Source organism: Marmota marmota, unplaced genomic scaffold (assembly GCF_001458135.2).
Source record: "Marmota marmota marmota unplaced genomic scaffold, marMar, whole genome shotgun sequence".
NCBI lineage: Eukaryota > Metazoa > Chordata > Mammalia > Rodentia > Sciuridae > Marmota > Marmota marmota.
This window is the reverse complement of record NW_026000142.1, coordinates 14,277,287-14,349,226: the sequence shown is the minus strand read 5'-3', so window position 1 is coordinate 14,349,226 and position 71,940 is coordinate 14,277,287. Positions and strand designations below refer to the sequence as shown.

Here is a 71,940-nt window from a genome sequence, read left to right as displayed (position 1 = left end):
GGGGGGGGGGGGGAATCCCCTCATGCTTCCATCAGGGAGGGGGGGAAGGTAGTTACTCTGAAATATACATAGAGATTTCTGTTCTACAATTCCCTCCAGGTAAACTACCAATGCTTGATGCTGAGAAAGGGAAACATACCTAGGGACCTCTAGTTTTAATACATCACCTAAATTGTAGAAAAGGGGGTTCAATGAAAGTCAGAGTATAGGCACACAGGGCCACTAAAATGCTGGGATTTAATTACAGGAGTAGAGAAAGATTATCTTTCCCATACTTCTCACCACATCACCAACAGGTCTTCTATAAAATAATGGAGAATTACACCCAAAATAATTGAAAGTCTTAGACTATACTTGAGAAGTTATTTCTAGTATAACGTTAAAATAATAGTGGAAACAGAAAAGAATGCCAAAGGACATTGAAGATTCAGACAGCTGCAGCTATAGAAATCTTTCAGTACAACTTAGAAGAATTCCATGATCTCTCACACTAAAGTCCTATTTACCTTAGTTCCAATGAACCAATGTATTATGTCTAGAACACAACTAGAAATTACATGGCATGAAACCAAACATAAAACAAAATCTCCCAAGAGACAAAGTAAGCAATATCACATTCAGATATGATGCACCACAGCAGCAATTTAAAATAACTATATATAATATGCTAAGGAATCTAATGGAAAATGTATGTGACATACAAGAACAGATGGACTATAAACCAACAGATTGCAGCACTAAGAAAGAATCAAAAGATGATACTAAAAATAAAATACAATGTAAGGGAGAACATCTTTGATGGGCTCAACAATAGACAAGATTTTTGTGAGGAAAAAAATCCTTTAAGTTGAAGATGTATTAAAAGAAACTTTCCAAACTGGAACTCACAGTGAAAACAAAATAGATAAAGGAACATATCAAGAAGTGGATGATATTTACAAATGGAATAAATATATGCATGACATGAAACCAAAAGAGAAGAAAAAAAAAGAGAACAAAAAGAAATATTTAAAGTAACAATGGTAGAGATTTTCCTAAAGTTAACGACAAATACAAGTCCAGAGAAATTCAAACAGGATAATGTTGAACAATATTGACACTTAGACATAGCATATTCAATCTGGAGAAAAACAGACTAAAAGCAAACCTTGAAAATGGCAGGGAGAGGGAAGAATAGTAACCTATAAAGAAACAAAAATAATAATTACATTGAATTCTCATCAGAAATATTGCAAGGAAGAGGAAAGTAGAGTGAAATATTTCAAAGAAAGAAAGGAAGGAAGAAAGAAAATGAACCCACAATAATAGAATATACTTGTCCCTGGGTATGCATGGGCAACTTATTCCAGGACCCTGCACAGTTACCAAAGTCTTCAGATGTTCAAGTCCCTTATATAAAATGCTATATTTGTGTGTTACTTGCACAATTGTTCCACATAATGCAAATCATCTCTAGATAATAACTACTAGAATTTACATGTTATGTAAACACTTGTTATACTGTATGTTGTAGGAGAAAAAACAGGAGAGACAGACTCTGTACATGTTTAATACAGTGAAAATTTTTCCTAAAATATTTTTCATCTGCAATTGATTGAGCTCATGGATGCAAAACCCACAGGGGCAGAGGTCTAATTGTACTGAATCCAGTGAAATTATCTTTCAAAAGTGAGAAAGATAGATTTTACCAAAGACTGAAATGCCTCCACCAAAATTCATATGTTGTAGCCCTAATACAAAATGTGTTGGGGTTTTGAGATAGGATCATTGGAAAGTAATTATGTAAAGATGAGATCATGAGGATGCAGCCCCTATAAGGGACCTAGCACTTTTATAAGAAGGAATACAAGACAGATGGTTATCTTTCTTTTCCTTTGTCACTCCCTTCCTCCCTCTGCCTGAACACATCTAGAAAAGACCAGGTGTGGATATAGTGAGAAAGTGGTCATCTGCAAATCCAATCAAGGAGACCATTTTCAATAAACACTGACCTTTTGGACACTTTGATTTTAGACTTTCAGTTTCCAAAACTGAGAAATTGATTCGTGATGTTAAAATCATTCAGTCCAGGGTATTTTGCTATGGTAGCCAAAAGGACTAATACACACATTCTCTAGCATATGAGAACAAGGGGTTTGTTGCACTAGATCTGTCTTATAATAAATATAAAAAATGAAAGTATTCAAAAAGAATACAAATATGTAGATCAAAAGCATACATCTACATAAAGAAAGAAAAAGTACAAGACAAAGAACAAATGAAGGTCAAAACGTTTTATTTTCTGTTGATCTAATATAGAACATCAAAATAATATTAGCCATGTATTATATAAATATAGTATAATCATTAAATGCTAAATTTACATAAACAATGAAGAATGTTAAAAAGTACTAGAAGAAAAAAAGTAAAAACAATTTATAAAATCATTGCAAATAGAGAACTTTTAATAACCCCTTTCAAAAAGGAGAAGCACCCAAAATTTATAATCTAAGCTTATAAACTAGAAAAAATTTAAAATAAAAAGAATACAAATCTAGGACCCACCAAAATTAAAGCATGTGATTGAAAATAGCAAAAACAACAGAAAAAGTCAACAAAACCAAAAGGTAATTCTCAGGATAAAGGGGGGGGGGAATTAACACTAACCATATTAAAAACAAAAAGAAAACATTAGAAATTACTAATTTCAGGGTCATCCATATCTACCTCATGGACATTAACAGGATACCAAATGAATATTTTGAACGGCTCTCTTCTCTGCTCATGAATTGTACAACTTATATGAAATGGACTGAGTAGTTGAAGAAACTAATCTACCAACTTGAATGAGAAGAATTAGATGTTCTGAATTGACCTGTATGCATTAAAAAAGAAAATCAATGAGGGGCTGGGGATATATCTCAGTTGGTAGAGTGCTTGCCTTGCATGCACAAGGCCCTGGGTTCAATCCCCAGCACCACACACACACACACACACACACACACACACACACACACAAGTGAATCAATGATTAATAACTTTCCAAAAGAAAAATGTACCACGCTCAGGTTACCCTGGTTAACTTAATGTTTAAAATTATGTCAGTTCTCTAAAATATCTTCCAGAAAACAGAAGCAGGATGAATGTATCCATACTCATTCTACTAGTAGAAGAAGGAAACCAAACTTATATGAAGAAGTATTCCTAATAAATAATGTAGATCTGCCCTACAAGAGGAGGGACACACCTCCTTACTCTATATGTGGAGTCTTTCAAAGAGTGTGGTTTGGGAGAAAAAAGTGTAACAGCACTATGGAGAAACTTGATAATAAAACGTATTTCAGCCACATGATCTATGTAGACATTGATAGTCTTAAAATATGTGGCTAATAGGCACCCTTGTTATGATGTAATGAAAATAATTCAATTGTGAGTTTTTCCCAAAAGCCCTAATATCTCAAACTAGTCCTAATAGAAAGCTCAGAGAATAGTAACACAATTTCACTAACTTTATTAAAGCCCATTAAGTTGCGAGGTTTCAATTTCAAATATTTAAATGAATTCACACAGGTGCATTAAAATAGTATAGAGAATAATCTAGAGCTTATATATCCGGATATATATTTTCAGGTGTAAGTATTTTCAAATGTTCTAATCATTCTCCTTTTACATTTCTGGAGACATAATTCCTATCTCCAAGTTACCATAAGTGATTTTTGGTAGCTCAGTTTAAGATTTTTATAGGTGTTCCAAATATGGGACAGAGGAAGAAAATAGGTAAATTTCTCATTGTTTTATAAATAAATTCATAAAAATATAAAATGAAGGAGAATATATTATGGTTAATGACCAGTTAACTACAGTATGTTATTTTTAGACACTCAAATTAACTCTCTTTAATTAAATTCAGTAGCAGATCTCTAAGCTGAGTCTATTTCAATGTGTGATATTCACTCTAAACCATTTATAAATAGAAAAAATTAAATTGATTGAAATCAAGTAAACAATTTTGACAGATCTTGATGAAGTTTTTGTCAGTTTTTATTTCAATGCATTTAAAATTTAAATATCAAAAGAAGCCGAAAATTTAAGTGAAGTTTTATAACCATAACTGGCATGAACAAAAATTTGAAGAACATAATCTAATCTAACTCATAGTTACATAGGCCCATTTCAGAGCATCCTCGGTATATGCTCATTTCACAGAGTTGGTTGAAAAATCTCTTGAAAAGCAAAATAACACCTGGTGAGTGAATAATTTAAAATACCTTCATTAAAAATTTGTGTCTTTACAATGTGCTATTTGAGCCTACATTTAGTTATTATAAATGAAAATTACATTTGCAACATAAATCATTATTGATTGAATGTTTGTGTCACCAAAATTCATATATTAGAATTTAGTCCCAAATATGATGTCAATTGGAGTTGTATCTTCTGAAATTTAACTAGGTTATGAGGGCAGACCCTGCAAGAGGACAGACCCTGCACAAATGGAGTAGGTGCCTCTTAATCACAGGTCAAGGAGTTAGTGTTCTCCACTCCCCTTCCCTCTTTTCCTCCCTTTTTCATGGGAGAATATAATCAGACCCAGAATGGGGCCCTCACCAGCACCTGACATTCTTGGTACAACAGATCTCAGATTTCCAAACCCCAGAACTGTAGGAAATAAATTTTCCAGTCTATGGTTCCTTTGTTGTAGCAGCCACAACAGTCTGCTAGAGATGTAGTCATATATATCTATATATGCATATATAGAGATAGATCTAGATAAATACACAGAGATAGATAGATATAGATATGTTAAAAACTTTAGATTAAAAGAAAAAAAGAGAGGCTAAAAACTTGGTAGAGAGATTTTTTTTTTATACTGCTTAGGAAAACTATTTTCAGCACTTAGCACATGCTCAGCACAGGTCTCTTAGCAAAAATATTTAAATAATAAAGAAATGATGCATTTTTAATCACTTATTTTCTTTACTGATGTGGAAAATAAAAAGAATGGTTTAAGGAGCTAAAACTTATGAAAAATGATTTCCAAAGAGACTATGAATAAATAAAAGTTAAACTTCACAATGTAGTGGAGAGAGAGAGAGAGAGAGAGAGAGAGAGAGAGAGAGAGAGAGAAGTGTGTGGGCCACCCCTGAGTTACTAAGCATCTTCTCTCAGCCTTGAGCACAGAGGTTTTGGTCTGGCATTGCAAGGTTTTTTTGTGGCCCCTCCCACTTGATGGATTGCACAATGCATTTGGCCTCTACCTTCACTGGCCAAAGATGTCGGCTTTCCTATAGCTCTGGACCTGGACATCACCCACTGGGCTTAGACAGCCCACCCACTTCCTTATTTGCAGAAGAACATTCCATGGAAATTCTTTAGAAGGCAGCTTTTGTATAAATAAAGGAAACATGGATTCTTACCCTCTCTTTCCAGTGTGGAAGCTCCACCCGTGAGGTTGAAGAAAAGCTGTTCTCTCCACGCTTTTTGGATACTACTTTCTGTGTTATATGATTTTTCTCTTTATCTCCCAGCCAGCCAGATCCATGCAGGAGAATCCAGCTTCCCCACCTGAGAGGAATGGGACGCAGGCCAGAGAGAAGAGAGACAAATTACAAGTTTGGAGACTAAAGCAGTCATCTTCATAGATTCTGTAGAATTTAATAGAATAATGACATGAGGAATAATTTTATGTCAGAGATTCAGCAGTTTAGATGATGTTATGGGTTGAACCGTGTCCTTCCAAAGTTTATATTTTGAAGTCCACACCTTCAGTATCTGAAAATGTGAATTTATTTGGAAACAGAGACATTATTGATATAATTAATTAGCTAAGGTAAGGCTACAATGGAAACAACTTCACGTGAGGAGAAAGAGGCAGGTACAGGGTGGGGAAAGGGTCAGGTACTTGCTTTAGTCATCCAAAAGTGAAGAAGAAAGCCTTGAAACAAGATTTTCCCTGAATAATCAACATGGCCAGCACCTTGATCTTGTACCTCTTGGTCCAAGAACTGTAAGACAGCACCTTTTTGTTACCTAAACCACTGGATTTGTGATGCTTCCTTATAGTAACAGTAGTCAATAGATGCAGATTAAATGGAAAAATTCTAGAAAGGCCAAAACTGGTAAAAAAAAAAAATTTTGAACAGTGTAATTTTAATTAAATAAATTCATTATAAACTTAAAATATTTTTACAAAGAGACTCAATGACCAGATTCTTCCTGATGAATTTTATTACTTAAGGAAATATTAATACTAGGACTATATATACTCTTTCAGGAAATACTAGAGAAGAGAACATTTCCTAACTCATTTTGTAAGGAAAGTGTGATGCTGATATCAAAACCAGGAGATATCATCAGACCAAAGAAATAAAGAGCAATAATTCCCAAATATGGGATTCAAAATCCCTGACAAAATTTTAGTACGTCAAATGCAACAAAATGCACAAAAGATGATGAATCATGATGGGATTTTTTTAGTTTTTCTCTATTTCTGGAGTGAGCAGTTTTACATAAATGAAATACATAAAATATCAAGATTAAAGAAAGCAAAACAACAAATACACGATAGAGAAAAATCTGTCAAAAGCAGGTTCTTTAAGGAATTATGGAATTAATTTAAGGAATTAATGCTTTGTAGCTTATAAAATTAAGAAAAACATATTGAGAAAAATAAAAAGAAACATTAACAATATTAAGATAAAAAAAGGACTTCAGTACAAATCTTAAAGATGCCAGAAGAGTGTCAAATGATATTCTAAAGAACTCTGGGTTAATATATTTGAAAACTTAAGTGATTAAACTAATTACATGGTATAAACTTGATTAAAACATAAGTAGAAAAAAGTATTCATTCATAATTATATATGTATATTCAATAAACACATAAAAAGTATATGAATATTAGAAAGAATGAAACAAAAATTCCTCTATTTAAGATTGGTTGTAACATAAAATAATCAACAGAATATAGACATAACAAAAACAAATAGGTTGCTTTTGTTATGTTATTACATGTTACATAACAAAACCTTAGGAAATAATCTAATAACAGATTTATGAGATATTGAAAATTACCAAACAGTGATGAAATTATCAGTCATCAGAAAGTCACTCAACATTTTTACATAAAATTTCCCCAGTTTATCTATCGGTTCCAAGCAATCCCTATTAACATCCCAGAAATTCTGTTGTATGTTTGTGTAAATTAAGATGTTGAATCAAAATAACATATGGAAGTAATGCAAAGACAACCAATTGAACCCAGGTTCTTGCACATGCTAGATAAATGCTCCATCACAGAGCTACATCTCCTTCGGCCATGATTATTTTAAGGAAAGTAAATTTGGAGAATTTTATGGTCACATTCTAACAGAATTAGTCATGTGTTATTCCCAGGAGGATAGACAAATCCTTATGGTTGATGGAGCAGAAGAATGATCCAGAAATGAATTGACAAATATTTGGTTACTTGAATTATGCAAAGGAGCCACTGCAATTCACTAGGGGAAATAGAATAGTTTTCAGTAAGTGATGACAGTCCCCAATACTCTGCTCATAAAGACCATCTTACATCATAGATTTTATACCCTTACAAAGAACTTTCCAGCTTCTTTTAAAAAATGTTTATTTTTTAGTTGTAGTTGGACACAATACCCTCATTTTTATTTCTTTATTTTTATATGGTGCTGAGAATCAAACCCACGGATCACATGTGCTAGGTGAGTGTTTTACTGCTGAACCAAAACCCCAGCCCGCTTTCTAGCTTATTAATGACTAAATTACTAACTGGATTGATCATTTATCTTCTTCCTTTCTCCTTTGTCCTCTCCAATTTATTTTATTTTACTTCTTTTTGTATGTCTTGTTTAAAGTTTATATTGCAACTTTAATTTGGATATATTTTATAATTTTAAAAAATGTACTCACTCTATAGTATAATTCCATCCATACGTATTTCTTGGAAAATTAGATATTTAGTTCTGGGAGCTGAAACCTTGTTGGCCCTGCAAATGAATTATTTCTAAAACAATTAAATTTTCTTAAATGTCTACCTAAAATGTATGAAAACATTGTCCATGGTCTTTTAAAATCTAAATGCAAATATCAACACAGGATAAAACCATGTGACTTTCTATGATTATTAATATATAGATTTAAGTTGAAATGTACCTCTTTTTTGTTTCCTGTTCTTTAGGAAGCAAATTCCCTTCTTTTACAAATCAAATTATGTCCTTCTACTTTTTCATGGGAAAAAGTCAATATATAAATATTTCAGTGATATTTGATAATTTTTGTTACATTAGCATATTTTACAACCTTGATTTAAAAAGTTATCTTAAAAATGTAAGCTCTAAAATTCAACCTAGGTAAAATGTTAACCCCCCACACAAATTGTAATAAATTATTGTTTTTTTCCCTAGTGATCATTTTTAATGAAAGAAGAGATGATAAAAATCCTACTTTAAAATATTATGCTTTAGTGAAATGAAATAGTAACACATTACAACTTACACATGCACACTTTGTTCCTTGTCTATTAAAACACTTATTTTGGGAATTTATCTAGTAGTAGTTAATATATTCTGTATTATAGACCTAAACACATTGAAAAATTGAAACACAAATTAAACACACACACAAAAATGTTGGAAAAAACTTTTTAAAATCTGATGCTCTTTGATGTATTATCTTATATTCTATTCAATTGTACATAAATTCATCAAAGTCCACAGAATTGATAGCTCCCAGTAATTTAAAAATTATTTACTTAGAAGACAGTTTATTTGAGAATCAGTTGTTGCCTCTTTCAGCTCCACCAGTCACAGTTCTTGATGCTGAAATCTCAAGTTTTCCATCTTCTCCTTGGAAATGTGTTGGGATGGGCAATGTGATATTTTCTCCTGAGAAACATTTCTATTTGAGTAATTCATATTTGCTTTTCAAATAAATTCCTTAAGTCTTATGGCAAGCTTTAATCATGCTGTTCTGGAAGTGACTTACTTATTATAATGTCAATCTTATTTTGGAGATCGCAGAAAGTTCTCTGTTATATTTCAAATGTTTTTTTTTTTTCTTTTGACATTTTACTACTATTTCTGCTATAACTAAAATTATTTGTTTTCATGGTTTGTTAGGTATTTTTACTTCAATTCTCATATAACATTCAGTCAGAAAATGACCTCTACAGCTGAAGCCAAATTCCCCAGGGGAAGAAGAATTCAAGCTTAATGTTATTCATTTAGTCTACAGACTTATCTGATAAGTAATTAGTAATGAAAAGCAGCACACGTAGCTCTAAGAATATCAATTTCCTCATTTCTTTATTTTATTTAAAAAATTATTTTAGTTATAATGCAACATCAGGATACTCCTTGACATATTCGCAAAATTATGGAAGCTGACCCACTCTGAATCTGACTTCAACACTTTCTCCCAGGGCCCCACTCCCCTCCCTCCACTCCATAGATTTCTCTACAATCTATTTTCAGTTTACCTTTTTTTTTTTTTTTTTTTAAATAGCTTTCTGTGGTTAACCTGATACTGGGACTCACCTTGCCACATCCATGCATGCACATATGAAAGTTTGCTCAGACTCAGACTCATTCCACTGTTCTCTATTCTTATACCTTCTTGTTTGTCCTTAATCTTCTTAATTGACTCTATTGATCATTGATGTATTTTGATGAAATTCTCTCTCCCTGTTATTTTTCCCTATCTGTCTCTTTTTCTTTCTCGCTTTTTTGAAAAATTCCCACTACCATTTTTTTTTTTGGACTAGTCTGCATATCTGAGAAAACATCCATCTTTTGACTTTTTGGAACTGGCTTATTTTACTGAGCTTCATAGACTCCAGTTCCATTCATTTACCAGAAAATGACATAAAATCATTCTTCTTTATGGCTAAGTAATACTTCATTGTGTATATATACCACATGTTCTTTATTCATTTGTCCGTTGAAAGGCACATAGTTTGGCTCTATAGCTTGGCTATTGCAAATTGTGCTGCCTATAAACATTGATGTGGCTGCATCACTGTAGTATGCTTTTCTCAATCCTTTGAACATATACCAAGGAGTAGAATAGCTGGGTCACATGGTGATTCCATTTCTAGTTTTTGAGAAATGTCCATACTGCTTTCTAGAGAGTTTGCACTGATTTTCAGTCTCACCAACAATGTATGAGTGTACCATTCCCCCCACATCCTGTTATTTGTATTTTTGATAATTGTCATTCTGAATGGAGTGAGATGAAATATCATTTTAGTTTTAATTTGCATCCCCCAGATTGCTAGAGATGTAGAACATTTTTTCATATATTTGTTGGCCAATTGTATTCTTCATTTGAAAAAATGTAAACGTGTACATAGTTCTTTTGCCCACATTTTGACTGGGTTATTTGTTTTTATGACATTAAGTTTTTGAGTTCTTTGTGTATTCTGGATATTAATGCCTTATTGAAAAACCAGGTGGCAATGATTTTCTCCCATTCTTCAGGCTCTCACTTCATGTTCTTTATTGTTTCCTTTGCTATATAGAAGCTTTTAATTTGATGTCATGACACTTATTGATTTTTAATTTTAATTCTTGTACTTTGGGAGTCTTGTTAAGGAAATCTGTTCCTGCGTTGACATGTTGCAGTGTTGGGTCTAAATTTTCTTCTAGCAGTTGAAAGGTTTCTGATCTAATTTTCTCTGGGTCAAGGTCAAGTAAGTGTACTTATGCCCCAGAGAAAAAGAAAAGAAATTAAAATATTTTAAAAGACAACATCTCTCTAGGTCTCTCTACATTACCACCTTGGGTTCTCAGGGGCAGAGAAACTGGCATGAATGTCAAGATCATGAGTCCTGCTCTTTTGAGTAATGAAGTCCATTGTTTCTGTACCAGGATTCTTGTATCTTCTGCCAACATAGAGGAAATTTCAGCTGTCTAACGAGTTAGATTACAGCTTCTACAAATTTTCAATAACATTTCACAATTTTTGACATTAACTTCATATATTCAACTACAATATTTAAAGGAAAATTCACTATCTCTTGATCTTAGAACACTTTATAGAAATGATTTACAAACATTGTGTTGAAATATGTGCAGAGGTCAGTGACTGTATTTTACCTTTGAAAGTTTAGAGTAGAATCTGAATTTTATTTTGCCTTCCTCTATATTGAAAATTATTTTAAGCCACATTTTATAAAACAAATTTTATAAGATTAATTTACTTTTCATAACAAAGTTGCATTTGGTTTAATATGAAAGTGGCATGCCAAAGGACTCTTCATGTCATTCATCAGTTCAATTACTCAGCTTCTTCTTAGAGCAGACCTCACCTCATTCAATTCTCATGTAATATTGATGGAGTTGATGTTCACTGGCAAAAGCTTCTCTATTCCTAGGGAGCATAACCAATAAATTTCCCAAGAGTTGGTTTGGTTAAAATTTCAAATGGATGCTCAAAGGTGGCTATGAAATTCATTTTGATTTAAAATCTTCTGATTCTCAGGAGTCACATTGAAATTCAATATTGTAGTTGCATACTGAGAAAAGGATGTCTAGTATAGCGATGTCCCTTTGCCTGATCATCTACTAATTTTTCTGTGCTCCAAACATCAACCAAAAATGCTTTGTCACTATCATATTTCCTGGAAGTAACAAAATGATGTCATCTTAGACGTTTCCCTTCTGTATTTCATGGTCTATTTTGAAATCCTGAATAGCTGGCAGCTTCTGTGTGACACAATACAATGTAGTTTTTCCCTACTTTCATCTGGATATTTTGGTTTCAAATGTACTACAAGTTAGAATTTAGTTTTCATTAATATTAAGAATATACTTCGAGGGGCTGGGATTGTGGCTCAGCGGTAGAGTGCTTGCCTAGCACCGACGAGACCCGGGTTCGATCCTCAGCACCACATAAAAATAAAGGCATTGTTTTGAGTCCATCTACACCTAAGAAATAAATACTTTATTAAAAAAGAATATACTTCGAGATTAAAAAATGTTAGGATATAAATAAATTTTAATCTAATAAGTGGATGAATTCTAAATTTGTTAGTTAATATGGATTTTTAATACTATTCATTATCATCAGCTGTAGAGGAAACAAGTATCTTTATTTTATTTTTTTGGTACTGGGGATTTAACTCAGGGGTATTCAACCACTGAACAACCTTCTCAGCAGTTATTTAGAGACAAGGTCTCATTGAGTTGCTTAGTGCCTCACTTTTGCTGAGGTTGGCTTTGAACTCACAATCCTCCTACCTCAGCCTCTGGAGCTGCTAGGATTATAGGTGAGCACCACTGTGCCTAGCCCTTCATTCACTTTTATAAAAAGGAGAAAAGGTGAGGTTATGTAGAAATACTGAATTTTCATTCAGCATTTATTAAACAGAGAAAATGCATAATCATGAATTAATTGAAAATTTAGATTTAAACACATAAACCTCTCAAGACTTTTTACATACTTAAACTCAAGATATTAAACTAAGAAATATCAAGTGAATAAATAGATAGTACTTTAGAAAATGCTGAAAGTTCTATTTGTGTGGAAATATATTTAATGACTTACATGGTTATATTTAAGGTAGAACAATGCAGAAACTATTACTTTTATTTATTATTAATCCAAACATGACTTCCCAAATGATTTATAACTGTTGTTTTAAGTGCAATCATCCTTTCTTCAACATTTTTTGAGGCAGAATCAAATAAAGAGCTATCTTTCAATACATTATAATCTAATGAGAAAATCTATTGTTTATTTTGGATTATTTGTAAATAAAAAAATCATTTTAAATGAAGATAATCAAACATATATTTTAAATCTATCCATTAAGCCCAACAGTTATTTTGGATATACTATTATTAAAATGTCTCTAGGAGATTAAAATTGGTGAAAATAAATTCAAAATATGATAACTGCCCTCAAAAATGTTTTGGATAATTTATTGGAGCACAGCAATATATAATAAGCTATATTTTGGAGAAGCAAAGAGATGTGGATATTCTAAGGACAGAATAAAAAAATGGTTGATGAAGCAAGTGGCTTGATAGACCTCAATATGTGCCAAGATTTGTACAGCAAGAATTTTAGAGAGAATGCTCCTATGAGGAAGAATGTTACACATCATTAATATTTAAAATACTTACCATGGAATTTGAAATAGTAATAGATAAATATAAGGAAAAAAAAGCTTTCTCAATTAAAATTGTTCTCCCAGGAATTGTTTTGGGGAGATTATAAAAGGGTGGAAAAATTTTTTTACTTCAATTAGCTGATGTAATTGAAGGCAGCAGGCACAATATGGGAGTGAGAAGCAAGCATAAGGTAAGAAGACGGGAACTCGGCATCAGTTTGAAGGTGACGTTCTAGAAAGTAATTTTAGCCTGTTGATGTTTTGTGCCACTGAGGAGATTCCTTTACACCAACTGTTTCTGCTCACAAAATGTTGCCTTGTGAAATTAAAATATAGGCCACTGATCATTCTACTTTCCCTTGACTTTAATCTGGTAATTACTACTCTAAAAGAAGCCTATGAAAAGGTGATGTGGCATTTTCATGACTAATTTTAGGTAAATAAACATGTCTATTTGATAAAGTATGATATTCAGTAAATTAATAACCTGCAGTTTCTCTATTTATGCGAGTAAACTTTGAGAGCAGTAAGAAATGAGCTTTGGACCTTAAAATGCTACCACCCTAGGGCCATCTGGCTCATCAGATGTCAGCCTTTTTTTGGTCAGAAAAAAATTTATTTTTCTGGTAAAAAGGAAGTGATATTGCTAGCAAACCTTCAGAGATAAGATTATCACACCCTTGTCAGAGTCCTTGTGTAATAAGGCTCTCAGTCTGCCTTTCTTTCTTTATCAATTTCATATTTCCTTTTCATTTACAGAAGTTGAAGGTGACTCAATGACTTGTAAAAAAGTATTTCATTCTGACTATAATGAAAAGGAAATTAAGATATTTAAAATACATAGAGCAGAGGAAATATGAAAATTAATCCTGGAAATGAATGTAGGCTCAGCTACTTATAAAAACCATGACATTGAAAGTAATTTCCTCCCTTTTCTTTCACTTCAGTTTCCACATATATAAATCATATCAATCTTATGAGGAGTTGTAAGATGATGCATTTGAATCTCCTAACACAGTCTGAAGTTATCCTCAAAGACCTCTTTACCAGCCAGTTGGGTCAAACAGTTATATCCCAGCCTGAAAACTCAAGGTGGGTAGGGAACATATCCTCATTTTTATCACTAACTCTATAGGTGCATAGTATACATAGTGGGAGAAACATTAATATTTGTGCAATAAATAAAAAAGTGCAAACTTGCAAAGTAAAATTTAAATATAGAAAATACTTAGATTCATTTCTCTGAATTAAATTCTGAACTCCTTTTGGTAAAATTGATTATGCATTTTTAATTTTAATATTCTGCTGCAGTCTGGCTGGGCACAAATCAGGAGCCATTGAAGCAGGAACAAACTTTATTTCTGAACTCAACCAGCACACTCCACACACGCTCCCGGGAACTCCCCGGAATGCCATGCGGATCCTCCAGGAACCAGCAACCGGAAATATCCCTCCTCCTGCACTTCCCCAACCAGTGGGAACTCTCCGGGAATCCCCTCCAGAGCTCAAGCGGAACTCAATGGGAACTCAGCCAGAACTCAAAAGTCATCATCTTAATGGCTTGCTAGCGTCACCTCTCAACCACTACTTCTGGCAAAAATGCCATGCGTCATCCCGACTTGGCTGTGGCCCTCAACAATATTCCAATAATAATAAGAAGAAGATAGACATGACATCTGCATTATTTATCTCAGGTTTGGAACAAAGAGTATACATTGATAATTCTATATAAATATCTGTAAGTTGAATAACACAGTCGTTCAAATTTAGTCCTCAATTTGGAAAGTTTGTGTTTAGTTCTTGTGCATTCAATTCTAAAGTATGATTGGTTAATTAAACATATTTTAGATTATAGACAGTCAGTTTGGATATTCTAATAACTGGGTCAACTGAGGTAGTGTGTAATCTCCTGAATATCTTTCTTTTTATCATATTTACAATATGTGATAATGTCACATAATTTCATACTAACCTTACTTGATAAATCTTGTCACTCTTCTAGTGAAATCAAGAATTATTTGTATTGGAGAATACATTAAAGATGAGGTAATAAAGCTAAAAATCATATAAAATAATACACTGTATATTTGAAATCCTATTAATCACATAGTTTGCATTAATGTGTAGTGTGATGTGTATAAATGTATTTAAGACCTTGTTATGTATATACATCTACATGGTAAATATTAAGAAAAAGTACTCTGTTAACAGCACTTATACTGATTGATTTATCCTTTATGCATATTTTTGGAAATTGTCATCTGGTATCCTTCACTGCTTCTACTTTAGCACAAGACAAGATGTCTAGATTGTTTCAGCAATGTACTCGTTAGGTCATCTCTTACAGTGTTGTCTGCCAATAATACATCATCCATTCTTGCCCAAATAGTCATTTTAAAGTATCCAAAAAATTCTCTGAAATCCTTATTTTTAGTATTTAAAATGACTTTTAGGAGAAAAATCTAAATCTTTAGTTTTGATGAAAAGTTACTCATGACTTGACTTCTGTATACCCTTCTGACCTCATAATTGTCCTCCTACAAATGCATATGCCATATATTTTAATAACCATGAATAATATGTGCTTTTCCATGCTGCCACACTTTAACATATGTGATCTTTCTGTTTGGAACACAATATCTCTTTTACCCTCCATTCTCTATCCTACAGTCATTTACCTTCACAGATCTGACCAAAACATCATCCTTAAGCTTTCACAGAGGTCCTGAGATTATCTTCCTTACATCTATTTCATTTGCTGGTTATACTGTCTTCATATAAGGCCATTGAGCATTTTAAATATAGTATGGAAAACTTAGGAGTAGAACTTTTAATTTTGTTTATTTTTTTTATTTAAATAGATAAATCCAGATAGTGGCCATTTGATTGGAGAACACAGAATTAGAAGAAAAGTTTGACTTATATTAATATTCTTCATAAAGTTAGGAAGAAATTCAAATTGAATAACATGGTAAAACACATTAATCATAACAATGCATTAAAGAAACGCTAGCTATAATGACTGATGAGATTATCCAACTGACTTTTAAAAATAAACAAGTCTACTATTTATTTCATGCTCAAGTAATGGACAAATTGGTGAACAACCTATTGATTTAATAATGGCTTATTAATATTTCCCTACAGAAATTCATTGTCCTGTGCTGCAGGTAAAAGTCAATATTTCATTCATTGTTGGAGAGTCACTGAATATAAAGGCAATACATAAAAAGTAAATCAATTTTTTTCATTAATATTATCTCCTCTGCACTGAATAGCCAGCTGCATGTTCATGCTCCATCAGACTTGCAATAAACCAAATTTGAGTTGGAGAGTAGATGGTGGATTAGAGGAAGGATACACTTCCCTGAAGTTTCTTAGCATCCGACTTAAAAAAAAGGGGTGGATAACTAAGGGAACGCACTGGAAATTAATACTGGGCAATGAAAGAAACCACAGAAACACAGAAAGTCAGAAACTTTAAACATACTTGAGAAATAATGTGTTAGAGAAACACCAGCTTGGCTGGCAGCTGTGGTTACCACAGTTACTAAGGGGAGTGAGGAGCTCAGGCAAAGAGAGGCAAAGAAATACAGATTAAAAAAATAAATAAAATGGTTTGAGGGAACCTGTGGAATACAAAGGGAGGCTGATCTTGATGAACCCAGAGTCAGTGGGGAAAGTTGTTGGGTGAAAAGCAACCAAAATTAGTCAGCCCACAGGCAGAGAGTTTGATGGGAACTTGGGTTGTGGAGGGAGAACCATTTGTAAGTACTGTGCAACAGAGAGCAGAAACAGGAAATCAAAATTCATAAAGGTAGTTAGTTGGAAGTGAACCCAGCAATTGCCTATTATGATGCCTAGAGTGTGCCTGAACCAGAGTGACTAAAATAGACACAAAGAAAACTGTGCCTGGAACATTCAGGCTCCAGATATCAGATACCAAGGATGCAGAACTCCATTTGTTGCTGGCATCCCGTAAGAGCTATTTGGAAGATGCCTATAGTGGCCAGGCAGGGACGTCTGCACTCAGGGAAGATTCCTGGTAATTGATATTCATAGAAGTGAATGTGAAATCTGTGCAGATTTAGTTCCTACGCCCTAAAAGTGGGTTTCACCAAAGGCCCCTGAAATCCAGATATCCAGCAGAGATTGGCCTAGCAACAGGGGATGTGGATCACATCTCAATGCCCAGCTACAGAGTTCCAAAGGTCAACTAAGATTAAACCCCAACTACTGGAACTGCCCAAATTGGAATTTTGCTCCAAGCTTGCTGCAGGACCACACAGTGTCAGTCTAACCCACCTTAAACTGGGAAACTTAAATCTGAGAGTTGCTACAATTAGTTTTGTCTCCTAGTCACAGGCAGCTAGGTGATGAACACAAACACTTTGTGCTTAACAACCCCAAGCCCTTGACCCAAGGGTCGCAGAGCCCAAAAATAAATATAAAAGAATGAAAATTCATCCCTGCCAACAGTTTTTGAACACTTCAACAGAAAAATTAAATTTTATTTATTTAAAGTGTATTTCTCATTAAATTTTTTTCTTTTTTCCTTATCTTTCTTCCCCCCACCTTTTTAAAACTTTTTAAAAGTTTTAACATTTAAAATGTTATTTTTCATTAAGATTTTTCTTATCTCATTCCCTTTCCCCCATTTTTTACAATTTGAACATTTGTTTTTGAAATATGATTTTTAAAATATTTTATTTTATTTAATTTTTTAATTTTTTTCCATTCTGCAAGACTCTATGTGTGTGTGTGTGTGTGTGTATGTGTGTGTATGTGTGTGTGTGTGTTTTCACCGCATGGAGACACTCAAAATAAATAAATACATATGTACATATTCATATAATGTTGCTTTCATGTTAACTGTTTTCTTTGCTCCTAGTTACTATTTAGCCTTGGTCTAAGCGGTGGGTAACTGTATTAGTTGTTTTTGTCTTGCAGTTGTTTTTCATGCCTTGGTTTTTGTCCTTTAATTTCTCCATTTTCACTTTCTTCCCCCCAGTAATAGACAGATTTCCCTGTTTTTTTTTTTCTCCTCCTCCTCCTCCTCCATCTCTTCCTCTTCCTCCTCCTCCTCCTCCTCCTTCTTCTTCTTTAATTACTTCTAATTTTGTATTCCTCCTGCTTTCAGCCAACATCCATTACCTCTCTCCTACCTCTCCTCAGCTCACTTTTTAAAAAATATTTCAAGCTTTCTTGCCTTTCTACCCTAGTTTCTCTTAAAGAAACTGTCATCATGCCATCTAATAGAATTATAGAGCATATGTAATTCCTTCCCCATTCATGTTGTTGTGATTATTAACATAGTGAATAACATAGTAGATATCTGCTCTTTAATGCTTGATCTAGTTCACAAGTTTGTTTTATTTTTTTAATTTATGGTACTGATGTTAAATGCTGACACCAGTATTCTTACATAGATATGTTGAATTAAAGATAGCCTTTTCAATGAATGATGCTGGGAAAACTGGATTTCCATATGTAGAAGAATTAAACTAGAACCTTATCTCTCACTGTGCATAAAAGTCAAATAAAAATTATCAAAACCCTAGGAATTAGACCAGAAACTTTAAAACTGCTAGAAGAAAACCCAGGGTCAGCATTCTATCATATTGGCACAGACATTTACTTCCTTAACAATAACCTTGAAGCTCAAGAAATAAAACTGAGAATCAATAAGTAGAATGTCATCAAATTAAAAAGCTTCTGCACAGCAAAAGAAATGATGAAGAGCATGAAGAGATAGTTTACAAAATGGGGAAAAAATCTTTACCAGTTGCTGCTCTGACAGGGATTAATATCAGAATATATAAAAAATTCAAAAAAATTAACACCCCCAAAATGAAATAATCCAATCCATAAAAAAACACAAAATAAATACAGAAAGATTTCTCAAAAGAAGAAATATCAATGGCCAAACACACACACACACACACACACACACACACACGTATACTATACACATATGTATTTATATTTTGCTATTTGGAAAGATGTCTATAGTGGTCAGACAGGATCGTCTGCACTCAGGGAAGATACCTGGGAATTGATACTCATAGAGGTGAATGTGAAATCTCTGTAGATTTAGTTCTTACACCCTAAAAGTGGGTTTCAGCAAAGGCCTCTGAAATCCAGACATCAACAGAGATTGTCATTGCCCTAGCAACAGGGGTTGTGGATCAAATCTCAAATGCCTACCTACAGAGTTCCAAAGATCAACTAAGATTAAACCCCAACTACTGGAACTGCCCAAATTAGAATTGGTTCTGTCTCCTTGATATTTGGGCACTGTGGCATACATCTGCAATCCCAGTAGCTCTGGAGGCAGAGAGGAAGATCACAAGTTTAAGGCCATATTCAACCACTTAGTGAGGTCCTAGCAACCTCGTGAAACTCTGCCTTAAAATAAAAATGAAAAGGGCTGGTGGCATAGCTCAGTGTACCCACCCTGCCAAATATTTAATATCACTAGCTTTCAGGGCAATGCAAATCAAAATTACATTAAGATTTCATCTTACTCCAGTCAGAATGACAATTATCAGCAATACAAATAATAATAACTACTGATAAGATGTGAGGAACAAGGTACATTTATATTTTGTTGATGGAACTGCAAATTAGTAAAATTACTCTGGAAAACAGTATGGAAAGTCATCAGAAATCTATGAATGGAACCACCATATGAGCCAGCTATCCCACTCCTTGGACTTTATAAAAAACAAACAAAAAACCCTAAAATCTGCATATTGTAATGATACAGTCACTTCAGTGTTTATTCTCAATAACCAAATTATGGAATCTGCACAAAGGCCTATCAGTAGATGAATGGATCAATAAAATGGTGTATATACACATAAGAAGTATTACTCAACCATGAAAAAAATAATGAAATTATGACATTTGCTGGAGAATGGATGGAACTAGAGAATACCAAGCAAAGTGAAATAATCTAGACTCTGAAAATCAAGGCTCAAATGTTTTCTTTCATATCTGGAAGCTAGAACAAAATAAGGAAAAGAATAGGGAGTGTCGTATATCATAAAGTGGAGTATGAGGAGATGGAGAGGGAGGAGGAAGGAAAGAAAATGGGGAGAAAATCCAGAATGGATTTAACAAAATCACATTATATGCATATATAAATGTACCACAGGGAATTTTACCTTATTTGTGTGTGGAAAGAACCAATCAAGGCTGGTTAAGGAGAGGATCACTAGAGTGGAGGTGGGGGAGGTAGGGAAAGAATGGAAATTAATTTGGAGTGGCTCAGATTCCATGCATGTATATCGGGTTGAACCCAGCTACTATGTATAACCAGAATGGTCTAATAAAATAAAAATAAAAATAAATAAATTTGAAAACTAGACATTTCTAATGATTTAGCCTTATTATTTATGTCATTTCATATTTTCAATATATTTTGTTGAAACATAAGGAAAATCCTAACATATGATTTAAAATATGATTTTAATTTTTCTTTAATATAGTCTATTGAAAAATCGTCTATTAAAAATATTACATTTTCTTTACTATCTCTTGGGCATATGTAATATACATTTTTTTCTTAAAATTATTTTTAAGAATATTCTTAGCATATTAAATTTGTTTGCATGAAACCATTTCTAAAATCCTTCTGCTGATGATATCTGGGGTACAATAAAGTAGGCTCAGTGGCAAACACATGTAATCCCAGCTGCTCAGGAGGCTGAGGTAGGAGGATCATGAGTTCAAAGTTAGGCTTAGCAAATTAGCAAGGCTTTTAGCACCTTTGAAAGACCTGTCTTCAAAACAAAACAAAACAAATGTCCTGGGAATGTGGCTGATATACTTACATTTAAGGAATAAAGAAAAGTATAACCAATGGGACTTAGTAAAATATAACTACACAAGAAGGCCATGAAATGATCATCTTAAATTGCTTAAGGACACAACACATAAGTTTTGCATAGTCATTACGTTATTTTATTAGTTATCTATTGCTGATGTTCCAAATAAATAACAGATCATGTTGATATGCAAGTTAAGAAATCTATTGGAATTCATATGATAATTTTAGTTGGCTCAAATTTACATTATCATGAATTATTCAAAAAATATCTAACTTTCTAAGAACGCCATGGCTTTTCTAGTTTTCATTTTGGTATTGATTTTCAGTTTAGTCTCATTGTGGTCAGAACACACAGATGAATGAGTAAAGTCTTTCACAATTGGAAGTTGGCAATTTTATGGCCCCATACACACTTGATTTCAGAAAATGTTATATCTGTTTTTGAAAAGAATGTGATTTATGTTGTTTGTTGTGTGTCTTTTTTATATTCACTAGGTAAAGCTACTTAATACTTGATGTCGTTTTTCTTCTTGTGATGGTGTAGATGTACTATGTTCCTACTGATTGTGGCTATTTATATCTCTAATTTTATGTCATTATTTAGCTTTACATATAGTTGAAAATAGAGTTATAAGCTTGATATGAAATATACAGTGTATATAACATATATAATATGCCGCAGTCTGGCTGGGCACAAATGCCGCAGTCTGGCTGGGCACACAATCACGAGCCACCACACAGCTTGTAGATTCAAACAGCAACTCTTTATTCCCGAACTCACACCAGCCGTCTACAATCACGTTCTGGGGAAATCCACGTTCTCTGCCCAAATCCACCTCCACTGGGCTTCTATCTCCCAAAATATACTGTCTGAATCCTGTGAGAACTCAAGGGGAACTCAGGCAGCAGGATACGCCCTATTCCCAGCAGGAATAATCTTAAACCTGGAACGCCCTAAACCCGATTATCCTAAACCAGGAACACCCTAATCCGCCCTGGTCCTTGAGCAAGGTCACCTACATGAAATGTCACTGCAAAATGTCCTATTTCCACGAGTCCTTCCACTAAGCAACATGGGGTACGCTGGCAAGGAAATTGTCATACCTACTTGGCTAATGGCTCCCAGCAATAATATATAATATTTTATAGCATTGTGTGATAATAATGGCATTTACTACCTTGAGTATAGTATAGAAACCTTACTTCTACTTAATCAATTTTACCCTTATTTTGAATTATGACTGACAAGAATTTCTTCTATATTCAAGAGAACTATATCATATGGTACTAACTGTAAGTATGATTTAATTTGTAAGTATGATTTAAGAACTATATCATATAGTGTTATCTGTAGGTATGATTTAATCTGTCAATATGATTTAAGAAACCCAGGAGAAGAAAACATATTAATAATATCCATATTTTTACCCATGTACATGCCTTTCATTTCTGATTTTCTAAGCCTTTTTCTAGTATCCTTTTTCTTCTGATTTGAAACATTAACCACTTCTTAAATTCTTTAAAAAAATAATTCTTTAAAAAGTCTTTAGTTTTTCCTTATGATTGCTGACAACTTTTTCTTTATTTCTTATTTACTTGTAAATGTCCCTATTTCCGGTGTTTCATCAGCAATCGAATTCACTGGAGAGAGCGTTTTTCCTTAGGTAGTTGATACTATAACCACCTCTTCTGGCTTTCACACTAGATAGAAATCTACGTCAGTACGTGGTCCTCCATAGATTAAATACTCTGTTTATTTCTGGCTGCTTTCAAGATTTTTTCCCTATATTAAATTTTCAGAAGTTTAATTATTATGCTTTTGTGGGGGTGGGTTTCTTTTGATTTGTCCCTTAAGTAATTTACTCAGCTTCTTTATTAATATATGTCTTTCTATAAATTTGTAAGTGCTAGCTCTTATTTACTATGATTTTCAGTCTCTCATTCTTTTAGATATAAAATTCATAACTAAAGATTTATATAATCTTCCTTCGTGTCAATGTTAAGCGATTTTTTTTAAATTTTTTGTTACTATCCCAGTTTCCTGAGACTCATTTTTTTTATTAGCTATAAATGACAATACAATGATCTTGACAATTCATACATTTGAATCAAATGGGGTATAATTTCTCATTTTTCTGATTGTACAGGTTGCAGAATCACATTCATCATACAGTCACCTATATACATACATCAATAATAATGTCTATTTTATTCTGCTGTTTTTAAGCCTGTATTCTCTGAGGGTAAATTGCATTAGTCCTCAAGTTCACTGATTATAACTGATTATATCATCTTTTATACTTCTTCTACTATTGGAAAAATTCATTGCATTTTTAATTGAATTATTTATTTTTCAATTACATAATTTCCATTTGACTCTTTTTATGATTTCTATTTTTTTAATATTTTTGTTCTTTAAGCAAATATGTCATTACTTTTGATACTTTTTATGATTATCTACTTTGAAATCATGGTGGTTAGTTCCAATATCTGATATATATATATATATATATATATATATATATATATATATATATATATACACTGACACACTTTCTTCTCTTTGCTCATGCAAATTTTGATTTCTCTGATTTTTTTTTTTGTTTTAGCCACGATTCTCTAATGTATTATGGATGTTTGAATATTATATTGTAAAACTTCTCTTTGTTGAGAAGAACCTTTTGAAAGTGTAGTGTGTACCAAGATGGGGTAGAGATGGTCAGTATCTTACTGTAAGCTCCTCTTTACTCATTCAGATTCACACTGCATCATTGGAGATATGCAGGTTTGGAGTTGAGACTCACAGCCCTGCTAATACCTCCCCTGCAACAGTAGGACATCAACTTATAGTTACCTGTGAGTGGAGTGTGACCTAAGCTCCCAGTGGATATTGCAGAAGAAGGGGAGATCAAGGATAGAAGCAGAGAATCAAGTAGTCCACTTCCAACAATCTCTGCCTATTGATGCTAGCTAGGCGGGTGTGTAGAATGAGCACCTACTAATTCTGCAGGGCTCAGGGTAATCTTGGGGGTGACTAGGCTGGACTCTCAGCACCTTTTTACATCATGTAATTTCTGGCTGCAGGTGGAGGTTCTGTTTGCCCATTGACTCATTGATTGCCTCTGAGTAAATCAAGAAATAAAGGAATAGGTAACTAAGACATTCAATTTTATTTTGATTTAGGATAGTTTTCACTGATTTGAAATTAATATTCATCAAACTCTTTTGTGCTTCTAAAACATATTTGAAAGTTATTTTGACAAGGTAAAACTGTTTAAACTCATTTAAACATAACTCTACACAACAGCAATTTCCATGAAAAAGTTTCATATTATAACAATAAAGAGGCAGAACAGAGAATTGAATTTAGAAGTTAACAAAATAAGAAGTATGCTGATAAATCTGCAGTGCTTTTTTTCCCCACCATTAAGACTAAAAACAGAAAGAAATACATTTATCAGGCTATTACGAGCTGTATGTAAAAGTGTGGATTGGGTTCCTTTGAAAACAAGATACCTGGAGTGACCTCACTCTGTAAGAACTAACTGGTCATTTTGAGCTTAGGGAGTTTTCCAAATAGGCCTAAATAAAACAAAAATCAATTAATTATTCATTGATAATTGGGTAAATAAAAAAAGGAAAGACAATTTTACTTTTTAGAAAAGCTTGGGATTTCTACAACATAACTTGAGAAATAATCTCAGCACAAAATAGCTGTACTATTTTTCTTAACAAATCATGGTCCTTTATAAATACAATGAGCTGCACAAACAAATTGGTTTATGTATTTAAAATCAAAGGGAATAGTATTTTTTTCTAAACCTTTCCTTTCACACTTGAACTAAAAGGCAAAACATAAAGATTCACAACAGGTGACATTTTAGATATTCAAGTCATTATGAATAGTCTTTTAAAGTATCATGTCAAAATGTCAACTAGAAGACACAGATATTTAGTTGGTTTTCCTCAAATTCCTTTCATCCTAAAAAAGTACAATGAGAATGAGGACAGATTTATTAGAATCAAGATATAGCTGGGGATATAGCTCAATGGGTAGAGTGCTTGCCTTGCATACACAAGACACTGGGTTCAATCCCAGCAAGACCACCAAAAAAAAAAAAAAAGATATGGGATGCCTCTCTGAACCCCCACCTGACATGGACACCACTCTGGACCCACCCTTCCCCCATTGCACCCACTTGGATACCCAGTGTATGCTGGCACCCCACCAACCAACATGGTGCTCCCCTGGCTGTGACCATCTTGGGACACTGCTACTATTGCCCTATTCCCCTTCATGTGGTAGCCTGAACCTGGGGGCACTGGACAGGATCTGGAGACTGTCATCCACTGTATACCTCAGTGCAGTACCAACTAATGTGCTACACAACATTACCACATGGGCCAATTTGAGGCCCTATCTCTAAAGTGGTTGCTCCATCTCGGAATACCTTCCTTTCCATCTTAGGTTACCTCCTCTGCCATCATTGCCATCTTTTGATGGGGCAACTCCCATCTTGGGACACTGGCTGGTGCCTAGAAGCAATAATAATTTACCTATACTCCCAACCCCCACCTCCAGCCATTAACCCTGCACAGCACCTGCAGCTATATAGCCAGCCGATAGCTCTCCAAGTCAGTACCTGATCTGCCTGATACAGAACAGCTCTCCACAACAGGTGTGCAGGTCCCCAAGCTCAGCCCTTATAACCTCCAGAGAGAGAATCTCTTGATTGGTTAGTAGAAAGGGAGGGGGGCATGAGATACAGTTTAGACACTAAATTAGAGGCCAGAAATTGTGGGCTCTACAGGAATCTTAGGGGCTAAGACCAGGTGTCTATATCACACGAATGGGCCCCAAAGGAGATTCTTGGGGTACAGCCTTCCAATGGGAACCAGCAATCAGTATACCCCACTTCCATGAGTTCTGCTTCCAGGACCAACCCTCCCACACTAATAACCTTCACCACCCTGTGGGTGGAGATACCAGCAAACAACAGACAACCCCACCTACTGGATGAGAAAAGAAGCAGGAAAATGCTGAACTCCAACAGAAACAATCATTCAATATTCCTTCAAGATTTTTTTTGTTCATCTCTCTTTTCTTGCCCTCAAATCCACAACATTTGTAAAACAAAGTATTTTCCATGCATTCAGCTACTGAGGACTGGGATGTGTGAACAGTACATTATAGTTTTTGTTTTACATTTTTTTATTTGTTTTAATTAATTATACATGATAGTAGAATGCAATTGTGTACTTTGATATACATAGATGGGATATAATTTCTTATTTTTCTGAAAGTACATATTGGTCATGTAGTCACATATATACATACAGTAATTATGTCTGTTTCATTTTACTATCTTTCATATTCCCACATCCCCTCCCATCCCCTCTCATCATTCCCTCTAACGAATCTAAGGTAACACTATTCTTCCCTAGATAGTGCCCCACCCCACCTTATTGTGAATTAGAATCCACATATTAAAGAAAACATTTCACCTTTGATTTTGTGGGATTGGCTTATTTCGCTTAGCATGATATTCTCCAACTCCAACCATTTACTGGCAAATGCCATAATTTCACTCTTCTTTAAAGGTGAGTAATATTCCATTGAGTTTATATAGCACATTTTCTTTATCCATTCATTTATTGAGGGCCACTTATTTTATTTGCATAGTCTAGCTATTGTGAATTGAGCTGCTATAAACATTGAGGTGGCTGCATCACTATAGAATGCTGATTTTAAGTCACTTGGGTATAAACCAAGGAGTGGGATAGCTGGGTCAAATGATGGTTTCATTCCACGTTTTTCAAGGAATCTCCATACTGCTTTCCAAAGTGGTTATACAATTTGCAGTCCCACCAGCAGTGAGTTTATTCCTTAAAGAATAAAGTCAACAAATAAATAACTTAACATTACACTTCAAAGCCCTAGAAAAAGAACAAATCAACACCAAAAGTAGTAGAAGACAGGGAATAATTAAAACCAGAGCTGAAATCAATGACATTGAAACAAAAGAAATAAAAATATTGACAAAATGAAAAGTTAGTTCTTTGAAAAAATAAATAAAAGTGATGAACCCTTGACCATGCTAATGAAGAGAAGGAGGGATAAAACTCAAATTATTAAGATTCATGATGACAAAGGAAAATCAGAACAAAAACTATTGAAATAGAGAAGATAATTAGAAAATATTTTGAAAATTTATACTAAAAAATAGAAAATCCTGAAGACATCCACAAATTTCTAGAGTCATATGATCTACTCAAACTGAATCAGGTAAATATATACAATTTCAACAGAGAAATTTCAACCAATGAAATAGAAAATGCCATCAAAAGCCTACCAATAAGTCCAGGACCAGATGGATTCATAACCAAGTTCTACAAGATCTTCAAAGAATAACTAACACCAATACTCCTCAAATTATTCCATGGAGGGAACCCTTCCAAACTAATTCTTTGAGGCCACTATCATTTCCATATATAACCAGACAAAGACACATCAAGGAAAGAAAACTTCATAACAATATCTATAAAGAACATAGATGCAAAAATTCTCAATGAAATCTGGCAGATCAAATACAAAACATATTAAAAATATGGTGCATCACAATCAAGTGGGGTTCATCCCAGGAATGTAAGATGGGTTCAACATATAGAAATCAGTAAATATAATTCATCAATAGACTTAAAGACAAGAATCACATTATCATCTCAATGGATACAGAATAAACATTCACAAAATACAGCACTGCTTCATCTTTAAAACATTAGAAAAACTAGGGATAACAGGAACATACCTCAACATTGTAAAAGCTATCTATGCTAAGCCCAACACAAACATCATTCTTAATGGAGGAAAATTGAAAACATTCCCCCTAAAAACTAGAACAAGACAGGGATACCCTCTTTCACCACTTCTATTCAACATAGTCCTGGAAACGCTAGCCAGAGCAATTAGATAGATGAAAGAAACTAAAGGGATACAAATAGGAAAGAAAGAACTGAAAACTATGACTATTTGCTGATGACATGATTCTATGCCTAGAGCCTCCAAAAAACTTCATCAGAAAACTTTCAGAACAAATAAATGAATTCAGCAAAGTAGCAGAATACAAAATCAACACCCATAGATCAAATGCATTTGTGTACATCAGTGACGAATCATCTGAAAGAGAGATTAGGAAGTCTACCCCATTTATAATAGCCAATAAAATAAAATGAGATAAAATAAAATACTTGGAAATCAACCTAACAAAACAGGTAAAAAAAACCCTACACAATGGAAACTACAGAAAACTAAAGAAAGAAATTGAAGAGGACCTTAGAAGATGGAAAGTTCTCCCTTGTTCTTGGATAGGCAGAATTAATATTGTCAAAATGTCCATACTACCAAAAGCACTATACAGATTCAATGCAATTCCAATCAAAATCATAATGATATTCCTCATAGAAATAGAAAAGCAATCATGAAATTCATGTTGAAAAATAAGAGATCCAGAATAGCCAAAGCAATTCTGAGCAATAAGAGTAATGTAGGAATCATCACAATACCAGACCTTAAACTATACTACAGAGCTATAGTAACAAAAATGGAATGGTATTGGAACTAAAACAGACATGTAGTCCAATGGTACAGAATAGAGGACATGGAGACAAATCAGTTATCTCATAGTAGACAAAGGTGCCAAAAATATACATTAGAGAAGATAGCTTATTCAACAAATGGTGGTGAGAGAACTGGAAATCCATATGTAGCAAAATGGAATTAAACCTCTATCTCTCACCCTACACAAAACTCAACTCAAAGTGGATCAAAGACCTAAAAATTAGGCCAGAGACTCTGCATCTAATAGAAAAAAAAAGCAGGCCCAAATCTACGTCATGTCGTCCCAGGACCTGACTTCTGTAAAAAGACTCCTAAAGCAAAAGAAGCAAAATCAAGAATCAATAAATGGGGTGAATTCAAGCTAAAAATCTTCTTCTCAGCAAAAGATACAATTAATGAAATGAAGGGAGAGCTTACAGAATGGGAGCAAATTTTTTTCACACATACATCACATAGAGCACTAATCTCGAGGATATACAAAGAATTAAAAAAAACTTAAAAAAACAATAAATAGGCTAAAGAAATGAGCAGATCCTTCACAAAAGAAGATATATAATTTATGAAAAATGTTCAACATCTCTAGCAATTAGAGAAATGCAAATTAAAACTACCCTAAGATTTCATCTCACTCCAGTTAGAATGGCATTTATCAAAAACTCAAGCAACAATAAATGTTGGTGAGGATGTGGGGAAAAGGGTACTCTGATTCATTTCTGGTGGGACTGCAAAATGGTAAAACCACTTTGGAATGCAGTATGGAGATACCTTAGAAAACTTTGAATGGAGCCACCATTTGACTTAACTATCACACTCCTCAGTCTGTACCACAAAGACTTAATAGCAGCATACTACAGTGATGCAACCACCTCAATGTTTATAGCAGCTCAATTCGCAATAGCTAAACTGTGGAATCAGCCTAGATGCCCTTCAATAGATGAATGAATAAAGAAACTGTGATATATGTATACAATGGAATACTACTCAGCCTTCTAAAAAGAATGCAATTATGGCATTTATGGATTAATGGACAGAATTGGAGAATATCATGCTAAGCAAAGTAAGCCAATCCCATAAAACTAAAGACCAAATGATTTCTCTGATAAGTGGATGCTGTTCCATAATGAGTCGGGGAGGTGGGGTGTAAGGGAAGAAGGAAGGAACTTTGGATTGAGCAGAGGGGAGAGGGGAGAGGAGGGAAGGGGAAGGAGGAAGGTGTGGAGGGGAAGATGGTAAAATGATGTGCACATTAATATTCCTATATATCGGTATGATTGCACGAATGGTGTAATTCCATATCATGTACAACCAGATAAATGAGAAGTTGTGCTCCATTTGTATAAAAAAAATTAAAATTAAAAAAGAAAGATTCTGGAAACATATGATACAATGCAGCCTCATTACTAAGATTTGTTTCCACGAGCAATTCCTAAAAACATTAGATGTCAAAACGTATGAAAGTCCTGGGTTTTCCTGAAATAGGTTTTGCTGAAAAAGTCTTTGCCTGCAGATCTAAAAAGAATTCAGGTAAAATTACAGTAAATTGTCTTGCAGTGTATCAACCACTTAGACCAAGTTAAACTCGTCAATCTTTGTATTATTTATAAAAATGACTGTTTTTCTTTAGTTTAATAAGGAAGTATTTCCATAATTGTAGGAAGTTGGTAGTCTGAGTGGCCACCATGGTAATGAGAAGAATAAAAGACCTATATTATGTTAATATTGAGATAGATATATCTATCTATCTGTTTAAAATCACTTCCTAGATGATCCTATAGGCCACACAATACTGAAAAAAGTTGGTTAACATTTTTTTTAACAAAACCTTTAAAAACATCATCCAATTTTTGTGTCAATAGACAAATATTGACTCTTTTATACCATTAGTTCAAAAACTCTAATAAGAATAAATCAGTGTTTTAGAGATGTCACACCATACTCTTTAAATGAAAAGTAATAGTTTTCACAAATTCATTGAGTTTACTGGCATACCTTGAATTATTAAAGAAAATGTCATTTTATTTGAAATAGAGTCTAATTCCACTTATATAAAAATGTAATGAATAAAGAAACAATAATAATGCTGATTTAGAACATACTTTTAAAAATTTATTTTTGCTAAGGGAAATAAAATTATCTTCTTATTAAAAAGACTGCGTATATGAGTAAATTAATTTAAGTCTGCTCCTTATGGCAGTAGAGATGAGGACCACTGACTTCTCTTTCATTTAAAAGCTTATTTCAAAAAATATTAAAATTCTAAGCACAAGATATAAAAATCCTGTGTAAGAATTATTTTATTAATTTCCTTTGCACATGATCCAAACAGGATAACTTTAAAAATTATTTATGATTTTTTTCTTTCAATGATGTCTCAGTGCAAATATAGCCTAAATTGTCTCTCATCTCTGACTCCAATGTGATGTGAGGGTTTACTGTTGAAATAAAGAAGATTTTGCAAGGAGAAAGCTTATTTGAAGTCCTGGAAGCCAGTGTGTATCTTGTCTTATGTAGTCAAAACTCACTGGTCACTATAACTTTATGGCTACATCACCTGGAGAGAATATAAAGGTAAAGTCAATATAAAGGAAAGAAAGCAATCATTTTCATGAAGATCTCAGAGAAACACAAACAGAACTTTCTTGGTGTCTAGGTAATAAAGTACAAGACAGTAAAGAAAGGAGGGTTCTTGCCACTTCTATGGGGATCAGACCATGGTGGGAACTTTGACAGCAAAGAACAGAAGGATTTTTATCAAAGCCTGGCTTTGTTACAGTGGAGGACACTGGTAGTAGGCGCAAAATACCATCTCAAGAGGTTTCTGAGGTAGAAGTCAATAAGGAAGACAAGAGAAAAGGAATAAGAGAATATTAGGTGTGTAATATACTCCTGAGAGATTAAGAAGTATTTTAAAGTGAGAATTTTGAAGGAATCTAATATTCTATCTTATGCAAACAGGGAAATAAATGGTTCAGGGAAATTTTCCTTGTTACTCTGAAAGTTATCTAATTTATGCTTATATGTGGGGAACAGGTTATGCCAATAATTAAAAGAAATGCTCGTTACAAAACATTATATCCAAGTACTTTCTTCCTAAATCACACTTAACTTGGATAAGATATTGAATGCATTCACAATAATAGGAATCACTCCACTTTTACCACCTGACATCCTAAGATATTATTATATCCTTATCTTTTCTCACATCTATAAAGCAAACAAGATTGTATTGACCTTAATTTACATCAGCAATATCACTAACATAATATACCGAATGATATAGTAATATCGCTTCTGAACACACTGGTTAAAGGTTGTTTTGTGAATATATTACTTTTTTTTTTCTGTAATGGGAATTTAAGCCAGGGCTTTGCACATGCTGGGCAAGCGCTCTACTGCTGAGCTATGCCTCTAGCCCATATTAATTTAATTCTTGTATTCTAGTTTATTTGTATCTCTTCACAACTTAAATATTCACTATTAATTAATTAATACTTTTTAAAATTTTGGCAACTGTACATCATGAAAAACATCAACTGTATCTCATGAAAATCATCACTAAGAAATCATCACTATTTATGGTATATGCTATTTAATAATAAATAAATAATAAATATACAATAACACTTTGCCTTCTGATAATACCATCTGCCTTCCCATTACCCCATCCTTGAAGTACTAAAAATGTTAATCAGATAATACTTTCTGGTTTTTGAGATCCAGAAATACAGAAAAGGTCTTTCAGTAAATGCAGTTAAGTCAAATATAAGAGATGAATTGTTTCTCCTGATGGGAAAATATAAATTAGAATCTTACAGTAATCAGAGGAAATACAAAGTGGACCAAATTTGGGAACAATTTTTAGGGCTATTTTATTTTAGATATTCTTGCTATGTTTTGATTTATTATTTACTCAATAAAATATTAAATTGTTATTAAGCACAAGACTGTGAACCATAGGAAAAACCAACTTCAATATACATAAAGTTGCAAAGTTGAAATGAAACGCAAGAGGCAGCAGTTTTGCTAAAATTGTACAAAAAGACAACATATGATAAAAATACCTTTCCAAGCATCTCAGGAAGAAAATATGAAAGTTAGAATAGTATTAAGAATTATATTAGCATCTGCTATTTGAGAAAAGTTTTCTTGGTATATTTTACATTTGAAAACCAACAACTCATATTAAGAGACTGTCCAAGGAGGGAGGAAAATTGTGAAGCAGTTGTCAGTTCTGTGAAGCATCTCTGAAATACCTCCAACAACCATGAGACATGTGACAGAAGAAAATTAAGCAGAGTTCATGCAGAAGCCCCAATTATTGAAAGAAAAATTTTTAGTAAAAACTTGTTTTGACAAAATTTTATTATATCAACAGACTGCTCTAAAATAGTTTGGAGAGAACCATTATAGCCTCCCAGTAAAGCAATACTCCAGTTATTAGACCTATTTATTAACAACTCTCTCTAGCCTCTGACAACCATGTCCTTAACCTATGATTATATCAAGCATAGTTCAGAGAATTATGAGAATAAAGAAAGGGAAGACTCCTATTTCCCTACAAAAATTTTCAAAATCTTAGAAGAAGGTAGGATTTAATTAGACAAATACTAGGTGAGATGCAAAAATGTGATCAAAATTGTATCACAAAAATCCTATAGTCTGATATAAAACTGGAACTTATACTAAGGACTAGCTTTAAAAATATGAAATACAAAATATTAGTATCTCTACTTACTGAGTTTCTGGCACTGTTCTAGGTGCATTATGCCCATTACATCATTTATACCAGATAATAGTCATAAAGTAAACATTCTTATATCCATTTTTACCAATGAAGTAAATATTGTTCTGAAACACTACATGCTTTGAATTATTTCCAGGTATATTTGAATCCTAGAGTTTTCCTACTTCACAGATACAAACTTTCATCATGTGAAAACTTGGGAAGGCAAAGAGTTTAATGAAATTACAATGAATGAGGAGACATGGCCGTAAACCCCTTAAGCAGCTGAGACATGAGAGCTTGGAGAGTTTATCATAGATTTAATTAACATCCCCTAATTGTTTGGATACTTTGCAAAATAATATCATTTTTTCTTCCAAATATAAAGTTGAATTTGGCTAGTACTTAAGAAATGAGTTTAATTAAAGATAGAAAAGTTCATCTAAATATTCCAAATTGTATTATTTTCAAGTAGGTTATAAAATTCCTCAAGAAGGAATAGTCTCTATCTTTTGCATTTATGGCCCTCATAATTCCTATTCTAGTGTCTTGGGAACAGAAGACTTAAGATTGTCTTATTTTTTTTTTTAACTGTTGTAGCAGTCTTAATAAAAATGAAGTTGGATTTAATCCTAACAAGTACCTTTGAGAGAGCAAGACAATATTAGCTCACTGTCCTGCTTTCTGTTAAATAATTTTATACAGGAAGAAAGTGTATTTAGTGGTTTAGAACACTGTCTTCCATATACATGGATGCTGTTAGAATTATGGCTCTAGGCTTCCCACATCTGTCCAGGCAAGTGATGTAGATTCTCAAAGTCACTATGTTGACATCTGTAACATGGAGATAACCACCAAATCTACATATAAAGATTTGATATGGCTGTTAATTTATGCACCCAATTTATTAGACCTGCTGGTTAACACATAACAATAACTCAGCAATGACTCTTAATTATCTTGCCCTCATCATAAAAAAACATCTTAGAATTTTCAGTTCAGTGTGTAGTTTCTTTCTTACTTTTTTTTTCTTTCATTCTTTTCTCAAATACCAGTTTATTCAGATGATTCTTGAAGAGGTAGATTAACCTTAGCCAGAATAACCAATTAAGAATCTAGTTCTAGAGAAGTGGGCCAAGTAGAGATGGTATGGGGGCATCTCTTTATAGGTTCTTACTTTGCCTCCAGGCCAAAGGAACAATGCTGAGGACATTGGCATAAGTTCTCAAATCTTCACAGAAGGCCACTGGAGTATACATATGATTGCAGATTCCTTTGGCCAAGTGCAAGATGTTGGGCGAGTCTGCTGAGAGACATAAAAAAATGTGTTCATGTGGAACTTTTCTCAGAACTCAAGCATGAAGGGGCAAGAATATAAGCACATTTTAGGACATATGTGTGGTGCTTTAATAGATACAGACAGATGGGGCTGGGCATGTAGCTCATTGTTACAGCACATGCTAAGCAAGCAGAAGGCTCTGGGTTCAACCCCCAGTACCCACAAAACAACAACAAAAATAATGAAAATAAAAACAGATATAGCATCAGAAAGCCTGACAGCTAGGTCTATTATGTTAGTTGAACAGGGATGTATTAATTTTATTACCTTAAAATTTCTTTCAGTCCTTCAGTACACTGTGTTTTAACTTAACTTCATGGCCAAGAGAATGAAGTGCAAGGGGTTTTCCCTCAGTAGATGATTTTATGGTGGAAAGTGTTCCTGTTTTGACCTTGGCCTATTCTTTCTGTCCTGGTAAGAAACCATCACTGAAATTAGCAGCTAGAGATTTTTCTGTGGTATTGCCATATAATGTTCTTCCAGGGTTGCTGTCTACTCTGGATCTTGTTGAAGTCAATCTGCATTTGGCCACTTCAGATGAAATGTGATAGTATGGCTATCCTGGCAGTGGACACCATTGCTTCAGGTTTGGTCAGACAAGGGAAGGAGGGCATGTCTTCTAGGAACAATTCTCTACTCTCTGTTCATCAGATGAATCAGAACATGAGGAACATGTGAAAATATAGGAAAAATTGTCAACTGGCATCTTTCAAAATGGGCATTGCAGAGGACATTTCAAGGGACAGATATTAAATCATTGTATGGACCACTATTACCTTAATGAGAACATCTACACATTTTTATAATTGTAGTTTCTTATCTCCATTTTGGTAACCAGTAATATTACCGTAAATATATTTTGGTGCATGTGGTTCATGAAGTAAGATTATTATGTTATAGTACTATGTAAATTGTCAGAAGTCACTAACAGCATTTATTACCTTGGTACATCATACTGGTCTTGTTACTGTACCTTCACATTTATGTGGTCTTTCTGGCTAACCTTCCTCCTCCCAGTCTGGCTATACGGCCAATGCTTGAACCATTAGCCCACAGCAGCAACATTATCATGGCATGACCTAACAACATTGATTTACAGTATCAAGGTTCTGGTCCATAAACCTTTTGCTATAGTGACTTCAATGCTTGAAAAAGAATTTGTGAATAACCCAGATCTCCCAGGATGGCTAGCTCAAATAAGATGATAATGGAAAGAAGCAGCTGGTTGATTGTTACTTTCTGGACATTGGATAGAGAATCTTTCTACTTTTCCTCAAGTTTTCACATGTGCTTCTTAGTCTGTTCTTGGTGTATTCCAACCAGCCTCCTTTTTCTCCCAGCTCTTCTATGATTCCTGAGCCAATCTGATTAATTTTTGTCGCAATACAATCAGAATGCTCATTCCTCAGCCTGTCTGTGCCTTGCAGAATCAATGTCATTGTGATGATAGCAGATTCCTGTGCTCGTTCTCTAAGTTGTATGTGCTAATACTTCACATCTCCTTGGTCTCCAGGTGTGGCAGTCAGAGGTGTGCTGCTCATCTTCTGATGCAATTTGCCAAGATCCTTCTGTTAGTTTTGCAGATTAAACACCATGGGATTACAGAAAGATAGGGGTGAATACTGCAGCTCTTCTTCCATTTCTGCCAGTACTTCATTTGCTTTCTGGTACTTTTAAATCAAAATCTCTATTAAGCTTCTTCTCTATGGTCTTGACTCAACCTGAGCAGTTGCTCCAGGGTCCCTCACTGGTTTTCATGATGGTTACAGAGAGCTTGGGTAGATTCTCAAAATGCTCCAAGGAGACAGCAGAGGTGGTCAAGGTACAAGTCAAAGTAGAGCAATGGTCACTGAAGACTATGGGCACTGGGCCTGCACTTAGCCCAGGAAACAGCTGCCTAGTCTTGAAGCTGCCACCACTGCCTCTTGTCATTCTTTTGACAAATTACCATTAAGTTAATGACTTAGAAAATGTAAATATATCTTATAGCTTTGGAGGCTATTGATGAAGCTGTGTTCCATCTGTAGACTCTAAGGGAGAATAAGTTCTCTTGCTTTTCCAGCTTTTGAAAACCACCTGAATTCTTTGGTTTATGGTTCCTTCCTCCATTTTCAAAGCTAAGCACAGCATTCCCAAATCTCTTTCAAACTGAATCTGATTGCCTATATCATTTAACAAGGACCCTTGTGATTATATTGGGCTTGCTTTGATAATGCTAGATAACCTTCCCATTTCAAGATTTCTAACATATCACATCTACAAAATACCTTTGTCAAGCAAGTAAATTTCAGGATATTAAAGGTGGATATCTTAAGGGAGTGGGAGAGAGATGATTATTCTGTCTACCACAGTGCTCATAATGGATTCAAAACTCTACATCCATATAAGTGATGATTAGATATAATAAGTTTATTATTTTATTCACCTAATCATGACATGTATTTTTGAGTACTTTTAAGAATTCCAAGACCTATTCAGGTCATGTTGTTTAATTGACAAATGAATATTTACTACAACATATAAAACATTTTGACATTTTACAATTTATAGTTTCCCTAATGCAACATACTATTAAAGTTAGGTGAAGATAGATTACATAGATTACGTGTGTAAGCATAAACTCTTGATGACATCTCATTGATATCCATTTAATTGTTTCTGTATCCAGGGGATGTCTCTGTGAGTGCTACTTCATTATTCAATAGGTTAAGGTAGTTTGTGAGTGCTATTAAAATCAATTACTGTTTGTTCATTTTGGAGAACACTGAGGAGAATTAACCTCCAAGTAAATTCCAAGCTGATGGTTAAATTGCTTACTGCTACAGTTATCACATCCATAGAGCATTTGTAAAAGTGCACATTGCAGTGTACAAGGAAACTATCAGCTGAATCACGTCAGTATTAAAAATAAGTTGGTCATTTCTTATAACCTCCCTAATTCTCCTGGGTTCCAGAGGATCTCACTTCAGTTTTTTATTAAGTAAGTATCTATAGCTGACAAGAAGCAACCAAAGTCTTTCAGAAAGTCGGTTAAGACATTCCAAAATTTTATGAATGCTAAATGTTAATGTTAAAATATGAATCAAGATAAATAGTCCATTAATTTCTTTGATAACAAGCACAGAATATTCACAAATTTGTTCTCTAAGGATGATGAATTACAGTGAAGGAATAAATGGTTCAAGATAAAAAAAAATATTTGATATTGTCTCAGATGTCATAGCCCAGTTGGCTTTTAATTTCTAGCACACTGAAGCATCTCATACCAATATAATTATTGGGGTAGTATCTGGTAAATGATTCTGTGGATTTTATAATTTGTTTCAAATTGTTAAATGTTAAAAGAGAATATTTAGGGTTTTCTGACTTGGAAGTCTCATGACAAGAAGAACATAGTCTCATGGCAAGAAGAACATAAACAATTTGGCAATCAAAGATTCTTAGATTATTAGATAATTGAGACCACACAGTCACATTTACACTGCAAAAATACAGATTGACAAAATACTGAAAGAGAATCACAACTTGCCAGGAGTTAAAGGAAATGCCACAGTTGGAGGCCATGCTCGCAAGGTAACTTTATAATTGACAAAAGGCTAGAGACAGTACAGATTAGTTAGAAAGACTCAGGGGTTCTAGGCTTGGGGGCAGGTAAATGAAAGCTTCATTTATTGTATTTCTAGAAACTTTACCAGGTTCTCAAAGAGAAAATCTGAGAAATATTCTCTTGTGCATCTGTAAGGTAAAGGGCAAATTTAGCCACTTGAAATAAACCAAGAGCTCTCTGTTCTTCTTAGCAAGGCATACTTTGACTAAAATTATTTTTGTCAGAACCAACCAAACAGGGATTCTCAAAGCCTAACTGATTTCAGGTAAAGAATATACTCAATTCAGGTTCACTAAAAGACTAAGGCCTAATCATAAGATTACAAAACATTTCACTCACTCCACACCACACATACCATCACATCGTTAGAGGTATGGTACAATAATGGGGTTACAGCTAAGAAAAACTGAAGGCCTCAGACCCTAACCAAAGGATTTAAAATCAGCACACTACAATGATACAGCCACATCAGTGTTTGTAGCAGCTCAATTCACAATAGCTAAGCTATGGAACCAACCTAGGTGCCCTTCAACAGAGATGAATGGATAAAGAAAATGTAGTATATATGCACAATGGAATATTACTCAGCTATACAGAAAAATGAAATAATGGTATTTGAAGAATGGATGGAACTGGAAACTATTGTGCTAAGTGAAATAATCCAATCCTCCAAAACCAAAGATTGAGTATTTGCTGTGATATGTAGGTGCCAACATACAACAAGTGGGAGGTGAAGACTAGAAGTTCACTGGATTAGACAAAGGGGAATGAAGGGAGGGGAGTGGTGATAGGAATAGGAACGACAGTAGATTGAATCAGACATAATGTTCCTATGTTCATAGATGAATATGCCACCAGTACAATAATGCATCAAGTAAAACCAGATAAACAGGATTCTGTTTAGATCCATGTATGTATAATATGTCAAAATCAACTCTACTGTCATGTATATCTGAAGAGAACAAATTAAAAAAAAATCTATAGGAATTTTTTTTTTTAAGTTGAGACAAAAACAAGGATAGTAGAGGAAATTTTACCTTCTGAAACCTTGTGTTACTCAGCTTTTTGCTATTGTGGGAAAATGATTGAGAAAACACACAGAAAGGAGGAAACTTCCTTATTTCACAGTTTTAGAGATTTCAGTCCATGGTCAGTTGACTCCATTGCTTTAAGGCCTATGATGAGGCAGAATATTATGGTAGAAGGGTGTGGTGGACAAAAGCTGCTTATGTCATGGTCAGGAAGCAGAGACAAGAGAGTAAGGAAGGGGCCAAGATAAGATATGACTGTCCCTCTAGTAACCTATTTTCTCCAATAAGGTTCTACCTCCTATAGATTCCAACAGCTCCCATAGTCCATAAATTATGAACACATCAGTGGGTTAGCTCACTGAAGATGTGAGAGTCCTCCTATTTTAATCTCTTTCCACAACCACACCTCTAAAATGCATTGGGACCCAAACCTTCAGAACATGAGCCTTGGGGATACATCAGTTAATGGATGACCCATTGTAGAATATCCATGGAATGAAACATTATTTAGGCAAAAAAGTATCCTCCTAACTGTGCTGTAAGGCCATGAAGAAACAAGGAGGAAACTCACATGATTAAGTGAAAAAAGCCAGTCTGAAATGACTAGATAGTATATGTTTCTAAGTATGTAGTTTTCTAGAAATGGAACATATAGAAATAATAAGGGGAAAGAAGAGATGACTAACAGCACTGAATATCTTTAAGGAAATAAAATTATTCATCATGATGTTTCAATGGTTCTGTATTCTGAAAGGGCTGAGGATGAAAAACTGTCTGCATCAGTGCAAATTTGAAAAACTGAACTCTAAAGTGGATGTGGGTTAGAAAGAAAAATTAATCATTTAGGAAAATAATGCATGAAAGCTGGTTAATAAAAATGAGAATTGAAAATGTTATGTATCCACTGACTATTTCTGTTTGAATAATTTTAACTAGAATTAAATATTTGTAGTTTTTCTTCTGATGTGATGTTTGCATACAATAAAATGTAGCAGTTATATTGTATTTTTCCCATATTTTCAAAAATTCTTGCACATACCAGGCGTGGTGGCACACACTTATAATCCCAGTGACTTGTGAGGCTGAGACAATAGAATTTAGAAGTTGAAAACCAGCCTCAGCAACTTAGTGAGATGCTTGGCAATTTAGTGAGAACCTATTTTTAAATGAATAAATACATAAAAAGGTCTTGGGTCTCTTATTTTTCCAAATGAATTTCATGATTTCTTTTTCCTATTTCTATGAGGAATGACAATTGGATTTTAATTGGAATCGCATTGAATCTGTATATCGCCTTGGGTAGTATGGCCATTTTGGCAATATTAATTTTGCCTATCCAAGATCATGGGAGATTTTTTTTCATGTTCTAAAGTCTTTTTCAAATTCTTTTTTTAGTGTTCTGTAGGTTTCATTATAGAGGTCTTTCACCTTTTTTTTGTTTGTTTCCCAAGTATTTTATTTTATTTGAAGTTATTGTGAATGACATAGTTTTCCTAATTTCTCTTTAAAAGGATTTATCACTGATGTATAGAAATGCATTTAATTTATGGGTGTTGAATTTGTATTCTGCTACTTTGCTGAATTAATTTATTAATTCTAGAAGTTTTCTGGTGGAGTTTTTTTGATCCTCTAAGTATGGAATCTTTTTTTTTTTTTTTAAGAGAGAGAGAGAGGATTTTTTAATATTTATTTTTTTAGTTTTCGGTGGACAGAACATCTTTATTTTATTTGTATGTGGTGCTGAGGATCGAACCCAGAGCCGCACGCATGCCAGGCAAGCGTGCTACCACTTGAGCCATATCCCCAGCCCAAAGTATGGAATATTATTCTCAGCAAATAATGGTAGTTTAAGTTTTTCTTTTTCTATTTGTATTCCTTTAATTTCTTTCATTTTTCTATTGCTCTAGATAGAGTTTCAAGGACTATGTTTAATAGAAGTGGTGAGAGAGGGCATCCCTGTCCTGTTTAGTTTTTAGAGGGAATGCTTCCAAGTTTTTGCCACTTAGAATGATGTTGGCCTTGGATTTAGCATAGATAGCTTTTACAATGTTGAGGTATGTTCCTACTATCCCTAGTTTTCTAAAGTTTTGAACATGAAAGGGTGCTATATTTTGTCAAATACTTTCTCTTCATCAGTTGATACAATCATATAATTCTTATCTTTCAGTCTATTGATGTGATGGATTATATTTGTTGATTTCTCTATGTTGAACCAGACTTGCATCCCTGGAATGAATCCCACTTAATCACTATGTATTCATATGCAATTTGCCAGAATTTTATTGAGAACTTTTGCATCAATGTTCATCAGGGATATTGGTCTCAAATTTTCTTTCCTTGATGTTTTTCTGCCTGGTTTTGGTATAAGGATGATATTAGCTTCATAGAATTAGTTTGGAAGGGTTCCTTCCTTTTCTATTTCATGGAATAACTTGAGAAGTATAGGTACTAATTCTTCTTTACAGATCTTGTAGAATTCAGCTGTGAATCTCTCTGGTCCTGGGCTTTTCTTGGTTGGTAGGCTTTTGATGGAGTCTTCTATTTTCTTGCTTAAAATAGATCTGTTAAAATTGTGTATGTTCTCTTGACTCTGTTTGGGTGGATTATATTATATGCCTCTAAAAATTTTTCATTGTCTTTGAGTTTTTCTATTTTACTGGAGTATAAGTTTTCAAAATAGTTTCTAATTTTCTTCTGTATTTTAATAGTGTCTGCCATGATATTTCCTTGTTCATCACAAATTTTAGTGATTTGAGTTTTCTCCTTCCTTCTTTTCATTGGGATGGATAAGGGTTTGTCAATTTATTTTTTCAAAGAACCAGCTTTCATTTTGTCAATTTTTAAAATTGTTTCTTTTGTTTAAATTTCATTGATTTCCACCCTGATTTTGTTTGCTTTTCTAGGGCTTTGAGATGTAATGTCAGGTTGTTTATTTGTTGACTTTTTCTTCTTTTAATGAATAAGTTAATGCAATTCACTTGGAAAAATAAGAAAGCCAGAATAGCCAAAGCCATCCTTAGAAAGAAGACTGAAGCAGGAGGCATCACAATACCAGACCTTAAACTATATTACAAAGCTATGGTAAAACAAACAAACAGAAAAAAAAAAAAACCAGCATGGTATTGACACCAAAATAGGCATGTAGACCACCAATGGTACAGAATAGAAGACACAGAGATAAAAGCCACATAAATACAGTTATTTAATACTAGTTAAAGATGCTAAAAACATACATTGTAGAAAAGATAGCCTCTTCAAAAAATGGTCCTGGGAGTATTGGAAATCCATATGTGGCAAAATGAAACTAAACCCTTATCTCTCACCATGCAGAAAACTCAACTCAAAGTGGATCAAGGACATAGGAATTAGACCAGAGATCCTGTGCCTAATAAGAGAAAGAGTAGGCCCAAATCTTCATCATGTTGGATTGGGCCCTGACTTCCTTTACAAGACTCCTAAAGCACAAGAAATAAAATCAAGAATTAATAAATGGGACAGAACCAAACTAAAAAGCTCCTTCTCAGCAAAAGAAAAAATCAATGAGGTGAAAAGTAAGCCTACATTTTGGGAGCAAATTTTTGGCACAGGCACATCAGATAGAGCACTAATCTCCAGGATACCTTAAAAAGAAATAAAAAAGAAAAGAAAAGAAAAACACACACACAAATAAACCAAGCAACCCAATCAATAAATGGGCTAATGAGCTCAACAAACACTTCTCAGAAGAAGATATACATTTGATCAACAAGTATATAAAAAAAATGTTTAACATCTCTAGTAATTAGAGAAATGCAAATCAAAACAACTCTAAGATTTCATCTCACACCAGTCCAAATGGCAGTTATCAAGAATACAGACAACAATAAATGTTTGTGAGAATGTGAGTGAAAAAACACTCATACATTGCTGGTGGGACTGCAATGGTGCTGCCACTCTGGAAAGCAGTATGGAGATTCCTTAGAAATCTTGGAATGGAACCACTGTTTGACCGGGCTATCTCATTCCTTGGTCAATATTCAAAACAACTTAAAAATCAGCATAATATAGTAACACAGTCACATCAAATGTTTATAGAAGCTCAATTCACAATAGCTAAACTGTGGAAGTAGCTTAGATGCCCTCCAACAGATGAATGGACAAAAAACTGTGGTATATATACAAATGGAATATTACTTAGCATTAAAAGAGAATAAAATTATGGCATTTGCAGGTAAATTGATGGAGTTGGAGAACATCATGCTAAGTGAAGTAAGCCAATCCCCCAAAACCAAAGGCCGAATGTTCTCTTATCGATAAGTGGATGCTGATCCATAATAGGGGGACATGGGAAAAACAGAGGAACTTTGATTGGGCCTAGGTGAGGGTGAGGTGGGTGGGGGCATGGTGGCAGGAAAGATGGTGGAATGAGATGGACATCATTACCCTAGGTACATGTATGACTCTACATCATGTACAACCAGAGAAATGAAAAGTTGTGCTGCAATTGTGTACGATGAATCAAAATGCATTTTGCTGTCATATAAACCTAATTAAAATAAATAAATTAATAAAAAAATTAAAAAAATAAAGAAATAGAAATTGAGAGTCAGAGAAAACTCTGTATTTTTAACCTTAAGTTTGACGAGGAGTAAATAGTCATGGATAAGTGTGATTGGTAATAATTTCACCTGTTTCTTAATAAACTTCCACTTGTTCTGGAAAAAACAAAGGGGGGGGGGACAGGGCTGGAGATGTGGCTCAGTCTTAAAGTTCCCCTGAGTTAGATCCCCAGTACCAAAAAAAAAAAAAAAAAATCTTGCATGTGAGTCAACCAACCACAACCAAAATACTTATGGTTACCCCTACCTTAGAGAGTTTATTCCCTTTCCCAATCAATGTCTTTTATTATCTCTCCAGGGGCAACACTGTTCTAATATTATTTGTAATGGATTATTACATTCTATAATTTCAAACAAATTGGATCAGAAAGAATATATCAATACATTCACTTAGAATTGTGTTTTAGATGATTCATGTTTGTGTATTTTACCAAATCATTAATTTTTATTACTTAAATATATTCCAGTTTATGGATATAGCACTATTTTTAATCCATTCTCCTTTGGATGAACATGAAAAGTATTTGAAGATTTTCTCTATTCCAAAGGCAGTGGGCACAGGAGTTAAGAAGCTGTTCTTATGCAAAATTTTTATAATCATAAATTTTCATAACTCTTGTGTAAATAAAGAGAATATAATCTGGGGGTCATATGGTATATTTACATTTAGATTTATGAGAAACTTACAGAAGAGTTTCCAAATTTATGGTATAGACTAATTACAATTATTTTAACATGCATTTTCTTGATTACTAATAAAGTTTTATCCTGGCTTAATATAGGTAATATAAGAAATAAAGCTTTGGTCTGTTTGAATGCCTCACTGAAATTTAAAACATTTTATTTCCTCTGTGTAAAAGAACTTTTATACTGTTTTATAGGATAATATATATTTCTTCATACAAAATATTTATAAATAAAAATAAACTAGATTAAGGACAAAATTACTGAAAGTTGTCTAGCATTTCAGGGTTAGAGAACATTTAATAGTGTGATCATTATCAATATTTCCAAAAAATCTTCCTATGCATTCTAGCAGACTACTGAACTGATCCACATCAACCAGAAAAGGAAAGTGAAAATAATGAGAACCAAGTTGAAAGCCAATTGATATCAGGTCAAGAGAAAATGAATGATTCATATGTTGTTAATAAGTCTACTCTTGCCAAAGTTGAATGATCAAATGAAAACTTAGATGTCTACATTTTCAAAAATATTAAAGACATTTTAATGATGATTTTTCTTAATAGAACTATCAGATACAATATTTCTTAATAAAACCTGGCAAATTTAAATTAATTTAAAATTTCAATTATTTACTAACTGAAGCTTTTTTTCTGCTTAAAATTATCAAGCTGTAGCCATAAAAAGAACTATTTATAGAAAAGACTCTTCAATGTATGTCTTTGAGGTCTTAGTTGAAGAGCAATTGGCTATAGAATTGTAAATTTATTTCTGAGTTTTCTATCATGTGTCATTGGCCTATAATAGTTTATATGCAAATACCATATTGTTTTGGTTATTACAGCTTTGATGTATGTTTCAAGGTCAGGTATTATGTTGCCTATAAATCTGTCCTTCTAATACCTGATTTTTTAATCTCATTTATTTTTATTTTTAATTTTTTTTTACTGACTGGGTTCTTTGGTGGTTCCATACAGATATTAAGGGTTTTTTTTTTTCTATGTCTCTGAAGAATGTCATTGAAATCATCTAATAAATTCACTGATTAATTAATAAAGAAAATGTGATATATGTATATATATATGCCATATATATATATATAATTTATCCATGAACAGGAATAAAATCATGTGATTTGTGGCAAAATGGATGGAACTAGGACAGTATTTTAAGTGAAATAAACCAAACACTGAAAGACAAATATCATGTTTTCTCAATCATATGTAAAAGCAAATTTAAAAAAAAAAAGATTTCATAGAAGTAGTGAGTAGAATATTGGTTACTAGAGGTGAGGAAATATGAAGAGATGAGATAAAGAACTATTAGATAACACCAATTATTAACACACAGTTAGATAGGAGGAATAAGATTTATTTTCTACAGCTACGGAATTGTAAAGTGACTACAGTTTGTGATCATTTATTATATCTTATAAATAACTAGAAAAAATTGAAGATTTGCAACATAATGAAATGTTAAATGTTTAAAGATATAATTAATAATGTTAATTTGATCATATACATTACTTACATGTATTGAATATGTATTGAATATTATGTTGCACTCAATAAGTACTATAATTGCTTGTCAATAAAAAATTAAAAAAAAAAAAAAATATATATANATATATATATATATATATTTTTTTTTTTTAAAGAATGCTCAAGTTGATTACTCCATCAGGTAAACATATTTGTGAGGATTGTTGGTGAAATTAAGTGTTCTGAATATAGATATAGAAGAAATGGGTGGTATAATTTGAGCTTCACTGAAAAATTAATGTATCTTCAATATCTACACCAACACTTGGAATACTCACTAACAATACCAATAAAAAATTAGTAAATAAAATATTGAGTTTTAAAGCCTAAGAGAAAGCTGCAATTATAACTCCTTAAAACTCTCAAGAATGTGGGAGATACAACCTATATTGTACAGAGATTTGGAAAGGTAAGAGGATAGTGAAGTCAGCTTTCCCTAAAAATGACAGAGGGTTACAAAATATTTCTTTTGATCACTATGCCCACAGTGGTCTTTTTTAGTTTTCACTAGAATAATAAATGGGATTTTAAGAAAGTGATATTCACCAACACAGAAAAATAACATTTATTCCATGTGCAATATAAGCTAGGCATTGTAGTAAGCGTTAGTCTTGGGGTCTTTTTAAGCAATGCTGTGTTCTGACCATTTAAGAATGATTTTATGACATTTACCATAAAATGGATGGATCTGGAGACTATGATACTAGGTGAAATAAGCCAATCCCCGCCAACAAAGATTGTTCTCTCTGATATGGTAATACTAACATACAACAAGGGAATGGGGAAGAATAGAACTTCAGTGGATTAGACAAAGGGGATTGAAGGGAAGGGAGAGGGAATAGGAAAAGACAGTGGAATGCATCTGACATAATTTTCCTATATACATATATGAATATACCACAGTGAATCTCACTGTCATGTACATCCACAAGACTGGAATTCTAATTAGAGTAAGATATATTCCATGCTTCTATAAATATATCAGAATAGATTCCACTGTCTTGTGTAACTAAAAAGAACAAATACAAATTCAAAAAATAAATAAATGAATTAAAATAAAATTAAAAATCATGAATGCCACATGCCAGTTTTTGAACTGTACTCCACTGATGCATTCATATATAAATGTTACAAATCTCAGTACCTCAAAAAACCTTTTTTTAAAAAAAATAGATGGTCTTTATAGAAATAATCCAGTAAAATGATGTCATTAGCATGTGTCCTAATCTAGCAATATGCATCCTTATGAAATAAGAAATTTGGGCACAGAGATAATCATAGAAGGAAAACTATGTGAAGAGAGAGAAGAATAGAGCTATCTACAAGTCAAAGATCAAGTTATTTCACTAATCACAGAAGAAACCAAAACTGCAAACATTTCAATATTTGGCTTCTAATTAAAAAAAATGTGATACATTAAAAAAAATCTGTCATGTAAGCCAGAAACAAACAAACAAAAAGATTTTCCACATAGCTCCATATGTTAATTCACCAATCACATGAGATCACTGAGCTTCAGTTTATTTGAAGATAAAATATTATTTGACAGTAAAAATAAATGAAGAAGAGCAGATGGGAAATCTATGTATCTTTCTTTCAATTTTACTATGAATTTAACACTTCTCTTAAAAAAATAAAATCACAATTAATAAAAAAGGAAATGAAGTATTGATACATTCTGCAACATGGATGAACCTTGAAGCCACATATTCTATGATTCCCTTTATACAAATTTCCAGAAAAGGGAAATTAACAGAGAGAAAGTTGATTAGTGATTTTCTAGGGCTCTAAGGGATGGGTTGGCTATGTAGTATTGAGTTTCTTTGGGGGCAATAAAAAAGTTTGTTTTCTTGTTATTGTTGTTGTGAGACATTATTAAAACCTGCTTGGTTGATCCCTCCCCTCACATAATTTCTTTAGTTTTGGGACTTTTGAAGGGAGAGTGTTGATGAAGTTGAGAACATTAACGGTCTTTCAGCAAATAATGGTGTTTGCCAGGGACTAGAAGTTGGGAGAAATAGGGACATGGTTGTCAAAAGGTACAAATTTTCAGTTGTATGATGAATGATGTCTTGGGATCTAATGTATAGCATAGTGACTATAGTTAATATTACTTCATTGTTTACTTGAAATTTCCAATAAAATATTTAAATTGGTGATGGTTGCACACTCTGAATACACTTAAAGACATTACATCTTACATTTTAAATGAGAATTGTCTGGCATGTCAATTATATCTCAATAAATTTGCTTAAAAAAAAAGAATGAGTTTCTCAAACATGATACTCAGAAGCTTGCCAGAAAGATCTAGGTATCACAATATAAACATTATTATGTTAACTCTTTCCAGAGCCCCCATTGTATTCTAAGTTTTAGAAAAAGTTTTAAATTCAAATTTGAAATAAGAGTGATAGCAAAACAAACATACTAATAATATGGCAAAAGTGACAAGTTTGGATCATCAGTATACTTGTAGAGTGTATTTAGTTTGCAGTGTCTGTTATAGCTCATGATTCCCTTCAAAACACACACACACACACACACACACACACAACACAAATATCTTATACAGATTTTTATGCTCCAACTATGTGGTTAATTCATAATTACAAATTACTTTCAAGTGAAAATGAAGAGTAGTAATATAGATATTAAGGGAAAATTTATCTTACAATATTTAAAATATCTTGGGTATTTAAAATATGTATTATATACATGGGGGGGTGGGAAAAGTAAAAGTTAATAAATGAGTACTGAGCCCTAGTTAGAATGGGACTAAGAAATTTTGGTGTGCTATTGCACAACAGGGTGACTATACATAACAATAATGTACTGTACATTTCAAACGCTAGAAGAAATATTTTTAAGTTTTCCTCATACGAAAAAGTGAAATGTTTGAATGAGATTTAAACTTTATTAATATATGTTGGAACATTTCATGTACTGTTAGAAGTTACATATGAGGTGTTCCACAAAAGCACATGTGAGAGATGCAGGAATGCTCAGGGATGGCATTCTTATAGCATAAGAATTGTAACATAATCAGTGGATTAATTCACTGATATGGGTTAACTGGGTGGTAACTCTAGGCTGTTTGGGTTTGGCTGGAGGAAGTAGATTACTGTGAGTGTGTCTTTGGGTTTTATATTTTGTACATGGCAAGTGGAGTTCCCTCTCTGCTTCCTGGTTGCCATGTCCTGAACTGCCTCCCTCTGTTTCACACCCTTCCCAGAGCTATAGAGTCAGCAGACCATGGGCTTAACCTCAGAAACCACGAGCCCAAAGAAATTTTTCTTCCTCTAAGTTGTTCTCATTAGGATTTCTGGTCACAGCAATTCTAAGATGACTAAAACAGTACTTCATTCAATACGTACACTTTTTTATATTTTTATGTATTGTCTAAAAATAAAAGTGAAGTAACTTTGTAATAACCTAAAAAATGTATTTCCATACATAAGTTGAAACCATTCCCATGCATTGATGTACCTAACAAAGATTGTACATACATGCATTCTTGTGAAAACATTTTTATATATTAAAACTAAGGAAATGAATCATCTATCTAGCATGTTTGAATTTCTTCTCCATTATAAAGTAACATCATCATTGGATTCAATCTGGAAAGTGAAAAAGCAGGCAGTAATAAATTGCTTATACCAACACACATCACTTGCAAAAGGTTAATTGAATTGCCCCATCATTAATTCAGAAAACAAATCGGCAATACTAATCTCAAAACATTAGACCTAAGTCAAAGTTCTTTTTCTTTTTAGCTCCTCTCAATTTGTGTGGTTACATTGGTTATGATAGTTTTAGCTCTATTAATGTTGAACATTTAAAAGATTAATTTATTTTAAAAATTAAATGTTCTTTGACCTCTTAAAGGAGCATGTTATGTTCACAACATTGCAAATGACATTCAGATATGCTTTCAATCACTTAATATGATTAAAAAGCAACACTTATCCAAGGATGGGGGCAATTTGTTGATCTAGTTTATATGCAAAGGCCTTCATCCAGACCCAGGAAGCTCTGTTAGAAAAGTGTGCTAAATCCAATAAAAAATATGTGGCAATTATAATGCTGGCTGAGTCTAGTCTCCCAAAGACAGAACAACAAGTTCTTTAAAAAAAAAAACACAAGTACTAGTCACAAATTTCAACTCTGTAACTACTCTTGGGATATTCCTAAATTTTCTTTGTCTTTTAATAGTTATTCTCTCCATATTATTCTTTATGTATTTCATTTTATAATTTTATTCAGTTCTATAAATAGAAGTATCCTCTAAAATTTTCACTTTAATGTGTAAGATTTGAAATAGGTATATTAGTGCAGGGAATGTATGTGTTTTTAAGATTAATGATTCTCTGTCTTTATGTTCCTCATTAACAGGTTTCTAGTCATACTACTACTTATACTTCCTGTGTTTACTACAAGGATGAACACTTAGGGATTATTTTCAAATGCATATATTAATATAACTATAAATCAAATAAATATATTAACATATTAATCAGTCAAATATATACATAAATAACAAGTAAAAAGTTTTTCATGTGTACCAATTTGTTGCCAACATCCTATGTGGGCAACAGAGTTAGGGTCACTCTACATGATGGCACAAATACAAAATACCTTTTTGGGGGGGTCAGAGAAGTTTTTGCAACCTCAAGGGTCATCTCCCACTCTGGCAGGCAAGAGGAGCAAGGAAGGCAAGAGGCAAGAGAGCGAGCACATCTAATCCCCCGGCTATTTATTGGGGAGAGGACATTCGAAAGAATGTTCCACTCAAATAAGGCAAAAGGTAGGGTTTCAAAAGGTGGAGTCTTGCTTGGTGATGTCTTGTGGTCAGCAGATTGATTGACATTTTGGCAAGTCACATCTCAGGTGCTGTGTGAGATCACAGGCAGAGTGAGAGGAAAGGCATTTTTGTGTCACATAGCCCAATCATCGCACAGGGCCAAACCAGTTCACTCATATGCTCAAATGTGCATAGCTCACACACACAGCCCTTGGATGTCTCATGACACCAATATCTAGAATGCTCAGGACTACTATGCTGACTTTCTCAGTTAAATGGCCTCCTCACCACAATATTTTCAAAGTACATGTTCATATACCATAATTGCTAATAGAAATTACATGAATGTCCCAGGTTAATCTCAAACTTGGAATTATACCAACTGAAACACAGTATTTTTTTCTTCAACTATGCTGAATTCTTCAGTCTGACTAGTGTTAAATCTCTAGGCACTGTATACACCTTCGATTATGGCCCCAACTCTGTGTTTCCCAATACTGCTTAAGTTATTCCCTTTAAAACTAAAGTTTCCAGGCTTCATTAAGATGTTGACTTAGGAGAGAAAAGCAAAGTCTTGTACACTGTTGGTAAAGATGTAGATTAATAGAAATAGTATAGAAAACAATATAGAAGTTTCTAGATAAATTAGAAGCAGAGCTACTATTTAATCCAGAAATTCTTCTTCTGAGTATACGCACCCCAAAATGAGATTACTACCTTATAAAGATATCTATACTTTAATGTCAATCAAAGTACTATGCACAAAAGTCAAGACATAGAAACAAAATTATATGTTCACTAATGGACTAATTGGTAAAGAAAGATGTGATATATACAAACAGTGGACTATTATGCAGCCATAAAAGTTGTGAGATGCCACCAGTTGCCATATGAGTGAATGAACATAAAGGGCACTAGGATAAATTAAATAATTCAAACCCCAGAAAGAAAAAAAAATTGCATGATCAAACTTACACTTAGAATCTTAAAAAAAATCAAGTAGTGTAAAATAAAGTGTTTGGAAGGGCCAATGGTAGGGAAAATAGTGTGAACAAGTTTTAGATCTTAAGCATAGTATGAGGACTATAGGTAATAAAACTGTGATATATAGGGAATTGATGCAGAATGAGCAGGTTTTAGCTGCTCTTGCAAGTCAGACAAAAAAAGAGTAATTATGTAAGATAATAGATATATTAATTTGCTACACTATAGTAACTTTTTTACTTTCTATATGTACACACAACATCATGCATGCTATATACATTAATTATACACAATAGCACTAATTTTTTAAAATATGATGATTTGACCTTTATAATTTGTCCTATTTTAATTTAAGCCATTATTTCTTTATCCCATGTTCATCTATTTGCAGGGGCCACCATGGTCCCTAACATGTCCTATAGTCTTCCATATCTAAACCTTTTCTATAATTGTCCTTCCTCAATGAAAAATTCTCTCTTAACCTCATACCTTCAATTTACACTCATTTGTCTCAGTTCTTATATCAAATGCTATTGTCTCATCTGGCCATTTCTCCCTTCAAGAATATATCTAAAAGTTACATATAAGAGGATGTGAGGGGGAAAGGGGGGAAAAAAGAGAGAGAAATGAATTACAGTAGATGGGGTAGAGAGAGATGATAGGGGGAGGGGAAGGGAGGGGAAGGGGGATAGGAAGGGGATAGGAAAGGCAGAAGAATACAACAGACACTAGTATGGCAGTATGCATAAATGTGGATGTATAACCAATGTGATCCTGCAATCTGCACACGTGGAAAAATAAGAATTCATACCCCACTTGAATCAAATGTATGAAATATGATATGTCAAGATCATTGTAATGTTTTGAGCAACCAATAAAAAAAGAATATATCTAGTCATAGCTATCCAGGTAATACACTCCAAATCAGGTATACATAAATTACTTGTATTACAAAGACAAAAAGAAGTCAAATCCTTGACTAGTTTATTCTTAGTTTATTAAGCTGACATATGCAAATATAAAACTTAAATACAAACCTTATGTTTTATCATATAATTAGATATTATTTTAATAGACGATAGAGTAAATCTGAACAGGAACACAGATTTTTACCCAGTCTACAGACTTTTGTTAATTTCAGCAATTCCTTGATATATCACAATAACATTTTCTACACAAGTTGACCTTACTCACATCGCCCTATAGGAACTGAACAGGTGAGATATCAAATGAAGATTATATATGAAAATCCACAGGAACTGATCACCTGAGAGAAAATAGGAGTAGGAGAGAGTGAGAGGAGGAAGGAGAGGAGAGGGAGATGGAGAAAAGCAACACAGAGTTTTGCTCAATAAAAAGTAGACATTGTATAGCAAATGGATGAATTAGTCAGTGATGAAGATCAAACAAAAGGAAGTTTCAGTAAAAACAAGAAATAATAATTCCCAAAGAAGGAGGATTAATATTATTAGAATAATGTTCCCTGAGTACTCAAAATAGGACAGAGAAGAGAGAAGTATGGTTGGCAGTCCTGACCAAAAAAAAAAAAAAAAAAAAAAATCCCTGACTTCTAGGAATTTAAAATTCAGAAGGGAAATGTAGGCTAGGTTGATTTTACAGAGTAATAAATTTTCCTGATATTATAAGGGAGAAAGAATCATTTGCAATTGTGTATACTTACTATAAAAATAGATTTTTCAATTTTATAAAACAAACCCTTCATGTAAGCATTTATTATAACAAAATGGATTGAAGAGAATACTTCTAATCATAGGCTTCTCAGATATGTTTTAGGTCTTCCCTGCCCATTGATGGCTTCCCTAAAAGTATCCCACGACACACTGTGTAATTCAGGAATATGTGTGTGTGTGTTTGTGTAGGTGTGTGCCCATATATATGTACATATTTGTATATATATGTATATGTGTGTGTGTGTGTGTGTGTGTGTGTTTGTGTGTGTAATATCTGTGGCTCACTGTTTTGGGAAAATCCATGGGTTTAGTTAAAAAATAATTAGAACAGCTAATAAAAAATAAAAGATAATTGTTGATCTCTTTTTGGAATAATTTGCAAAGCAATATGTGTGAGTGTGGGTGTAATTACCTAATAAATAGGTACTAACCTAGATATATATTTTTTGGAATAATTGAGTCAACAATTATACTCTTAGCCTCTTAGAAATAAAATTAAACTCATGGGTAATTTAGTAAATGGCTTGGTTTTATTATAATATTTCCTATACAATAGTATTATCAGTTCTATTGAAGAAATTGCAGAGTTTAGAAAAATTTCTTAATTAGTATTTATTCATCTATATTTTGAGATTGAAAATATCTAGCTTATAGTATGAATTGTGGGTTTAGATTTGTAGTAAAACTGAAATTGGAAAGAAACAATTTCTTCATGTAGTTCACTTTCTATGGTAATTATTCCATACCCTACAATAATTTAATTTAGTCTCACTTTAATACATTTTTATACTGAGAGTTATCGCCTGCTTATATTATAATGGTAAATTATTAGAAAGTTTAGAAGTGTTCTCTCAGTTTTCCAGTTTATATGGATTAATACTTCATCTCAATTTTAACAGGTCATATTTGTACTTTATCCTTCTAAATAGAAATTAATAAAAATCATATAAAAATTTATTGGAGCAGATCTTTTGGCAAATTTCTTTGTAACAGAACTGTGATACTTGAATACCATTCTCTCCTGTTATAATAACACATTCATGTAAATGTGTAGGATATAGAAATTCACTTATGTATTAATGCAATTAAAAAACACTGATTGTCTCTCCCACCAACTCATCACTATATTAACATAATAACTTAGTGATATTATGATTAGCCAATAGATTGACATCCAAATGTTCTTTAAGATTGATTCAAATTGAAAGAAGTACTCCAGTAATAGAATTATTATATAAAAAGATAATAGGAAAAAGGTTTTTTTTCCACCTTTGGCATGCCAAAATTCATTGTGTTCTATGAATATCATTGATTCATTGTGTTCTATAAATACCAACTATCATAGTTGATATTTATAGAACACAATGAATCATGCACTTTACATTCATGTTTATCAAGACCCCATATATGTAGGTGCTATTAGCACATCTGGAAACTAAGACTGATGAAGAATTTACATAATGTATTCATAACTACACAGGTACATGTGTCTGGGCTTGGTTTTTGCAGAGTCCCTAGTTATAGAGCTAATGCCAAATGGAGAGGTTAGCAGTAACGAGGATCAGAATAGAGTGAAGTTGATGAATTTTTCAGGTAAATATCCACCCTTTCTGTTTTATAGTTGTGGAGAATTTTTAACCCGATTGTTAAAGGAAAATACATTCAAAAATGCCCTATGAGGGGCTCATCCTGTCGTGACCCCAGAAGCTTTCTTTCACAGTTCATGCACAGGTACTAAGCACCTCATGCCCTCAGCCAAATTACAATTCTCAAACTAATCTATTTTTCCTAAAGACAGGACTTAAGAAAAAAAATCTTTTAAAGGAACTAGTCATTTATTGATTAACTCCCAGGATTTAACTTTCTTATTTAGCCCACTGGGCTTCTACATTATTCTTTGTATTGTATTGAAGACTGTTGTATGCTTCTCATACAATATTCCCAGAATGGATTTTAATTACATGCTTCAATGTAGAACCAAGCTTAGTACTCATTCTGGGGTTAATTACACTTCCTATATTTGTAATTACCTTTAATGTAACAGTAGTGATTTACCTTGTTCAGTTGAATATTCTGTCATTTTAACCTGTTGCTATATTTCCATCTCAACAAAGTCCTACATAATGGGTAAATGCCAGTTCTTTCACAAATGTTCCTTATCATTCTTATTATTCTATGAGTAAACTCCCTGTCTCACTAACAAAATTGGGAAAATCAAGCCCAAGGGACTGAGCATATTATAGACAATATGTTTAAAAGTGTTTTGTGTGTTATAATGCATTGCTGTTTCTGTTATACATTCCCATTCAGCATGAACAGATGAAAAACTGCACAAAATATGTGAAGCAAATGATTTTTAGGTATTGGTCAGATATTGGCGTAGTCCCTAAGAAAAGGCAATCCACCCAGTAAAACTCAGGTTCCAGCTGGTGTTTTGTCCAGACCAACCTTATTGACACTAGCACAGAGAAGAAAAGACAAACATGAACAAAAACTTATATTTTGCTGTGGAAGCAGAATGATATTTGGAGCTACTGAAGCAGAATTTGTAGAGTGGTTTATAAGAAAGAATCTAAACAAAGAACATTGAGGCTCCAGAAATCTGTGTAGAAATTACTTATAGGTTTTTGGTAAAAGGCTGTGATAAACATTCATAAAAAGAAACTCTGTAAGACAGAGCAGATATCATCTGTTATTTGGATGGGGGGTGAAGATAAGTAACAGTTAATCCATATGCTTAGAAATACTGCAAGCTTGATTCAGCTACAGTAGAGAGACCTCATAGAGTCCTTGAGAATTCAGTTGTAATCAATCGATTCCTTGGCATATAAAACTATTTTTTTTCTAGAAGCAAAATAATAGAAGACTTAATCACAAAGCTGAATTGTATAGGTTATTGACCTCGGCAAATTTGTATATCATTAAAGACCATGTAAGTGTTATTATATTGCAGCGTTATATTAAGCACTGTGAGTGTACCCTGGCTCCTGGTTTAGTCCAGTAATTATAGGTGTGTATATCCTTGAGAACTTCTGTGTAATTCAATTTTAGCCAATTATAGATTTTAAAAAATTGATATTAAATAACCCATGTGCTCATTTATTCTGTATGTTTTTGTCTCAATTCTCATTTTGCTAATTTACATTGTTTCTCATACTTGATGAGATAAGCACTGTTATTTTACAGTTATTTAAATATAAGTTGCTCTTTATCATGATGAAATGATTTAAATTCATTTACTATTTTTGTACATGTAGAATGTAATGGTTGCCACAGTTTTTTTTTTTTTTACCAAGTCAGCTTTCATTTCTCTCTTATATCCTGCTATTCTCATTTTTTTTTTACATTTGAGGAAGCACTGTGCCATACTCTATCAAAAAAACAAAACAAAACAAAAAATAAATAAAGCCACATGTGCTGTGAGCCATCTTAGAAAAAATTTATCTTCCTAATTAATGATGAAGTAGCAGGAAAAAAGAAGAAAAACACGATAGAAATGACAAGCAATGACAAAGTCTCTGTGTGCATTTTTAAGAAAATGTCACTTAGGGAGCTACAGCAGACCTTTCATAATCAGAAGCTCCAGCCCGAGAAATGAGGTCATTTTAGCAAGAATGGTGAAAGGTAGACCTTATGTGGCATCTTTGACACTATGAAATGATCAATCCTCAACAGCCAATTTCTAGTATGATGTGAAGAAAGAACTTTGATAGTAACCCAGTGTATGTATATCCTCTTCCTTGAAATTAATGGTATCTAAATGAAACTGATGCTTATAATAAAGAGACAATAAGTAAAATATCTCAAGAGAAATTAACTATTCTGAATGGTAGTTTGGTCACATAGTTTTTTTTTGTTTGTTTGTTTTGTTTTGTTTTTAATTTTTGATGGTGCTGGGGATTGAACCCAGGGCCTTATGCATATGAGGCAAGCACTCTACCAACTGAACTATATCCCCAGCTCCCTGGTTGAATAGCTTCTAATAAGATGTTTTAGGAGGTGATTACTAAGTGAAGTATTGATTCCTGATTAGCCTAGGAATTATAAGATTGTGTTTCCTTGAAGACTACTCTATAATTTAATTTTAGCTTGTATAGTTTAATGATTATTTTTAAAATCATTCTTTGATCTTAAAATTTAAAACTTTTGAAAAATTTACAATTGATATAAACAATGCCACAAATGGATGTAAATTTTGAAAAATTATGGGATGCTGCAACTAAAATGAAGAGAATTTGTAGCAGTAAATATAGAAGGATTTCAAGTAGACAATTTACTGCCAGGCACAGGGTACACTCCTATAATCCCAGTGGCTCCAGAGGCTAAGGCAGGAGTATTGTGATCAAAGCCAGACTCAGCAATTTAGAAAATCCCTAAGCAACTCAGCGAGAACTGGTCTCTAAATAAAAAAAATATAGAATAAGTCTGGGGATGTGGCTCAGTGGCTAAGCTCCCCTAGGTTCAATCCCCAGCACACAAACACACCAAAAAAAACCCAAACTAAACAATAACAGCAACAAAACAACAAGAAAATCAAAAAGAAAATAAGCCTAAAATTAGTACAAGGAGGAAATAATGAAGAACAAAGAATAAATAAATGAAATGGATACTAGGTCAATAATATAAAATATCAACAATGAGTTATTTTTTCTAAAGACAAAAATTTTAAAATCCTTTACATATATTAAGGAAAAAACATAGAAGACTCAAATAAATAAGATCATAAACAAACAGGGGATATTGAAACTGAGCTCAGAGAAAAGCCAAAGAAAATAAGATAATACTATTAACAATAATATAGCAACAAATTACATATCACAGATGAAATGGATAAGTTCCTAGACACATATAGCTTACCAAGACTGAATCATAAAAATAGAGAAAAATCTCACAACTTAATAAAGACCAAGAAAATCCAATCAATAACAAAAATTCTCCAACTTTCATGTATGATTGCACTACTGGTGTGACTCTGCACCACGTACAGCCAGAGGAATGAGAAGCTGTGTTCCATTTGTGTACAATGTGTCAAAATACAATCTACTGTCATGTGTAACTAATTAGAACAAATTAAAAAAAAATTCTCCTAGTCAAAGAAAAACCCAAGACTTAAGAGCCATATTGCTGACTTCTACTAGACATAAAAAACAAACAAACAAAACAAAGGAACATTAAAACCTATTTTGGTCAAACACTTACAAAAATTGAAAGAAGGGGAGTACTTCTAAATTCATTTTATGAGGACAAAATTGTCCTGATGCCAAACCCAGACAAGGACACTGTAAGAAAATTAAATTACAGCCAGGCATGGTGACACACACCTGTAATCCCAGTGGCTCTTAAGGCTGAGGCACAAGGATCATGAGTTCAAAGCAAGGCTCAGCACTTTAATGAGGCCATAGGCAACTTAGTGAGACCCTGTCTCTACAAAAAGGGCTGAGGATGTGGTTCAATGGTTAGGAGCCCCTAGATTCAAGCTCTGGGTGTGAAAGAAAGAAAGAAAGAAAGAAAGAAAGAAAGAAAGAAAGAAAGAAAGGAGGGAGGGAGGGAGGGAGGGAGGGAGGGAGGGAAGGAAGGAAGGAAGGAAGGAAGGAAGGAAGGAAATGAAGGAAGGAAGGAAAAAAGGAAGGAAGAAAGAAAGAAAGAAAGGAAGGAAGAAAGAAAGAGAGAGAAAAATGAAATTATAGGCCAATATCCCCAAAGAAATATATGCAAAATCTTCAACAAAATGTCAGTAAAATACAGCAACAGCACATTAAAATGCTGTTGTTAAGGATCAAATGAGCTTTATCAGAGGGATGAAAGAATAGCTAAGCATGCACACATCTTTAAATATATCTATAAACATGATATACATCACATGAACAGAATGATGGCCAAAATCTATGTGTTCATCTCAATAGATACAGAAAAATCATTTGATCATATTCAACAACCTTTCATTATGAAAACTCTCAACAACATAGGTAAAGAATGAAGGTAAATAATAAAAGCTATCACATTATATTCAATGATGAAATTATAAAAACTTTTCCTATAACATCAGTAATAAGACAGATATGTCAATGAGGCAAGAGAAAGACACATATATACCCATATATACACACACACATATATACATATATACATATATATTTATATAATAAAAAAACCTATTGGCATGAAATTTCATTGAATAAAATTGCAGGATGTAAGATCAATAAAGGAAATAATCAAGAGAATGAATGGACAACTTTTTCTTGAATAGGAGAAAATATTTGTAAGCCATACATCTCATCATTTGTTAACATCCAAGATACAGATGAAATTTAAATGACTTAAAAGCAATAAAATAACCTGATTAAGAGGGAAGAGAGGGAAAGGGAGGAGGCAGGGGATTAGCAAGGATGGTGGAATGTGATAGACATCATTATCCAAAGTACATGTATGAAGACACTAGGTGTCAACATAGTTTATATACAACCAGAGATATGAAAAATTGTGCTGTATACGTGTAATAAGAATTGGAATGCATTCCGCTGTCACTTGTTTTTTTAAAACAATCAATTAAAAAAAGAAATAAGAGGAACAGAAAAAATATAAAGTATCTGGACTTTTACAAAACAGTCTTGCTGATGCTTGATTAAACACTGTGACTCAATTGACACTGGCCCTTAAAATTTTATATGAAAATAGAATGCTTCCTTAGAAATGTAATGTTTGGTTAAAATAACTTTAATTCAATAATTCTTAAAGCATTAATGTTTTTGTGGACATTTTGCACTTATTTTTAGTTTAATGATTGTAGCAGTTTTTATGTTGTTGGTGGTAATAGCAGTGGTATGAGCAGAGAATATATGTGTGAGTGTATTTGTATGTGTTTACCTTTAAATTTCTTTTGTATTTTGTTCTGTTTTGGCGATTTGACACTGAGATTATTTGGCTAGAATAAAAAGCTTTGGGTACCAAATAAAGATGTTACCCAGAAAAAAGAAAGAAAGAAAGAAAAAGAAAAAAGAAAGCAGAAGGAAAAAAAAAAGAAATGGCCAAAGATATGAATATGTATTTTTCAAAAGAAGATACAGAAATGGCCAAAAGTATATGAGAAACAAATCACAGCATTATTAATCATCAAGGAAATGCAAATTAAAGTCACAATATCACCTAACAACTGTTAGAATGACTATTATACAGACGACATAATACAACAGATGTTAGTACATATGTGGAGAAGAGGGATGCCCTTTTTCCCACATACTATTTGAAAAAATGTAAATTAGTGCAGCCATTGTGGAAAACAGCCTTTACATACTTCAAAAAATGAAAACAATCTTATGGTCCAGCATCCAACTCTTAAGTCCGTCTGCAAAGGAAATGAAATTGGTATATTGAAAAGATTTCAAATGTCTGCACCCTTGTGTTCATTCTAACATTTAAAATGCCCAAAGTGTGAACTCAATCTATCAATGGATGAATTAATTTTTAAAAATGTTATATATAGTGAGTCTCTCTCTCTCTCTCTCTCTCTCTCTCTCTCTCTCTCTCTATATATATATATATATATATATATATATATATATATATGATGTGATATGTGTATTAATTTTTAAAAATGTACAGTGAGTCCCTTCATATATATATAAATACATATATATGTTCCTCTTTAAAATATTCAGGAAAATATTGCTTCTGTTCTGAACATATACAGAACAGCCTAGCACAGAAAACAATTATTGCATGATCTCTCTTATGTGTGAAATCTAATAAAGAAGAACTTACAGACACAGAGTAGAAAGAAAATTCCCTGGCGTTGGGGGTGGAGGTAGCAAGCAATTAATTGTACAATATGTTATAGTTAATAACAATATTTTAAATGTCTATTTGAAAAACTAATGATACTAAATTTTAAGTGTTCTCACCACAAAAAATAAAAATGTGAGGCAATCGTGCATTAATTAGGTGGATTTGACCATTCCACAATAAGCACATTTTATTTAAAAACATCATGTTACATATCATAAAGACATAATTTTTGTCAATTAAAAATAAATGTAATTGAGGGGACATACAGATGTAATAAATAAATGAAAAGCAATCCTTTAATGGTTATCGCATGTAGTTCTAAACTTCTTTTTCAATTTTCACTTAACTGAGTAATATTGCTAATATATAAGATCACATTCTTTTTAAAAGTTTGACTTAAATTGCCTATTTTGTTTTGGACACAATATTTTTGTAGATATTGTCTTAAATAGATAATAACTACCAATACAATTTTCTTACATATACCTACCTGAGGAAGAACATATCTCATGTAATAATTTTACTCTTGGATGGAAGGAATGAAGAAAAAACAAAGTGGGAAAAGAAAAAGGAGGAAAGAACTGTAGAAAAGGCAGAAAAAAGAAGAGGAAGGGAGGGAGAAAATACAGTGATTCAGAGCATTGTTCTATTATTTGTTTTATAATTTCTACCAAACCAGGCATATGGCATAAAACAGATGTGTTAGTCTGATTTTTGTCACTGAGAAAGACAACTTAGAGAAGACAAAGGTCATATTGGCTCATGGTTTTAGAGGTGCAGTCCACTGTCAGTCACCTCACTGCTCTGGGCCTGAGGTAGGACAACATGGAATAAGGGCATGGCAGCCAGGAAGCAGAAAGAGGGTGAGGGGAGACAGAGACAAAATGCAAAATATCTAAGGCATGCCCTCAGTAACCCACCTCCTCCAGCCACACCCCACTTGCCTACAGTTACCATCCAGTACAGTAGTCATTTTAAATTATTAATATGTCTAATGGATTAATCCACTGCTTAGGTTATATCTCTCATAATCTAATCATTTCACCTCTGAACATTCCTGCATTGTCTATCACATGAGGTTACTGGGGGACTCTTCTTATCCAAACCGGTAAAACAGAATAGTTTACTAATAAGTATTTACTGAATTGAATTTCAAATTGAAAAGTATTAAATGTACCTATGATAAGTAGAGTTTTGAGCACAGTTTTGTACAAATGGAAATAAAATCTCATGGATGAAGACATTTTTAAGTTACTGGACAATGAAGAAAGTTAAATATCAATATATATTATTAGATCTGTCTGAGTTGTGTGTGAGTAGCAAGAGAAATTATCCTAGCACACTTAATCCAGAAGATATTGTCCTTGGGGAAAGGTCTAACATTTTTTGAATATTGTCTAGCAGATATGATTCAGGACAAACATAAATTAGAGGTTAAAATATGATTTCATTTGTACCTGTTGCATTTATTTTCGAACAGGCTATTTTTGATTAATTGATTTTCACAGCTCTTTGGGTTATATTCAATTTCTAAATGTCACCTTATTTATTCAGTAATTATTTGCACTTGAATGGTCTATGTTGCCTCCTGAAATATAGTTTATGATAGTGTTAATTGTAATTTTTATTTGAGGCACACATATTTCAGTCTTACTATGTCTTTTCTTGCAATTTTAACACATTTCTAATTTTTCTGGGTCAAGTCAGCTTTCCTGACCATGATTGATTAGAATCAAATAAAGCACAGTAAATCTGGAGGTATATGGTTGCTTCAAATCTGAAACATAAAAGAATTATTAAAAGAAAATGCATTTGAAAGTTTTAAATGCTTTGTACCACCGAATACTATGCTTATAGTAAAATGATTATCATCGTTCTTGGTACAAGTGATAGCAAAATTTCCTTTCTTTTGAAGGCATTACAGACTACTTTTAAAAGGTGAAGGATGTGGAGCCCCAAGATAGTTTATCTATCTTTAATAATGGATATTTGTAAACAAATAAAGCAAAACTTTTCTTTAAAAATTAATAGGGATATGGTATTTCCTAAATTACTTTCTAGTTGAAGATTCTAGGCAATGGGAACACTATGAGCTATAAGTTTTGACTTTATAATTGAAATAATAGCTATTAAAAATCATATTGCATTTTAACTGTATTAAGCACACAATGACCTTGGATACACACATTGTGGATGATGTCCAGATTGTCCTTGTTGTCTATGATTTCCTCACTGTGTGAGGAAAACCTTACTCCCTGTCTCCAATGAGTACAGCAAATCTAGCTGTGCAGGATTTTATGTCCACCCTGACCATCTACCCTTGCTCCAGTACTCTCTCCTCTTATTACCTAGTAGGACTGATCAATCTCTACCACAACATCATTCACAAAATGCTTGCAGTGACAGTTTGCCCATTCCTTAATTTTCTACAGAACCTATGAAAAGTAGAACCCTTTCCTAATGCTTTTCAGACTTTCATAACTTGCACAATGTCTGATATGTAAATTTCTAGTTCAATATATGAATTAAATCTATATACCCAGATGATATTCTTCATAACTTTCAGGACTAAATTAAACATGATGGTTCTGGCAATAAATTTGTCCTTTAACTATAGATGTATCATATGTATTATTTTTAATCTGGAAAAATGCAACCTGCATAAGTAGATTACTACCTACTAAGATTATTTTATTTTCCTCTTTAATTTTTCTCGATATAATTCTGTTCAGAAAAAAATAACACTGAATCTCAAATGTATATTTGGAGACATTAACTGTTAGTTTCTTTTAGCCACTATCTAGCACCAAATTAGCAATGCATTGCTAAGCAAGTATAATATCCAAGTTCATGTTGTAGTTGAATGTAGTCTATCATGTCTAGATATTTATGATGACTTTGTAATGATACCATGAGTGAGAGAGCTCTGGAAACATAGGATACTGTGCATTAGAATATCCATAACACCTGATGCATCCTAAGGTAGACTTGATGTTTCCACATTAAGATGCTTGAAGCAAGAAAAGGGACTCAGGCTTATTGAGCTGTCTTATATATAGTACCCATGGAAAAGTCCTGTTTGATCCTTATTCTTTTTATAGTTCAACCCTGTAACCTGGTCACTATGAATTATTTAATGTCTTATAAGTTATAATCCAAAAGTTCTGGTGAGGGATTTTCTGCTTTGTTCAAATCAGGAGATCACCAAATCCTTTTCACAAACACAATTATCAAGATGAGCAAATTTTACAAAAATAATAATCTCAGTACACTGGCTATCAAATAAAGACTTAAGAATAAATTGAGAAACATTACCCTTGAAAATTGCTGAACTTCAAGTAAAAGCAGTGGGAGTCTGTGACATTCTTTTGGGGTCTATGGTTCCCTAGTTATCCTACCTCTAATTCTGTCTGAACATATGTCCTACCAGGACAGAGAAAATAGTGAGGACTGGCAGGGTTCTTTGCCATATTCAAAAAAGGACTCGATGAATTTGCATCAGTAAATGATACTCTCACCCAGTGGTATTACTATTGGAAATTATAATAATCTTGGTAACAGGGAAAGCCTGAAGATGCCATCATCATTAGACAAATCATGTTTATGGCTAAGCCTGTGCATATGTACAAGGAGGAGAATTATATATGTATTTTGACTTCTAAAGAAATTACCAAAAGACAATGAAAATAAAAAGTACAAAACATCAACAGAGAAATTTACAAGGTTTGCTAAAATAATTATGGAACATAAATGAAGGTAGTAAAGAAAAAACAAAGAATACAAAAAAGGATTAAATTATATAAAGAAGAAAAAAGGAATCCAGAAAAGTAAGAAAATATCTACAAAATCAATAGCAAAATGAAAGTTACATAGGCACTCATATTGATAATTGCCTTAAATGCACAAGTTTTAAGCATTACATTCAGTGGTTAGAGATTATAAAAAAGATTTTAAAAAAGCAAGGTTCACCTACATGTTGTGCACAAAATACATCCATTATTTTCAAAACCACAGATAGGCAGAAAGTGAAAAGGTAGAAAAAGATAAACCAAGCAACGGAAGAATAAGCAGACTAGATTGACTTTTTAATATCAATAAAAATAGAATTATATAAGATTACTATACAGAGACAATATGTACTATATATAACACCTGAATACATCTGGGAAAAGTAGTGACACATTTTTTTTAAGATTAAATAGCCAATTTTGTAAGATAATACCATAATTATAAAAGCATGCAAAATCTCAAACTATTTAAAGCATAATTGATGGAATTGAAAGGAGAAAGTCACAATTGAACAATAATTGCTGGAAAATTTAATACGACACTCTCAATTATTGACAAAATAATAGGAGTATAAGCATCAGAAAGACTAGAAAAACACTACAAATGACTTGGCCTAATTGAAACTTAACGAATCACCCAATAGAATATGCATTCTTTTCAAGTACTCATAGAACATTCTTTAGATTATGTACTAGCTATAAAACAAATCTCAATACATTTGAAATGATTTAAATCATACAGAGTGTGCTTTTTGATGGAAAGGATATTGAATTAGAATTTAATAACAGAAAGGAGACTGGGAAATAATGTTAGAGTCTGTAAACACGTCAAAATAATACCTGGCATTTTGCCAGGGGAATGTTAGAGTTCATAAACAAGCCTGGATGGTGCCTGGCAAAATGCCATTGGGAGTGGTTTGAGAAATAACAAAAGCGAGCCATTAAGTGTGGAGATTCCTGATTGGTTGACTGATGTATCTAGTTTATGTTAATTAGATAAGCTGTGTAGAATGTATAAATACTGCTCCTGTCCTACAATAAATGGCTTCCACTCCTGCTGTATCAACGTACACAAGTTATTCGTCACCCACTGCCCCCCCATTATTTTGCTGCAGCCAGACTGCAGCAGGGAAATCACAAAATATTGGAAATCAAGCAAAATACTTCCGAATAACCTGTGGAAAAGAAAAAAAAATCACAAGGGAAATTAGAAAATATCTTTAACAGAATGAAAAGAAAAGAAATATAGTATAGCAAAATTTTGGGGATGATTAAAGCTTTAATATTTAAAGTCCACTTCATGAAAAGTGAATCTTCTCTTTAAAAGAACAAGTATCTCAAGGCAAATAATTTAAGCTTATAGTTGATGAAATTAGATTCAAAATTTAACCCAAAGCAAGCAAATAACAACAAAATAAACAACAATGAGTATAATAGAAATCAAATATAATGGAGAAAAATAATAGAAATACTGAGAAAATCCCCATGTTTGTTTATCTGAGAAGATTAACAAAACTGACAAACTTGTAGCTAGACTGAAGTAGAAAAGTGGCAAAAAAATTCACATTATTATAATTAAAGGGAAGACGTTACTATTAGCCATGCAGAAATTAAAACAACTCCATGGAGGGGCTGGGGTTTTGGCTCAGCGGTAGTGCACTTGCCTGGCATGCGTGAGGCACTAGGTTCAATTCTCAGCACCACATATAAATAAACGAATAAAATAAAAGTCCATCAATAACTAGAAAAAAATAAATAAATGAAACAACTCTATGGGGATATTGTGAAAATTAAATAAAATATTTATATAACTTCAATAAATTTGGAAAATTCTTAGAATGAAACAAATTTACTAGTCCAATTCAAGAAAATACAGAAAACAAAAATGGACTATACAACTCATTCAAAAGCCTTCCCATAAAAAAAAAGCACAGATAGCTTACTTGGTGAATTCTGTCAAATATTGAAAGAATAAACACCATCAAATCACTAAACATTTTCAGCAAATGAAGAAATGAATACTAATTAATTGTAGGTCAATACTAGTCTGACACAACTAGGTAAATTTATTATAAGACTATAAAACTACTGTCTGAAGCTCCTCATGAATATCACCTCAAAAATCCTAATAAATTATCATCATAATTCCTTCAGTAACATCCGAAAGGGATTGTGCACCAAATATAATGCAAAAATGGTTTAATGTCTGGAAATCATTTATGTAATGTCACTTTAATAAAAGAAAGAAAAAAAAATCACATCTAGATAGAATGTTTGACAATATTGACTTAAACAGCAACAATAACAAAGGACTCCTAACAAGTTGGAGTGGAGAGAACAGCTCCCAGGTCGTAAAGGTCATTTATGAGACACTCACCTCTAGCATTATACTCAGTGTTGAAAGTGCTGATTGCTGCACCAGATCAGAGACCAGGAGCTTCTCTCACAGCTGTGATATAAGGTTTTACTCCAGTTGTTAGCCAGTAAGTGAAACAAAGCAAAAGAAAGAAAGAGATAATATACAGATTGAAAAAGAAATAAAAATTTCTCATTTGCAAATGAAAGAATCTTTTATGTACAAAATACCAAATAAAGAAGAAAAACCAGCACAATCATAAAATATAAGATGAATTTGCAAAATCAAATGTATTTCTATGTATTAGTAAGAAAAGTACAGAAAATAATTCAGGTACAGAAAACATTTCCATTCACAATAGAATTTTTTAGAAAGCATAGAATAAATTTAACAAAAGACAGACAAGATTATGAAGTGAAAAAAATAAAGCATTACCTAACATCTAAATAAAAACACATAGGCTGAAAAATATGGTACTATCATGATAGTAATCTTCTTACAAATCAATCTAAAATTCAATGCATCAGTTACCAAACATTGGTAGGCTTTTGATTTTGGTAGAAATTGATAAACTGATCTTAAAGACTGAAAGAAATTCAAAGGATGTGAAAGAGCCAGATCAATTTTGGAAAAAGAACTGATTTCAAATAACTGTCTTATTTCAAAATCATTATAAAGCCAGAGTAATCAGAATGTTTGATATTGGTATACGAGTAATAAAATAGAACTTAAAATCCCCCAAATAAGCCTTTATATTTAAATAAACTGAAATGTGACAAGATAATTCTATGAGAAAAGAAAAGATTTTTCTGTAAATGCTATTCGGAATAACTGGGTGTCCACAAGCAAAAAAGAAAAAAAAAATAATAAGAAAAGAGAGGAAAGAGAAAAAGGGGGGTGGGAAAAGGGAAAGAAGATGGACAGGTAGACAAAAAAAGTGAGAGAGAACAAAAGAAAATAGAAACCTAAAGTTTTTAACTATTTCATATAATAAATTAACACAAAATGGATTATCAAATGGGAGTAAGTGTTAATCAAATAGAACTTCTGGTACAAAACATAGAAGCTAATAACCTATATTCTAGAAGTTGTAGGTCATTGGTGAAGTGCCATTGGGTTCAATTCCCAGTACTTAAACAAAAAAAGTAAATAAATACAAACAAAATGGATAAAGTATTTTGTTAGAAATTTTACTAAAGAGATGTATAAATCCCTAATACAAGAATGATGGTCAACATTACTACTAATCATTATAAAAATACATATTCAGACCTCTGGGAAATACTATTTCAGTCCCACTAGAATGACTTTAATAAAGTCACAGATAATATTGAGTATAAGCAAGCATATGGAAAAATTAGTATCTTCATACATTTCTGGAAGGACGGTAAAATGGTGCAGCTATCTGGAGAAAAATTGGAAAAATGAGTCAAATATAAATTTAACATAAAACTTAACAATTCTACTTTTAGGATCAAAAACAAAACAAAAGAATATTTAGAAACAAAGATACAAAGGCATTCACAGCAGCATTTTTCAAAATAGCAAAAAAATAGATGTCAACTGGTAAATAATAAGCAAAATGTGGCATAGCCTGACCACGGAATCTTATATAACAATAGAAAGCACATATACAGATATATGGCACAATATTTATAAATCCAAATTGTGAAAAGAGAAAAATATTACATAATATCAACTTCTGTTCTAGTCATTTTCCTCATCACTTTAAGCAGGATACCTGACAAGAACACATGAAAGGAAAGTTTATTTTTGGTTCATGGTTTTAGAGGTTCAGTCTATGGTCAGTCAACTCCACAGTTCTGGGTCCAAATTGAGGCAGAACATCATGGTAGAAGGTTGTAAAGGAGAAAAAACAGTTCAGAACATGCAGCCAGGAAGCTGAGAGCTTCAGAGAGAGACAGAGAGAGCGTTATTCACCAAGGACAAAATATAACCCTAAAGGCACACTCTCAGTGATGAACTTCCTCCAGCCAGCCACAGACTACCCGCCTAGAGTTACCACCCAGTTAATACATATCAGTACAATGGTTATACCTTCCAGAGTCTAGACATTTCACCTTTGAAAATTCTTGCATTGTCTCACACATGAGCTTTGAGGGGTACCTCATAGCTAAATCATAACATTACATTTATATTAAATGTTTATTAAAGAAAAATTATAGAGGTAGAAATAGATCATTTGTTCTTTAGAGTGGAGCATGGGAGAGGGGACTAAAAATTGATTCAAGACAACTTCTTGAAGTGACAAATGTTATTAGGCTGGATGATGGTAATAATTGCACAATTATTAATGTATTAATAAAATACTGATTATACAACTTAAAGGAGATGAATTATAAGGCATGCAAATTATGAAGATGTTTGTTAAATATAAGTTGTTGGGGAACTCTAGAATAATAAAGATTAAAGATAGTATATTTGTGATATGACCAATTAAACTACTGGTGGAGTAGGGAATCAGTAGACAAGATTGAAACATTCTTACCACTAGTATCATCTCCTGAACCCAATATTGATATCATATATATCTCAAAATCATAGATCTTTCCCAAATAGGCCAACGGGTGAGCAAAAAGTCCTTCTCACCTAAATCTATAGGTTGTAATTACCTACTGATCAGCAATAATTTGTCCTTTTTGATGTGGATAGATTTCACTTCTTTTAAGAGCTGCATTCTTTCTTTTTTTTTATGACTCTTTTTCAATTCTCTTTTTCAGCCACACCAGAGGCACAACAATGTAACACCCCACTGTGTGTTTTTACCAGTGTTGACGCCTCTGTTTTTGTTAATATTAGCCTAGTTGTCTAGGCACACAGCAGTTCTCTTGGGTTTTATAGCAACAATATTATGGTCTTCTGGCATTTCAGTTTTTTTTTTTCATTCAGTACATTTTCTACTTTATGGTTAGAATGAGATTTGCAAAATAGTAAACTGTACATACAACTTCACAAGTAAAACTTTCTCAGTGGCTGCCCATTGAGAATAGCACCCATTCCAATTTTCTTAACATGGCTGTAAGGCTGTGTATGCCTGCTTACCTCACGTGCTACCTCACATCTTGCCTGTATGCAGCCATGCTTAAATCAGAAGATGCTACCTGCTTATTGGCTTCAAATCATTATTTAGGTTACTTATGCTATTTTCTTTGAAAATTCTCTGAAATCCACTTCACTGTGTCATCTAACATTTCCACCCATCCCAGCTGACTACATAGTTAATCTCTAATCATCTTTTCAGAATTAGCAAAGATGTAATTTCCTCTGAAAAGCCTTCCCTGAAGTTCTTCAGAATATAAAATTCTCTAGTGCACCCTACTATCTTACTAACCCACAGGTCAATCATAGTTTTCCAAAACATTGCACATAGCAGATGCTTAATAATTATTGAATGAATGAATGAAACATTGAATATAGCATTAATATTTCAATTGAGCAAATTTTAATGTTAAGCTATGTGAAACTTGGCATGTTGGTTAAAGTATGTGCATACTTCCCGGCTCTGGTGTGATTAAAACCATAAATTAAAGAAGCAACTTGCTGACACTTTGTCAGCATTCAATCAACTCCCCCCAGTGATTATCTAATTTTCTTCTCAAATAAATTTTCTCTTTCAACACTCCCTTAGGCAATAGATTGAGAACGTTGAGCTGAATTCTGTAGGTCATTTACGCTATTTTAATAGGGAAAGACAATTTTGGACTTTAAAAAACTTGCATTTTTCTCCATTTTACTTAAATATTTGTATATGTGAATGAAACAATTTATCACTTTTTTTTCTATAGATAGATGAAGTATTTGAATAGTGTTATCTATTAATATTTAACTTTGATGTCCTAGATAAGCAGGAGTTGATATTTGTGTATATTCCTCATTTTTAACACATATGTTCTGGATGGGTAAGTCAACAAAGGACATTATGAGCCCAGAGGTAAATTAGTAGCTTAAAATATTCTAATTTCCTACCTAAGGAAAATAGGAGTGAACTTTGCTTTAGTTCTGGAGTGAACATACCTGGCAAGGGAGTAGCGAGGGTGAATGCCAATGAATCACCTATTTTAGGTGGAAAATGATAGTTTATTGTAATTACACAGCAAATAGTGTTTAGATATTAACATAAAAACTATACACATCCTGTGAAATTCTGAGAGTTACATATATGTTGATATATATGTTTATTTGTAGGGAGTAAGTAGTGGATTGGACCTGAGTAAATATATTCATTTAAAAAGTGTTTCATTTTTCTATTATTTACACAAGAATAATTGTTTCCCCTAGTAAATAAAGTAATGGTTATGTATTGCAATAATATTATTAAAAATAGAAACTGACTCACAGTACTTTTAATGTATTCTGTTGTAGATGCATCATATAATTATACATAATATATATGTATACACTCACACTCTCACCAGTGAGAGTGAGGCAAAGCAA

At 33.0% G+C, this 71,940-nt stretch overlaps 1 pseudogene; it reads right to left on the bottom strand.

The window, feature by feature from the left end:
- Positions 1 to 35,750: 35,750 nt before the first annotated feature.
- LOC107144410 lies at positions 35,751 to 36,317 on the bottom strand (annotated as a pseudogene).
- Between the last annotated feature and the right edge of the window lie 35,623 nt (positions 36,318 to 71,940).